The sequence below is a fragment of the Helianthus annuus genome, chromosome 15 (genome assembly GCF_002127325.2).
Source record: "Helianthus annuus cultivar XRQ/B chromosome 15, HanXRQr2.0-SUNRISE, whole genome shotgun sequence".
NCBI classification, from domain to species: domain Eukaryota; kingdom Viridiplantae; phylum Streptophyta; class Magnoliopsida; order Asterales; family Asteraceae; genus Helianthus; species Helianthus annuus.
This window is the reverse complement of record NC_035447.2, coordinates 72,346,201-72,418,289: the sequence shown is the minus strand read 5'-3', so window position 1 is coordinate 72,418,289 and position 72,089 is coordinate 72,346,201. Positions and strand designations below refer to the sequence as shown.

Here is a 72,089-nt window from a genome sequence, read left to right as displayed (position 1 = left end):
TGTTTCCTATGTGCGTTTTTGTAAGATTATGGATGTAGGTGATGCGGGCTACACAGTGTTCCAGGGTGCAGCCATCCAAAAAAGCAGTCTTCTAAGCGATCATTCTTCTTCATGTGCCTTCTTTGCAACGCGGCTTGACTCTGCAGTGGTATGGGAAAAAAGGGACATTAGTTAAAGAAAAACTTATCGCCTAACATTAACCAAAGTGTAATGTCTTGAAAATACGATTATGAATTACAACAGTTGAAAGCAAGTCTAAAAATAGTGCCTCTAATCCCAATAGCTAAGATGCCAACTGATGTACCAGTTGAGTCAAGTTGCGTACGTTTAGGTAATTAAGCAAGACACGACATACAGCCACAATTAATAGATAGCTTTGTTGTTAAATGGTATTAAGTGATGCACCTGGTGACCCAACTGGCAGACGTTTTTTTCTGGTTGATTTTCGGGTTAGGTGTTGTGGGAGGGATTGCCAAGACGCTATGTTCTTGAGAGGTTGGATAGTATTCGCTTACTGTCTCAGCTTTTGTCACGTTTGTTACTACCACATGCCCTTCCTTCCTTGTCGAGACGTGCATCGGCCTTACCTCGCCTATCATTGACGCCATTTGTTGTGGGAGCGTTTTAGGATTGGTGCAACCGTGCTTTGTTATAAAGTCTTCGCAGCTTGTCTTGAGGAGGGCAGAGGACTACCATGCCTTCACTGAAGAAAGTTACCTCAGTGGGTTTTGTTGCTTCATTGATAATGGCATTAACACTATAATACCTGCCAACACATGCCATCTTGCTATTAACTTGCTGATGTTGACTGATACATCTTTTGTGTTAGGTTTTTTAGTAAAATATCTTGTGCTATTCCACATGAACTTCGATTCTGCTTCTTGGTGATCCCAGCTCTAAAGAGGGTATCTTTTCAGTCCGCATTTGTAAGAACCTGAGAAGTGATCATAGAGAACTCAATTTATATCAAGTATACCTCTGAAAAACAACAGTTATACTAACTTTGTTTTATTACCACTTTGATAACATCTTTACAAATAAAACTTCATTTTGAGCTAAATAAAAGATATAGAAGAAACTCCGTTAATCCTAAACTGATTTGACTTTTCTTGATGATCAACATTTACCACCTATCCCAAAAGCCCTTTAAATCCCACCTATCTTTAACTCTACTTCTATTTCTCATTTACTCTTAACACCTCACCGACACTCATTAACCTGCACCTTTAATTCATCTTATAAAATCAACCGTTTTTCACACATCTCAATATAAATCTAAATCTACGATCATTCAATCATGAAGACTTGTCAACCTCGAAGCAACACAGATTTGTAACAGAAGTAAATTAGTTGGAAAACCATAGCAATTGAGCTTCAATTTCATGGAAGAAATCCACTTGAAGTCTAAAAACTAACTCCCTAGATGAATCCAAAACGGTTGGTGTCAAATTCGTGAACAACGAAACGTCTAAGAGGATTCAATCAGTAGTCAAACAATAACCAAAGTTCATCATTTCCCTAAAAGTAAAACCAATTTAGGTTTACAAATTTACTAAAACATAAATTTAAATATATACACGAGAACAACGATGAAGAGAAGTTGGCTAAAATCCAATTAAAGCATACCCTAAACCGGGTCACAGCCGATTCAATCAATTAATCAGCAGAAAATCGGCACATGTACATGAGAACATCGATGAAAAGAAGCCGACCAAAATCCAATTAAATCATACCCTACACTGGCACATAAGTTAACCTGGTTTGAAATTGAAGCAAATATGCGGAGACGAAGATGGAAGAAGGTCGGTAGCCCGGTGGCCGGTAACCTGGTCTGGATGTAATCTGCTATGGTGAGTTGGGAGAGAAGCAAATGGGATGCGTGGATACTCTAATTACATGAGCAATGAAATTGCGAAAATACCCTCAAATACTGTAGCAAACACCTAATGTCAATTGATATATATGATAATTATTATTATTATTGTTATCATTATTATTATTATTATTATTATTATTATTATTATTATTATTATTTATTATTGTTTTTATACGTATACGGTATTTATTTGCAGATTCATTATGGATGACGATGAGATTCAGATTGATATTGATGGGCCACCGTCGGGGGGTCAGCCGGTGCCGTGGGGTCCGTGATGGAGGCGGCCACCGCCTCTGGATGCGCTGCACGGTCACCCGTATCTAGAGTTTCTCGCGGCATCCCCGCCGCCCGTCATTAACAGAAGCTTAGGAGTATGCACATTGGAGCGCATTGTGACACTTCGGGTTTTCCCGAGCAACCTTCTTGTATTAGCAAGGTGTGTGTATATATTATTAAATGGAAATTGTGAATTATATTGGTGTGCTATGTGATCCTTGTATTAAACTATGTGCATGTAATACATATATATACATATATACGATTATAATAGTGAACCGAGACCAACGAACCCGACTCGAGACCACACGGTCTCGAGTAAACAGTAACGGTTGGGCCGGATTGGGCCATACACCCCTTTGAACCCACTCGGAACCATTGTAGGGTGCACCACCCAAACCGAGTATAAAACCCATGCCCAAGCCAACCATCCCTCATTTTGCACCATTCTTCCACACTCACTCCCACACACACACTCCTTCACTCTCTCTCACTAAAACCCTAGCAATCAAGCTCACCTCCTTCTCCCTCTCTCAGATTCAATCGGCAACAACAATCGGTCAAGCTCATCATCATCACTCGGACACTTCATTTTCTCACCTTCTTCCTTGACTCGGTACCTTTTCATCAACCGGTTAGTGTTAAATGTGTGTTACGAGTTATGTGTGTTAATGAATAAGAAACATGACTAGCTTAGAGGTCTTTTGCATGATTTTTGTTTGATTGGTAAATTTGATAACGTGTGTGAACTATTATATGACGATGTTTTGCTAAGATGTTCAAATGGCAAAAGAATGATAGTTTAAGAGTGTTTATGACCATCTGGATTATGTTAAATGTTATAAAATAAATGTTTCTTTTGTTTCTTGCAAGATGATCTTGATATCTAAGTTATTTGTTCATAGAATGCATGGTTATGTAGGGTGAACATGTTTGATAATATAGAAACCCTAAAGATGAACTAGATGAACATGTGTTGAACATGATATGAAGATTTGATAACATTTGAAAAACTTGTTGTTTGATCCATTTTGGTTAATTGTTAGACAAAGAAACATGTTTGTGAAACCTTATTGGATAGTACATAAAATCGTGAAATCAGAATTCTGTGGATAGTACAATGCGGGCAGATGTGCCAGAATCGGCAGGTAAACGAGTCGAGACCTCTGGTTTCGACTCGAGACCATGAAGCTACAACTCGAGACCGCAACGGTTGCGACTCCAGACCTGGGCCAAGCAACTTCAAAACGGACTTCAGGGACTCGAGACCATCAAGGTCTCGACTCGAGACCACATCTTGACAACTCGAGACGGGACTCGAGATCTCCGGGGTTGCGAGTCATGCCTGCACCACTCGAGACCAACCATTACAAGTCGAGACCTCCTAGTTGCGACTCGAGACCGCATGTTCTCGAGTCGAGACCACCTTGTCTCGACTGGGCTGCTCACTTTAGTTATTGGGCCATAACGTGATTGTTTGGGCTGCCTGTTTAACTGAACTATGTGTTAGTTGTTACTGTTGACTGATCCAATAGTAGACCAGGCCCAATAACTCAACATGTAACTGTATGCATGCTATGTGTAAAATATACGTGACATTCTCTGTACCCAAACCTGACCTATACTGGTAACCATGTTAGGCCGTGGTGACCAGCGTGCTTGACAAGTAACCTAATCTGCCGAGCAACCCAAGGTGAGTTCACACACTAACAGCATGCGTCCAGGGGGGGGGACACGGACAAACTGCCAATTTTGGGATAAATACTTTTGAACTATTATTTCCGGGGGAAATCCAGATGGGTACTTACTATCTCCGGGGGAGATACGTTTGGATATTATTTATAAATCACAACTAGCCAAGCTAAACGAAACTCTATCACCTTAAGTCCCTGCTTACAGTACCGATTAATCGCCGGGGGCGAACGGGTTATTAGTTGATAGCGCTATTAGGTTTGACAACCTCACACCGTGACCGGGGGAGATCGGGCGTGAACTAGTAGACCTTGCATCTTGGTCAATGACGATAGACATTGACTCGGGGCACAACAACTTTCCGTCAACAGTTTCGGTATCTACAGTTTAGTGAGCTTACAGATGGGGTAGCTCCCCATAACGTGATTATAAATGCTTTATCTAAACAACTTACGTTTTCGAAAACTAAAACTTGACATCTCGTGGACTCGCCAACATTATGTTGATACCCTACTGCATGCTTTGCAGGTACCCAGTGATTCAGGAGCTTGCAGCTTGCGGATGTGTAGTGGTCGTCTAACCCGTGTGTTGGGTTTTGAACAAACTTGAACTAAGAACTTTGTTTTAATCCATTTTGTCTATGCTTCCGCTACTTATCTGAACTGTTACTTAAACTTAAAACTTTTGAACTGTGACTATGATATTCGCTAACCTTGTGGTTGGTGAGTACTACTTATGTTATTTATTATATTGCTCAGTATAATTGGTGGCTGGATCCTGGTCAGTCACACCTCCAAGCGGTGGTACTCTGCATGTGGATTTTGGGGGTGTGACAGATTGGTATCAAAGCCATTGGTTATAGTGAACTTGGTTTTAAAAAGGGGAAAATCTTTTTTAGAAAAACCAGACTATAACCCGTGACTCGTGACGACACTACACTCCAAGTGCAAGACTCAACACATTAGACCTCATAGCTCGGATTAGTGTTTACTTGCTTGCTTGCTTTATGTTTTTTGTTTTGCTATACGTAACAGTGTGCCTAGTTAGATAGATACACCTCCCTCTTCTATCTCATTCTCGCTACATTACGACATCACACTCATACTATGTTTTATGATTATGAAGATAATGAGTGGACGTGGAAGAGGAAACATTAACATGACTCAGGCTCAATTCACTAACCTGCTTAACACGGTGGCTGCAGCTTTCGCAGCTCACCCTGGAGGTAAACTCGTTATCTTAGGATGTTTAGATCCTACCGCCGCATCGTCTTTTTACCCCTAAACCTATACGCTTCGCTTCTCACAACAGGTCAGCATGCACCTGCGCAACCACATGTGTGTACTTTCAAAACTTTCAAGGATTGCAAGCCTCTCCCTTTCAACGGCACTGAGGGTGCCATAGGTCTTCTGCACTGGATTGAGAAAGTCGAAGCCGTCTTTGCTGTCTGTGAGTGTCCCCCTGCGAATTGGGTGAAGTTTGCTGTCACACCCCGATTTCCACGTGTCTCACCGGTGGGACACGTGGAAATCGGGGCGTGACAGGTTGGTATCAGAGCCAACGTTGAGTGAATTAAACACTATCCTATTGTGTTTAATCTCAATGACACAATTGCACCTACTTGAGTCTAGACAATAACTTAGGACAAATTCGGATTAATACTCCTTTTTGTCTTTATTTTCGATTCGATTTTTAATAAATTTTGGAGCAGGAAAATGCCACCTGTTATATTCCGAGTAAGGGGAAGGGGAAGAAGAGGCAGAGGAGAAGTCGTGACACATCACGATAACGAAGCTGGACCATCAGGTACAAGACATCCTTCGATGACACGGAGCGAAGAGCCACAAAGACGAAGAGATCTTTACGAACCCGCGAGGCATTCCACTTCGCACAGCTCGACGCCATCCTACCGGCACTCCTTTGGGCCAAACTCAGAAAATGATCCCAACAACCCACAACCTTCCTTCATACCTCTATAACGTTCGGTATCACACCGGAATTATGACGACCCTACTCCATACTACATAGGTCAGTTTAATCCGGCTGACTACATACAGGAACCATCAGGTTTTGTTCCACTAGGGCCACAAGACCACTTTTCTGAAGATCCCATGGAGGAAGATGAGGATCCTACTGAACCAGCTCGTGGTACGCCCACGCATCCGATAGAAGTCTCTGATGGGTCATCCTTCCATGGCACACCTTATCAGGGACCAAACAGTTTCCAAGCGTTGTTTGACCGTCACGAGTGGTACTACACGCCACCTCAACAGACATCTCAACAACCGCGACATCCATAGGATCCCTCTGAGGATTCACGCTTTGAGGCAGTTACGCCACCACCTCCGCCACCGGCGCAACTAGTAATACCTGATCCGCCAAGGCGTAGGAGGACGAATGCTCGTATGTCTACACGAGGAGGAGGGGGTATTCACTTCAGCACTCCTCGACATTCTAGTAGTAGCCACTATCCGCCACTACGAGAAGAAGGACCTTCAAGTCCTATACAGGAGGCGAACTCCGCACCTGCTGCACAAAATTCGCCACCAGTTGGGTATGACCAACCCATACCTGCTTATACGGGTCCAACGGCTTACAACCCGTTCGAACCGTCACAAGCACAATACAACTACGGCTATGAGCGCGACCCATATGTGGTGTCGGCAAGATATAATGCGCGCTACCCTGACGGAGCACACGGAAACATGGGACCACCGGACTACTCAGCTCATGGGTATCCAATCCCTCCCAGACCTCCAGTTCCGCATCAAGCGCCACAACCACGTTTCTCTCCTCCTGAACAGGAAGAGATACTCCATCGATTAGATCGTGTGGAGAGAGAGTTCGAAGAAGAGAAAAAGAGCCACCGAGGATTTCTCAAAGGCTTAGCGAACCTACTAAAGGGCAAAAAGAAGAAACGTGACCATTAGCCCTTAATAGTTGTACGAATGTAATTTCTAATTTAAAATAAGTCCCTGTGTGGACAACTTATCGTATTTCAGTCCCTACGTGGACTTATCTTTAGTCCTTGCATGGACACCTATCTTGTACTAGTCCCTGTGTGGACTTGTCACTTATTTTAAACCTCTATGGAGGTATGTACTATTTGAAAGACCCGTTTAGGGCAATATGTAATTGTATTTGAGATTATGGAATGTATGTTATGCGTTTTGTTTTAATATGTATAAAATAAATCAAAACCATTCCTTTTATATTGATCTGCCTAGATAAAGAATCTTAAAAAGGTGAAACCTAGCTTGGTGTCTTTTAAGATCCAGTCAAGATGGTACGACCTAATTGAAAAGATTCTGATTCCCTGTTAACCTCTGTACGCATGTTAATGATCATGGCAGATGTGATTCGTTAAAATCACGGACGTCATTCTTATACAATAATCCTTTAAGGATTTCAAACCCCACTAAATGATTTATAAATCGTGGATTAAATCACCAATGAAGGTGATCAATATTACTAAAACATCCATTAGTGATGTAGTGCCTACGGGCCAATATTATTAAAACATCCATTAGTGATGTAGTGCCTACGGGCCAGTATTATTAAAACATCCATTAGTGATGTAGTGCCTACGGGCCAGTATTATAAAAACATCCATTAGTGATGTAGTGCCTACGGGCCAACCATATTAAAACATCCATTAGAGATGTAGTGCCTACGGGCCAACCTTATAAAAAAAAAAAAAAAAAACATCCATTAGTGATGTAGTGCCTACGGGCCAACCTTATTAAAAAAACATCCATTTGAGATCTAGTGCCTACGGGCCAACCATATTAAAACATCCATTAGAGGTGTAGTGCCTATGGGCCATAATAATTGTCTTATAAAGACAAAAGGCAGTGGTAGTCTATGACTCTCTGTCAGAAAGAGATAAAAGAACTACGGTTCAAATCTCTATGCCTTTGATTCTCTGAAATCTCGGCTAATATTATAAAACATCATCATGATTAGGCTTTATGCCGCCAATACTATTTATATAGCTGAAATAGGATATATTCAAATCCTAATATGTAATGAAATAATAAGTTAACCAAATATGGTCTCTGCACCATGGTTGACAAATTGTCATAAAAGACAATTATATAATAATCGCCTAAATAAAAATTTTGTTATCTTCTGTAACAGATTCAAGTTACAATGGCGGATCCCAATGGAGAGAACAGCCACACAAATGAAGATGACTATGACAATACGCCAGTGCATCTGACAGGCGCACAACTGACGGCTCTGATTGACAATGCTGTTCAGGCAGCTATTGATCGTCAATATACTGAGTCCCAAGGCAGAACCGTGTCAAAACCACCCTCTAAACCAAAGACACACTCCAAACCACCCTCTGAACCCAAGCAAGATGACGACAAACACTCGTCCACTGAGCACAGCGTTCATCGCGATAGAGAATATACTGATGCATCCAGTGCTAAGGGTTGCACCTACAAATACTTTGTATCATGTAAGCCCCGGGAATTTACAGGGGAGAAAGGTGCTGTTGATTGCATCACCTGGCTAGACGAGATGGACACTATTGTGGACATCAGCGGGTGTGCAGCGAGGGATGTGGTGAAGTATGTGTCCCAGTCTTTTAAGGCCGAGGCCCTGGCGTGGTGGAGGGCGTTGGTGCAGGCATCTGGTAAGTCTGCTTTGTACAAAATGACATGGGAGGAATTTATTGCTCTCATTAAAGAAAACTACTGCCCTCAGCACGAGGTTGAGAAGATAGAGGCTGATTTTGTCTCACTGGTGATGACGAACCTGGACTGCCAGGCGTATTTGACGAGTTTCAATACCATGTCTCGTCTAGTTCCATACCTTGTGACACCAGGACCCAGAAGAATCGCCCGTTTCATTGGGGGATTAGAGCCTGCAATAAATGCTAGCGTAAAGGCTTCTCGGCCGACGACCTTCAGGTCAGTTACTGACCTCTCCTTGTCTCTAACTTTAGACGCTGTCCGTCTGAGGACACTAAGGAACAAGGAGGCTGAGAAGAGAAAACGTGAGGATGATACCTCACGAAGATCAGGGAAGAAGCACCGTGGAAGCGGTGAAGGCAATAGAGGGTCGGAGGCAAAGAAGGATGGGCAAACTGGTGAAAGGCCCAACTGCAAGATCTGCAAGAAACCCCACTCTGGGAAGTGCAGATTCGCATCGAACTCACAGTCGCAATCAAAGACTCCTTCCTGTGGACTATGCAAGTCCAATGATCATAAGACTGTGGAGTGCAAGAAAATCAAGGATGCAACCTGCTATGGTTGTAATGAAAAAGGGCACATCAAGAGTAACTGCCCAAAGTATGCCAAGAAGGCGGAAGAGACAAAGAAGTCAAACGCGAGAGTTTTTCGCATGGATGCAAAGGAAGCGGTTAAGGGCGACAATGTGCTTACAGGTACTTTTCTCGTAAATAATATATTTGCAAGAGTACTATTCGATTCTGGCGCTGATAAGTCCTTTGTAGACCAGAAATTTTGCCAACTACTAAATATGCCAATCAAAACCCTTGACGTGAAATACGAAGTAGAGTTAGCAGACGGCACGATCGAAACCGTCTCAACTGTTCTAGAAGGATGTGAAATATCCATTAGGAACCATTCTTTTCCTTTATCTCTACTTCCCTTCAAATTAGCGGGTTTTGACATTGTGCTAGGCATGGACTGGTTATCCCGTAATCAGGCCCAAATCATTTGCGGTAAGAGGCATATAGTGCTAAAGACTCCGAGTGGTGAATCTCTTACCATTCGAGGGGATACGCAGTACGGATTGCCCGAAGACGTATCTATGCTCAAAGCTTCAAGGTGTTTGAACAGAGGCTGCGTAATTTACATGGCTCAGGTTATAATTGAAGAACCTAAGCCGAAGATAGAGGATCTTCCTGTCATTTCTGAATACCCCGAAGTTTTTCCCGAAGAACTACCTGGTTTGCCACCAGATAGACAAGTGGAGTTCAGAATAGACATCATTCCTGGAGCAGCTCCGATAGCAAGGGCGCCTTACAGGCTAGCTCCAACGGAAATGAAAGAACTGAGGACCCAGTTGGATGAACTGCTGGCGAAAGGTTTTATCAGACCTAGTTCATCTCCCTGGGGAGCACCAGTCCTATTTGTAAAGAAGAAGGACGGATCGATGCGGTTGTGCATCGACTATCGAGAGCTAAACAAAGTTACCATAAAGAACAGATATCCTTTGCCAAGGATCGATGATCTGTTCGATCAGCTGCAAGGAGCAAGCTACTTCTCAAAGATCGACTTAAGGTCGGGCTATCATCAACTAAGGGTCAGAGATGAGGATGTACATAAGACAACATTTAGGACTCGCTATGGTCATTACGAGTTCCTAGTGATGCCTTTTGGGCTCACAAATGCACCGGCTGCGTTCATGGATCTCATGAATCGCGTCTGCAAGCCGTATTTGGACAAATTTGTCATAGTCTTCATCGACGATATCCTTATATATTCCAAGAACCAAGCAGACCACGAGAAGCACCTCCGTTGCATTCTCAAATTACTACAGCGTGAGAAACTCTACGCCAAATTCTCGAAGTGTGAATTCTGGCTACGAGAGGTTCAGTTTTTAGGGCACGTTGTGAGTGAGCGTGGTATCCAAGTGGATCCCGCTAAGGTAGAGGCGGTCATGAACTGGCAAGAGCCAAAGACGCCTACCGAAATCCGTAGCTTCCTGGGGTTAGCAGGATACTACCGGAGATTTATTGAAAATTTTTCAAGGATTGCTGCGCCCTTGACTCCCTTGACCAAGAAGAAAGAAAAGTACATTTGGGGCCCAAAGCAGCAAGAGTCCTTTGAAATACTGAAGCAAAAGTTAAGCAACGCACCTGTGCTAACATTACCAGAAGGTACAGATGAATTCGTAGTTTACTGCGATGCATCACACACGGGCATGGGGTGTGTGCTTATGCAGAAGGGCAAGGTGATTGCCTATGCTTCAAGGCAATTAAAGGTGCATGAAAAGAATTACACCACCCACGACTTGGAGTTGGGTGCCGTTGTATTTGCACTGAAGTTGTGGAGGCACTACCTTTATGGTGTTAAATTTGTGATTTATTCTGATCACAAAAGCCTCCAGCACCTGTTCAACCAGAAGGAGTTGAACATGAGGCAGCGCCGTTGGATGGAGACCTTGAATGACTACGATTGTGAAATCAGGTACCATCCCGGCAAGGCGAATGTAGTCGCCGATGCCTTGAGCAGAAAAGAAAGGGTAAAACCTATTCGAATCAATGCCAAAAGCATTGAGGTCAAGAACAATTTAATTGAAAGGATTTTGGCTGCACAGCGAGAGGCTGTGTTGGAAGATAATTATCCTAATGAAAAGTTAGGAGTAACTGAGGAGCAGTTGACTCTTAGCAAGGATGGAATTCTTAGATTGAACGGACGTATATGGGTTCCGATTTATGGAGGACTACGAGACGTTGTTCTCCAGGAAGCCCATAGTTCCAAATACTCAGTCCATCCTGGTGCAGACAAAATGTACCAAGATTTGAAGGCGAATTATTGGTGGATAGGCTTGAAAAAGTCTGTAGCCGCCCACGTAGCAAAGTGCTTGACTTGTGCTCAAGTCAAAGCCGAGCACCAAAAGCCGTCTGGCTTACTACAACAGCCTGAACTTCCCGGGTGGAAGTGGGAATGCGTAACTATGGACTTCATAACCAAGTTACCCAAAACCAGGAAAGGAAACGATACAATATGGGTCATAGTCGATAGGCTGACTAAATCAGCTCATTTTCTACCCATCAAGGAGACGTATAGCTCCGATATGTTAGCCCAACTTTATGTAGATAAGATTGTAGCCTTACACGGCATACCTGTGTCTATTATCTCCGACAGGGATACTAGATACACATCTCACTTCTGGAAAAGCTTCCAGCAATCTTTGGGCACGCGTTTAAACTTTAGTACGGCTTACCATCCACAGACGGACGGTCAAAGTGAGCGTACTATCCAAACGCTAGAAGACATGCTTCGTGCATGTGCGATCGATTTAGGTGGTAACTGGGATAAGAACCTACCCCTGATCGAATTCTCCTACAATAATAGCTACCACACCAGCATAAAGGTTGCGCCTTTCGAGGCATTATACGGTAGGAAATGTAGATCGCCTGTTTGTTGGGCGGAAGTAGGAGAGGTCCAATTATCAGGACCAGAGATTGTTTTCCAGACAACAGACAAGATTGTCCAGATCCGGGAACGTCTCAAGGCTGCCCGCGATAGGCAGAAGAGCTACGCTGATCCAAAGCGTAAGGATTTTCACTTCGAAGTGGGTGAAAAGGTATTACTTAAGGTGTCACCCTGGAAGGGGGTGATGCGTTTCGGCAAGAAAGGCAAACTGAGTCTGAGATACATAGGACCTTTTGAGGTCATTGAACGGGTCGGGTCAGTCGCCTATAAGTTGAACTTGCCTGAAGAGCTCTATGGAATTCACAATGTGTTCCACATCTGCAATCTCAAAAAGTGCTTCGCCGATGAATCATTGGTGATTCCACACACAGATGTGCATATAGATGAGAGCTTAAGATTTATAGAAAAACCTTTGTCGATTGAAGATCGACAGGTGAAGAAGCTTCGCAGAAAGCACGTACCGATTGTAAAAATCAAATGGGATGCTCGTAGAGGTCCTGAATATACGTGGGAAGTCGAAGCTACAATGAAAGAAAAGTACCCCTATTTATTTGAGTAAATCTCGGGTCGAGATTTATTTTAAGGGGGTGAGGATGTAACACCTCGAATTTTTGTGTCCAATGATGTGTTAACACGTGTCATTTGATTACACGTGGCATCTATAATAAATAAAGGACTAATTTTGACAAACCTTGAAAGTATATAAATTCGAGGGTTATAAATGTCAACAAGGGTAAATATACTGCATAATAACCCTAAATAAATGCTTGTACCCTCAAACGAATAAATCATAAATCGTACGGAAGCGAAACGCGGAAGAAAGCGAGAGATTACGAACTACAGGGGTTAACTGTGTCAACATGTTTAATTATACCTCTGAGTGACCCTTTAACGTTCCCAAGGCTTCGTAACAGTATTATACGCTCACTAGAATATACTGTATAAAGTCCGCGAAGTTCCGTCTTAAAACGAGAGAGTTATACTCAAATTCGTATGAGAAGGGTTAAAAGCGTCAACAGTGAAAGTTAAGGCTTTCCAAATAATTAATAAACTAACCGGGGACTTTATAATGCGGGTATATAACACGAGGCCCCTATCGGTAAATAACCGAGGGCCAAACCGCAAAGTTACCCCTTCAAACCCGAAAGGTCAGGTAAATCATTACGAAAGATTTCGTTATTAATTACCGGATTCTGATAATCATTACAAAAGATTTTAAAAATCTGAAAAACAGACCTCTCGCGACCCGCGTGAAGGTTAGGCTTAAGTGTAGGCGGGCCGCGAGCCTCCTAAATTACACGCCTGATATTTGAACTTTAGGCGACCCGCGTAAAAGTGCATGGGAACTCCCATGCGGGTCGCGTAAAGTGCCCAGATGCAGAAACATTGTAGTTTCTTGCCTTTTGAGCATTGTGAACGATCAAACCTCAATAAATGAGGCATGGGCACCCTACACTTGACCCATACACCTTAGGGACACCTGCCCATGATCCATGATCAATTGTAGACTGTTGTGTAATGATCTTGAAAGCTTTTGAGCACTATAAATAAGCCACATTGGCTCATAACATTCACACAACTCAAACATACATCTCTGATCATTCTAAGGAGCTCCCAAGCACCCTTCTCTGCTCTATAAGCAAGAACACACTTCAGTAAGTCGTTCACAACCATTTTGGTCATACATTTCCATAGTTTTAGCCTATAAACACAACCGTCGTAACTAACGGTGGTCATTGCAATAACTTACAAATGGTTCAGTCTTATGACGGATCAAAAGTAGTTTTGAGTAGGTAATTATGTGGGTAATAAACCTCTAAAAGGGTTCCCCCTGATCACCACTCTAACTATGTCAAATATCGAGTCAAACGTGCGGTTAAAAAGTCAACAGAAAGCTATTTTAGCGATTTATGCATAATCTGTAATGTATATGTTATGAAACCTGTTTTGACACTTATAAAACGTGATATTAAGTATATAAACTTGTTTGCGCTCGTTTGAATCGATCATTTGCTATATTGACCCGGTTCGGAGCCGAATGTCGCAAAAGTTTGACTTTTGCTTTGACTTCAGTTCTGACCCATTTTAGTGAGGTATAGATATACCTTAGGACTCTCTTAGGACCAGGTCACATGTCGGTATAAACCTCTGTGATCGGTTCATGAGTTATCCGAGTCTTATGCGCATTTCCGTCATTCGCCTAAAAGTTGACCGTAACGGCCTTTTGAAATTAAAACGAGTATTTCGGACACGTGAATGGACCAGAACCTTGCTTATTAAATTATAAGCATGTCCTTAAAATTTCACGTCAATCCGAGGTCTAGAATGAGAGTTATGCTAAATGGCGCATTTAAAGTAAACTTTAGTAATTAACGGCGCACTTAGCATAACACCCATCTAAACCAAGATTTCGTCACCAAAACTTTTACCCACTGTATTAAAATAATATTTTGGGAATTTTAAAGATTTTTAATAATTTTTACCTCGCTCATAACCTGCGGTTATGGCTACGGTTCGGTAAATACCGAATATGCCCTTTTCGGCCAAAACATGAGTTCTACAAGGTCTTTTGACCCGATTCCAGTTGCTACTGGTTTTAAATAATAAATAAAGTATTTTAAGTTTTATAAGCTGTTCGGGAAAACTCAGATTTCCTGTAGAACTCGAAAAGCCCTTTTAAAGTCTTTAAAATGACCGAAAAACCCCTACGGGGCATAATATTAACTTAAACTCGTTACGGGCGTCACGGGAGGTATCCTACTGATACCACAACCCATTTAAGGCATATTGACTTAGGAAGTAAGCGTACGGCTCTCATGGTTAACCGTTTCGCCTATTGCGCGCACGGTTCGGCTTATGAAACTAGTTTTCATAAATTAGCCGATACGGGTCAAATTATATTGTTTGAACCCCAAAATCCAGAGTGTGAACCTTGAACCCATATAAAACAAGTCTCTGAACTTGTTTGGGGCAGAATCACATTCCATTCTCGGTTTTCGCTTTTCGCGCGATTAAACCATATCTATATATATCGGAACCAACCGGTCTAGGCTACGGCCATTATAAAGACTCGTTAGGATTCTAAGAGGTTAATTAAAACCTTCGTTCCAGATTAGGAGCCCCAGTAAAAGCTATCAGTGATTTAATCCAAATTAAGGAAATATACTTGCAAAGGTAAATACTTTAACTTATTTCCCCTATATGGGCTTGGGTTACGGTATATTAATACCGCTTGATTGAGCATTATATTCTTCCATCGCTTAGGTGGTTAATTAAATAATATGATCGGCTCATTTAAACAGTTTTGTTGCTTATAAGCCTTTGGGGGGTTTAATGACCGTTGTCCCGGATATCCTTGGCATCATTTTACGAAATGGCCACGACCATCGACATCCCGGTGTAGGCGTACACCCGGTATAAAGTGTCGACATTAAATTTAAAAGACGTAGCCGTTGGTTTTTATACTACGGTTTTACGCAAACGTGGTGTGTCTATAAATCTTTAACCCGGCACGACCCGGGCTACTGAACGCATAAAAGAACATGTAAAACGTTCACAAGATTTTATTATAATTTTCCCAAGTTATAAAAGAGTTTGTGCCTTGTGCATTCAAATCAATTTTAATAAACATTTTCAAATGTGTCAGTTGAATGTATTTACCAGTGTAAACTGACGTATTTTCCCCAAAAAGATTAAGTGCAGGTACCTAAACGTAAATTGGCTGGTATTAGCTCCCTAGCGTCGTGATAAGTCTCGCAAGCTTGATTGCAGTATCTGACGGAACAATACTTTATGTTTATTTACGATCCGCTGTGGATATATCCAACTTCTGTAATACAGTTGATATTACAACCAGAGGTTGAGTTTATATATTTATCTTATGCTTCCGCTGTGCATTATATAATTGTGTGGTTTGACTATATTGTTGCCAACATCGTCACGGTAATCCCCCACCGGGCCCACCGGTGAGACACGTGGAAATCGGGGTGTGACATTTGCTACTGGTACGCTCGAAGGAAATGCGCTTTCCTGGTGGAAGGCGCAAATCCAGATGTTTGGTTTGGAAACTGCTAATGCTACTGCGTGGGAGGATTTCAAGGACATGATTAAGGAGGAGTATTGTCACAGGGATGACATCCATAAGCTCGAAAACGAGTACTATGAGCTCAAGATGGTTGGATCAGAGATCGAGGCATACACCAAACAGTCCAATGACTATGCTGCTCTTTGCCCAAACATGTCTCGACCTATGTATCGAAGAATTGAATTGTACATCAAGGGTTTGGCTCCAGAAATTCGACGCAGCCAACCTCAATACCATTCAGCCAGTCGTCCGTCTTGCTCACAAACTCACTGATCAGGCTGTGGAACAGGGCAAGCTGCCCAAAATGATCAGTGCTACTGCTGGAACTTCTAATGACAACAAGCATAAGTGGGAAGGAAATCAAAGCAGGGATGCTAACCCCACTCAGGCCCCAACACAGCAAAGGAAAACTGAAAACAACAAGGGCCCTCAACAACAGGGTGGCTATCGCGGGAACCACCCCAAGTGCAACATGTGCAATCGACACCACAGTGGGCCTTGTGGGAAAAGCCAGTGTCAGCGATGTAACAAGATGGGGCATGAGGCCAAGGACTGTAGGAGTCCACGTCCCGCGGGGCAGAACCAGCAGTAGCAGCAACATCATGGGAACGTCAAGGGTTGTTTCCAGTGTGGAGCTGAGGGGCACTTTAAGAAGAATTGCTCTGAACTGAACCAGAACCGCAACAACAATCAGGGAGCTGGAAACAACGATCAAAACAACAATGCTGGGAATGGTGCAAGGGGAAGGGCTTTTGTGATTGGAGCTGGAGAAGCGAGGAATGACCCCAACGTCGTGGCGGGTAAGTTCCTACTCGATGATCGTTATGTTTCTGTATTATTTGATTCTGGAGCCGATGCTAGTTATGTGTCCCTACGTATTAGTAAGAAGCTTAAGCACCCGCCTTCGTTACTAAGTTCTAAACATATCGTCGAGTTAGCTAATGGTAGAAACATCGAGACCTCACATGTTATCAACGACTGCAAACTAGTACTGTTTGGTCAGACCTATAGCATCGATCTTTTCCCTATTGCTCTTGGAAGCTTCGACGTCGTTATCGGTATGGATTGGTTATCCAAACATCGCGCGGAAATCCTCTGTAAAGAGAAAATGGTTCGCATTCCCCGCCGTTCTGGCAAACCCCTCATCGTACACGGTGACAAAGGCGGAGAAGTCACAGGCATCATCTCGTTCTTGAAAGCCCAGAAGTGGTTACGAAAGGGGCACACCGCTATCTTAGCGCTTGTCACCAACACACAGGAAAAGGAAAAGAGGATTGGAGATTTTCCAGTGGTACGCGACTACCCCGAGGTGTTTCCTGAGGAACTACCTGGACTCCCTCCCCACCGTCAGGTCGAATTCCAAATCGAGCTATCTCCCGGAGCAGCACCCATAGCTCGTGCACCTTATCGACTAGCCCCCGCAGAACTGAAGGAACTCTCAACGCAACTACAGGAACTATTGGATAAAGGGTTTATCCGTCCTAGTTCGTCACCCTGGGGAGCACTAGTACTCTTTGTTAAGAAGAAGGATGGCACTTTCCGAATGTGCATCGACTATCGTGAGCTGAACAAAGTTACCATCAAGAATCGCTACCCTCTCCCGCGTATCGACGACCTATTCGATCAGTTGCAGGGATCGAGCTACTACTCTAAGATTGACCTACGATCGGGCTATCATCAGCTAAGAGTCCTTAATGAAGACATCTCCAAAACTGCCTTCAGAACTCGTTATGGTCATTACGAATTCCTTGTCATGCCCTTCGGAATGACTAACGCGCCTGCAGTTTTCATGGATCTCATGAACCGAGTGTGCAAGCCTTACCTCGACAAATTCGTGATTGTGTTTATCGACGACATCCTGATCTACTCGAAAAGTCAAGAAGAGCATGAACGGCACCTACGCCTTATCCTCGAACTCCTTCGCAATGAGCAACTGTACGCCAAGTTCTCGAAATGTGACTTCTGGTTTCGAGAAGTCCATTTCCTTGGGCACGTGGTCAATAAGGACGGGATTCACGTCGACCCAGCTAAGATCGACTCTATAAAGAATTGGCCTACCCCAAAGACTCCAACCGAAGTTCGTCAATTCTTGGGATTGGCAGGATACTATCGTAGATTTATCAAGGGATTCTCGAAGATTGCTCAGCCTCTCACGGCTCTCACTCAGAAGGGTATTGCTTATAAATGGAATGAAGCTCAGAAATCCGCATTTCAGAAGCTAAAGGATAACCTCTGTAGTGCTCCTATTCTCTCGTTACCTGAAGGTACCGACGACTTTGTGGTTTACTGCGATGCGTCTATTCATGGGCTCGGTTGCGTGTTAATGCAACGCGAGAAAGTTATTGCCTACGCCTCTCGACAACTTAAGACTCACGAAAGGAACTACACTACGCACGACTTGGAACTGGGAGCAGTGGTTTTTGCTCTTAAGATATGGAGACATTACCTGTACGGTACCAAGTGCACTATTTACACCGATCACAGGAGTCTCGATCATATCTTCAAGCAAAAGGAATTAAACATGCGACAACGTCGATGGGTCGAACTCTTGAATGATTACGAATGCGCAATCAAGTACCATCCGGGCAAGGCCAATGTCGTGGCAGACGCCCTCAGCCAAAAAGACACTACGCCCAAGCGCGTGCGAGTGCTATAACTTACCATCCAGTCTAACCTCCCTACTCAGATTCGAAATGCTCAGGTTGAAGCACTGAAACCAGAAAACATCAGGGCTGAGTCCCTGCGAGGATCGAGGCAGCGATTAGAACAAAAAGAAGATGGCGCTTACTATGTGACAGTGCGCATTTGGGTTCCACTCTATGGAGATCTACGTAAACTTGTGATGGACGAAGCCCATAAGTCCCGTTACTCAGTACATCCTGGTTCGGATAAGATGTACCACGACTTAAGGACCACGTATTGGTGGCCTGGCATGAAAGCCCACATAGCAACATATGTCAGCAAATGTTTGACTTGCGCAAGAGTCAAGACAGAGTACCAGAAGCCAGCGGGCCTACTCCAACAACCAGAAATCCCGAAATGGAAATGGGAGCAAATTTCCATGGATTTCGTCACTGGCCTACCTAGATCCCAACGCGGGAATGATACTATTTGGGTGATAGTAGATCGATTGACCAAGTCCGCACACTTTTTGGCCATTAAGGAAACAGACAAGTTTTCTACCTTGGCAGAGGTTTACTTAAAGGAAGTACTCTCGAGGCACGGGGTGCCAACCTCCATTATTTCCGACCGAGACGCTCGTTTTACTTCAGAGTTGTGGCAAGCTATGCAAAAATCCTTTGGCTCACGTTTGGACATGAGCACCGCTTATCACCCACAAACGGATGGGCAGTCTGAACGCACCATCCAAACCCTGGAAGACATGCTTAGAGCATGTGTGATCGACTTTGGCAAGAATTGGGAGAAGCATCTACCGCTAGTGGAATTCTCCTACAATAACAGCTACCACACCAGCATTCAGGTAGCACCCTTTGAGGCATTGTACGGTCGTAAATGTCGATCACCTCTTTGCTGGGCGGAAGTTGGTGACAGCCAGGTCACAGGCCCAGAACTGGTGGTAGACACAACAGAGAAGATTGCCCAGATCAGACAACGCATGGCGGCAGCTCGTGACCGTCAGAAAAGCTACGCTGATAAGCGTAGGAAACTGCTAGAATTCCAGGTCGGAGACCAGGTTCTACTTAAAGTCTCACCCTGGAAGGGTGTGGTTCGTTTTGGTAAACGAGGCAAGTTTAATCCGCGATATGCTGGACCATTCGAAATTACCGAGAAAATCGGTAAGGTTGCGTATAGATTGAATCTGCCTGAAGAGCTGAGTGCGGTGCACAACGTCTTCCACGTGTCTAATCTGAAGAAGTGTCTGTCAGATGAAACACTCATAATCCCCTTCAAGGAACTCACTATTGACGAACAGCTACACTTTACTGAGGAACCGATTGAGATCACGGATCGAGAAATCAAAACACTCAAATGTAGCCAGATACCTCTCGTGCGAGTCCGCTGGAACTCGCGACGTGGCCCAGAGTTTACCTGGGAGCGGGAAGACCAGATGAAGTGCAAGTATCCCCAGTTGTTCCCAAACGAAACCCCCAGCACTGAAGCTACAGCTGAATTTCGGGACGAAATTCCAAACTAACGGGGGGATGATGTGACACCCCGTTGAAACGCTCTCACTCATACTAGCTTGTCAGTGGCTGCCTTAACTTTCGGGACGAAAGTTCTTAAAACTTGGGGATAATGTGACACTTCGGGTTTCCCCGAGCAACCTCTTGTATTAGCATGGTGTGTGTATATATTATTAAATGGAAATTGTGAATTATATTGGTGTGCTATGTGATCCTTGTATTAAACTTTGTGCATGTAATACATATATATACATATATACGATTATAATAGTGAACCAAGACCAACGAACCCGACTCGAGACCACACAGTCTCGAGTAAACAGTAACGGTCGGGCCGGATTGGGCCATACACCCCTTTGAACCCACTCGGAACCATTGTAGGGTGCACCACCCAAACCGAGTATAAAACCCATGCCCAAGCCAACCATCCCTCATTTTGCACCATTCTTCCACACTCACTCCCACACACACACTCCTTCACTCTCTCTCACTAAAACCCTAGCAATCAAGCTCACCTCCTTCTCCCTCTCTCAGATTCAATCGGCAACAACAATCGGTCAAGCTCATCATCATCACTCGGACACTTCATTTTCTCACCTTCTTCCTTGACTCGGTACCTTTTCATCAACCGGTTAGTGTTAAATGTGTGTTACGAGTTATGTGTGTTAATGAATAAGAAACATGACTAGCTTAGAGGTCTTTTGCATGATTTTTGTTTGATTGGTAAATTTGATAACGTGTGTGAACTATTATATGACGATGTTTTGCTAAGATGTTCAAATGGCAAAAGAATGATAGTTTAAGAGTGTTTATGACCATCTGGATTATGTTAAATGTTATAAAATAAATGTTTCTTTTGTTTCTTGCAAGATGATCTTGATATCTAAGTTATTTGTTCATAGAATGCATGGTTATGTAGGGTGAACATGTTTGATAATATAGAAACCCTAAAGATGAACTAGATGAACATGTGTTGAACATGATATGAAGATTTGATAACATTTGAAAAACTTGTTGTTTGATCCATTTTGGTTAATTGTTAGACAAAGAAACATGTTTGTGAAACCTTATTGGATAGTACATAAAATCGTGAAATCAGAATTCTGTGGATAGTACAATGCGGGCAGATGTGCCAGAATCGGCAGGTAAACGAGTCGAGACCTCTGGTTTCGACTCGAGACCATGAAGCTACAACTCGAGACCGCAACGGTTGCGACTCCAGACCTGGGCCAAGCAACTTCAAAACGGACTTCAGGGACTCGAGACCATCAAGGTCTCGACTCGAGACCACATCTTGACAACTCGAGACGGGACTCGAGATCTCCGGGGTTGCGAGTCATGCCTGCACCACTCGAGACCAACCATTACAAGTCGAGACCTCCTAGTTGCGACTCGAGACCGCATGTTCTCGAGTCGAGACCACCTTGTCTCGACTGGGCTGCTCACTTTAGTTATTGGGCCATAACGTGATTGTTTGGGCTGCCTGTTTAACTGAACTATGTGTTAGTTGTTACTGTTGACTGATCCAATAGTAGACCAGGCCCAATAACTCAACATGTAACTGTATGCATGCTATGTGTAAAATATACGTGACATTCTCTGTACCCAAACCTGACCTATACTGGTAACCATGTTAGGCCGTGGTGACCAGCGTGCTTGACAAGTAACCTAATCTGCCGAGCAACCCAAGGTGAGTTCACACACTAACAGCATGCGTCCAGGGGGGGGGACACGGACAAACTGCCAATTTTGGGATAAATACTTTTGAACTATTATTTCCGGGGGAAATCCAGATGGGTACTTACTATCTCCGGGGGAGATACGTTTGGATATTATTTATAAATCACAACTAGCCAAGCTAAACGAAACTCTATCACCTTAAGTCCCTGCTTACAGTACCGATTAATCGCCGGGGGCGAACGGGTTATTAGTTGATAGCGCTATTAGGTTTGACAACCTCACACCGTGACCGGGGGAGATCGGGCGTGAACTAGTAGACCTTGCATCTTGGTCAATGACGATAGACATTGACTCGGGGCACAACAACTTTCCGTCAACAGTTTCGGTATCTACAGTTTAGTGAGCTTACAGATGGGGTAGCTCCCCATAACGTGATTATAAATGCTTTATCTAAACAACTTACGTTTTCGAAAACTAAAACTTGACACCTCGTGGACTCGCCAACATTATGTTGATACCCTACTGCATGCTTTGCGGGTACCCAGTGAATCAAGGGCTTGCAGCTTGCGGATGTGTAGTGGTCGTCTAACCCGTGTGTTGGGTTTTGAACAAACTTGAACTAAGAACTTTGTTTTAATCCATTTTGTCTATGCTTTCGCTACTTATCTGAACTGTTACTTAAACTTAAAACTTTTGAACTGTAACTATGATATTCGCTAACCTTGTGGTTGGTGAGTACTACTTATGTTATTTATTATATTACTCAGTATAATTGGTGGCTGGATCCTGGTCAGTCACACCTCCAAGCGGTGGTACTCCGCATGTGGATTTTGGGGGTGTGACACGCATGCAGCGATCGACTGGGATGCATAAATGAGATTAGTGAGACGGCTAGAGTGCGTCGGTTTATACCTGTCGATTCGCCCTGGCATCGTCTTTTTGAGTTGGCGCACATGCCGAGCTATAGGGAGCTGCTGGTCGAGTTCCTTTCGTCATTCACATTTCACCCTCCTGGGGCCGCACAGCCGCTTGCACAGCCCGATGCTCCTCCCCCTCCGCCTGAGGTTTCTTTCAGGCTTGCTGTCATTTTGCGTTAGATGATGCTAGCACAGTTTGCGGTGCATTGTGGTTTATACAGGCAGAAGGAGATCGATACTGACGTTTACACATAGGGCTAGTGGTGGTTGATAGACCCACTCTTTTAGGGTTTTGGCAGGTGATTGCGGGGGCAAATACTTGGGAGCACGAAAAGTCGAATGGGAGGGTTTCATTTTTGGTGACCCATTGTACAGGTACGTACGTTTATTACAGCAATTATTGTGATTATGTATATTGTTTATTAATTTTTGTTTCTGTATTTCGCTAACACAATCTACAGGTATATGCACCATATGCTCGCTACTTCTATTGCAGGGCGCGGCTACAGCTATGAGTGGTGTACGAGCACAGATCTTTTTTTCTTTTATTGTTTGTTGTATAGGAGGCCATGCGCACTAGCACACGGTCTAGTCTAGTCCAGTGCTACGCCTCCGCCCATCACCGGCAGGAGCGCGGATTTTTGTATGGCGGCGCGTACGTGACCGCCATTGCCCGTTCATTGGGCCTCGTACCGGAGCAGACCCACATTTACAGACGCCGCCCGTCATGCCGACGTGGATGGGTTTTCCGTCGCTGTGGGGGATGGGACTGATCAAGAGGTTCGTCGTTGGCTGATATTCGCTAATTTACACATATTTTAGTCCCCCATTTTATGCGTTTTCGGCCGTAAAACCGTCATGCGGATACTTAATCATGTATACTTTTGTTTACAGGCCTAAAACAACATACCAGACAAGATGATAGTGAAAACGAGGATTTTCCGGGCGAAACGAATGAACTGCGAACATTCTGTGGAAAATTCTGACCTGGGCAAGTTGCACCCCCGTGCGACTGGTGGCACCCCCGTGCGGATGCGACAATAAGGCTCAGCTCGGCGTTGCACCCCCGTGCAACTGGTGGCACCCCCATGCGGATGCGACAACAAAGCTCAGCTCAGCGTTGCACACCCAGTGCGATCAGGAGTGCAACGAAATCCCGGCAACGCACCCCCGTGCGACTGGTTGCACACCCGTGCGACTGGTTGCACCCCCGTGCGACTGGTTGCACCCCCATGCGGATTCGATGACCAGCCCCGATCCCGGATATGCACGCCCGTGCCAATTGAAGAACGGTCGTGCGTGTCCGAAGACCAGTCAACGATCTATGACGTCACGTAGTATGGTGGACCACCACCAATAATTGCTTAAAGTGCACGGTCGTGCAATCGGAGAACGACCGTGCGACACCGAAAAAGCATAAAAACAGAACAGAACCATTCTATTAGTAACTCTGGAATTTTGGAGAGCTTTACAGGCGATTTTGAGGCTCCGAAGGCTTCTGCTTTCACTCGGATTCAAGCCACATTGCCCGGTTTTGCTCATTTACTATCCGGATTCTTAATCTTGTGCTTGTTTATGGTTGGGTTTTCTAATCTTTCCATGTTTTTGTTAATCTTTCAAGCATTTAGATTAATATTTATGTATTATTGTAGCCTTTGGGCAAAAACACAACAATCCCTTGCTTGATTATAACCATTAGTATGTTAATCTATGTTTGTAATGAAATTTGGAAGTGTTTTCTATGATTATCTTTGATGATTAGTTTGCAACCTTGTTATTGATATTGATTTCTTGATTATAAGTAATTGTGTTGGATGATTGGTGCTTGATTGGTGCTTTGAAAAATGAAGCTTATTTAATCATGTATTAGTAAACTTTTAATTTGGTTAACTAGCTTAACTTGGTTAAAATGTGGGCACCATGATACTCTAACGGGTTAGTGGTTTAATAAAATGTAATTATTGTTAATCAAGAAAGCTTGCCTTCACGGAAGGACTCTAACGGGTTAGATGGTGTTGTTACGAATTCTTGCCATGATTTGTTAGCTTAGTTAGTAGTTTCGGCCAAAATTACTATCTTGGTGAATTTATGCGTAAGATTTGTAAAATGAACTCGGTTGTGATTTAATCTAGTTTATGCTTGTCTCGGTGGTTGCATTGTGTTTATCGGTGTTGCTTTCCTTGATTAAGTGAGGTTAGAAAACTCCTAACGGATGACTAACTTATTTTTAGGAGATTTTCATAGACATTTATCAATTGCACGTTAAAGAACAATTTTAGGTGGTTAAAGTGTGTTTATCGTTTTAACTTTCCGAATGATTGTCATATTAGGATTCCCGAAAGGGATACTAATTGTCTCGAAATGGAAAATTGACAGAATGCTTCTAGTGCCAAAACTGACTTAGTTGACATGCTGTGGTTGTGTATTAAGCAAGGCTATTAATATATAATTTACTATGTTTTATAAGTTTTTATTTATGCTTACTTTAGTTTAATTAAAACCAAGACAATTTATGTTTTTACCGGTAATTTAGTGGCAAAGGTCTAGTACTATTTCTCCGCCCATTTCCGTGGATCGATACTTGGTTCTTACCGATACTTTACTACATATATGACGGGGTACACTTGCCCTTTCGTGTGTGTTTTGATGTAAAAGTAATAATCACTTTTATAAATTTAAAACCAATTCGTGTGTAATTTCATTGTAAAAATATGTACAGTCACGCACGTACCATTGGCCCACGGTTTAAAAACTGCGAAGGGCGCATATGGAGAGAGGAGCCCCTACCAGAGCAGTTGGAGCTAGTCTATCCTCTGCCAGATCCTGCTGTAGTGCCCGTGCCGGACCCTCCGGTGAATTTAGACGGTGCAGCGATGCCACAGCCACCGCCACCTCCCGGGGCGCCTCAGTTTCCACGTCACGTTATTCCAGGTCATGCCCCAAGAGCTGCAGTACATCCGGAGATACGAGCCAAGCTTGACAGGCTTAACGATTTGATAGGTTGGTTGGTTCGGGAGGTGCAGGATAGACGAGAGAGGGGTTACCCGCGATACCGCTCCCACCACCTTGAACACCACATCAGCAGCAACCGCAGCAGCCAGATCCAGATTCGGATCCTGATGCATAGACCAGTCGTCCGCAGCAGCAACCGCAGCAGCAACGAGAGAGGGGTTACCCGCGTTGTCCGCTCCCACCGCGATACCTTGACCACTTGACCAATGCTTTGATAGAAGCATTGGGGTTTTGGGCAAACACATCTAGTAGCCACATACGGTAATCGAGTTAATAACATCATCAAAACAAAACATTGAATTGTTCTAAACACATAGCTGGTAACTAAACGCGTTAACAAAACTTTGAACTCACCAGCATCGTCTGACACACTTGTCTGCTTGCTTGCAGGTCATTAGAATGTTGATCATGGACTTGCTATCTGGGAGCACTGGAGTGGTCATGGATCGAAACCCTTGGATACTCGCTTTATTGATTATGAACATATGATTTGAAACATTTGAATTACTATTTACGATATGCTTCCGCTGAATACTTAACTTGGTTTAACTTATGGTTTGGATTTATATTTTGGAATCGAATGGAACGTTTTATCTAAATATTATACGTAGTTCAACGTGATTGGTGGCTTGGATCATGGTACGTCACACGTCCCGCGGTGATCCTGCATGTGGTATTTTGGGGGTGTGACAGATAGAATCTATTTAAAGAGCCGATTTTTAAAACGGTTAAATTTTTTATAGTGTAAAAAAAACTTTTTTTAAAACCAAAAAAAATTCGCTAAAAAAAACACATTCAAAAACTATCAAATAACCACACCAAAACACCCCTTCTTTCAACCAAAAAAATCACCTAATGTCTGGACACCTCGTATAGGCCTGTACGAGGCGTCTAGGGTTTCTTAATTTTTGTGCCTGACATCCCCTGAAGACCCCTTTTGAATTCAGTGCCTAGACACCTCGTATAGCCCTATACGAGACGTCTAGGGCACCAAAAGTGTCCAAATAGTGTCAGAGGGTGTGTGGATAGATTATGCCTTCTTAAAATCAAGCCAAACACACCACATGTTTCTTCACTTTCTCTCTCTAAAACAATATGCTATCCATGGCTATTAGGCCACACGGGATGGTTCGTTATACCACCCCCCCATCACTCGTTAAACAAGAACGGAACACCGTCGCCGCCCACCCCATCACGCGTTCTTTTTGTAACGCGTTGAAATTGGATAAGGCTCTGCATGTTTGGCGACGAACCTTCATGAATATGGAAGAAAATGGTGACGAAGACTATGGGTGTTCGACGAACCTTCATGAACCTTCATTCTGTTTGACGAACCCTTCTTGTTTGACGAACCCTTTCACTTTTTTTTTTTTTTTTTTTTTGAAAAGAACCCTTTCACTTGTTTGAGGAACCTTTAAATTGGTTTTAATTTAATTGAAATTTATATTTTAATGTTTTATTGTTAATTTCTAATTTTAAAATGAAAATTAAAAAAAATTTGGGAGTGATAGAATTTCATCACTAGTGATACCACCCCCCCCCCTAACATTTCTATCACTAGTGATAGAATATTGGGTGATGACATGGCATGATTTGATTGGATAGTGGAAGTGATAGAAATCTATCACTAGTGAACCACCCCTCCTCCCCTTAGTTTTTCTCAGTGAATTTAGACATCTTTAGCTTTAGAGTGTTGGCGTTAAACGGTAAAAGTATAAAACCAAAGTTTTCAAAACGATGATAGTGTCTACCTTCGCAACTAGGTCAGAACATGGTTCATTTCCAAATTTGAACGAACATATTGTTTTTTTTTTTTTTTTAATATAACATTAGAAAAACTTTATTGTTCTCTTTTGGGCTTGGAGAAGTTGGAGATGGAAGATTACCAACTCTTATAGACCCTGTATTGTTAAATGGAACAACTTCATTAAAAAACATCGTCAGAAGCATTTACATAACGTTATTATGTGTTCAAAAACATGGCATACATAGACTAGCCATGTATGAGAGTAACCAATAGGGTGGTGGTTCATCGGCAAAGGCAAAGCCTTTAAACACCTTGAAAGAGGGAGGTCTTGGGTTCAAGTCTTACAGACAACAGGTATTAAAAGAAATTCGCCGTTCAGAAAAAGTCATGTATGAGAGTAAATATGAGTTTAGGCCTTTAGGGAACATGTTTATTAAAGTAAATGTGCATGCACAAACATTTGCATATATTTATTAAACGAGAGAGTTATTGAAGAAAACCTTTGTGCATTTCTCAGTTGAGATAAAGGCAGTTAAGGTATGGTCACTTTGGAGTTACTTGCATAAATGCATTGTAAGACAACCATCCAACGTCGACTCATCTATCTAGAATGATATTCGCCCATTGGTTTAAACACTTCTTTCAGACTTAAACTTTGCGAGTTTGATCGCTGGTGCTTGTGACGCCTTTGTTACATGACCATTGAGGCATTCAGTGCCCACCAAAGTATTAAATGCTTGATGTGTACAGCTGATATGTGATTCGGGCAGGAAATCATGTCCAGGTTAGATCGAACTTATCAAGTGTTCTAACCCGGATGCGTTATTAACGTCCAAATGCATTAAACTCCGGTTAAGCTTCAAACTTATCATACTCTTGCTCACTAGGCAATGTCTACAGTTGTCATTATCTATGTTCACAGTTGTCATGCTCTAGATATGTTGATCGTGTCCCTTGGTTCACTATAACTTATTTAAAAGCGTTTGGAGCTACCATACTCTCTATTTCCGGTGCTATCATACTGATGTGCAAGCAACAACTACATGTTAATTTAATTTCAATATTATCGACTATTTAAAAGAAGATAAATTTACGATCTAACAAAAAAATAGTGAGTTTATTTTTTTTTAACGATCAACTAGGTAACCCTAATGGAAAAGGCCACCACATCTTTGAACACAAAGTGACCCAACCCACCACCATTCCAGAGGAAACCCACTACTCAAAGACCCATTGTGGTAAAACATTGAGTTACTAACTCATCCCAAAGCATTTTGCTCCTAGCGAGACTCAAACTCATAATTTTCGCTTTGAAAAGTCACGAAGCTAACAACTAGGAGGGATGTCACCCTTAATCATCCTTGTTTCTTATTAAATGTTATCAATATCATAACATGTTAAATTTAATTTCCATATTATAGACTATTTAAAAGGAAGTTAAAATTACCAATTACCAAGATCTAACAAAAAACATTGTGAACTTTTTTTAACGGTCATCAGGTAACCCTAATGGCAAAAAGGCCACCCACATCTGTGAACACAGAGTGACCCAATCTGCAACCATTCCAGAGGAAATCCACTGCCCAAAGACCCACTATGGTAAAATCACTAACGTATCCCAAAGCATTTTCCTCCTAGCAAGACTCAAACTTGTAATCTTCGGTTTGAATGGTCATGAGGCTAACAACTACGATAGATATCACCCCTAATCATATTTGTTTCTTATTAATTGTTATCAATATTTAAAAGGAAGATAAAATTACCAATTATCAAGATCTAACAAAGAAAATAGTGATTTTTTAAATCTTAATAGCAAAAAGGCCACTCATGTCCGTAAACGCAGATTGACCCAACACGTAACTATTCTAGAGAAAACTCACTGTCTAAAGGATTTTGCTCCTAGTAAGGCTCAATCTTCAATTTGAAAGGTCACGAAACTACTAAACCACCAAAGTTCAACCTCCCCCACCCTAGCTCAGTTGGTCAGTTGGACTGGTGTTCCCCTTGGAGACGCCGGTTCGACTCCCGGCTGTAGCAAAAGGTGCGTGACGTCCCAATGATGGATCGTTTCCTACCGAGGCATGGTTCGATCCGGAGGGCAACCCAGTTTTACCCACATGTTACCCCAGCGAGGTTCTCGTGTGAGGGCAGTATGGTTTTCGGGCGAAGGTCAGTTTGCGCGGCGGCCGAAGCCCAATAGAACATCACGTCCAGAGACGGAGCTGACGGGGGATTGTCGTTGACAAGAACCCAGTGACCACTAGGTCCTGTACAGAGAAAGTCACCCTTAAAAAAAAAAAAAAAAAAAAAAGTTCAACCTATCGTTGACTTTTGAGTTTTGACACATCTCATGACCCCTCACTAAATTTCCCAATTTCACAAACCCTAGAAATTTCTCTCTCTCACCATCAATGGCCGAACCCACCAATTCATCCTCCGGCGAAGAAGAAGAACCTTCATCGGAAGGATCCGGATCCGAATCCGAACCCAAAATAACCCAACAATCCTCCGACGAATCGGATCATTCGCCGTCCAAAAACCCTAGATCGCAATCACCCACCGGAAAACGCCCTGCGGCGGAGCCTGACGGCGGCGATTTCAAACGGAAGAAGACGGTGGTGGCGGTGGCGGCACCGGATGCGGATACTTTTGGGGGGGAAAAGAAGCAGCTTTTTCAGAGGCTGTGGAGTGAAGATAATGAAATTGAGTTAATTCAAGGTATGATTGATTATGTTGAGGAAAAGGGTAAAGATCCTCTTGCAGATGTTAATGATTTTCATGAGTTTGTGAAGAGATCACTTCATGTTGATGTTAATGACAGACAAGTGTTGACGAAAGCTAGACGGTTAAAGAAGAAGTTCGAAAACAATGCGGTTCGAGTCGTAAGCAAAGGGAAAGTCCGGTCCTTTTCGAACCCACACGAGAAGAGAATGTACGAATTGTCGAAAAATCTTTGGGGGAGTGATGCTAATAATAACAATAATAATAATAAGAATATGGTTATGAGTGGTGGTTCCAAGAAAGTTAAGGTCAATGTGAATGTGATGCCGAAGAAGACGAACAAGAGTTGTAAAGCGGTTGGTTCGGGCAATGGGAATGTGGGGATTGAGCCGGAAGAGGTGCAGCCTCTGCGGGCGGTTCGTGGGTTGGATTATTTTGGGTCGATGGGGTTGCCGATTACTGATGAGGTGATTATGAATAAGGGGTTGGAGTTGGTAACGGGTGCGAAGAGGGTTGAGATGGAGGCGAAGTGGAAGAATCTTAAGGTGCAAGAGCTCGAACACTTTTTGAAGAAGGTGGATGTTTTGAAAGAGCAGGCGGAGGTTGTGTTGAATGCTATAGCGAAATCTGGTGGCAAATAAGGTATATTCGGATTATGGGTTGTTGTGTTTAGGAGCTATGCAAGTGCAAAAATGTTAGGCTTTTTATGTGGGATATGTTTGTTTGGTATGTTTATGCGCTAGTTTGGTAAAGTGAGTTATTAATGTTATCGTATATGTTTTTGTCGATGAATATGTATCTTTTTAAGGGAACAAATCAATCAAGCTTGTATTGTAGCTTTGCTTGTTTGGTAATAGAGTTCTATAATTTTCCATTTACAAGATCATGACCGTGATGTCATTTATGCGTTTATCATCTGCTCTAGTTATTTTTTAAAAACTGTCACATGGGTGCTTCTGCGACGCTAAAGGCAGAAGAATGGAGCACGAAAAGGTTTATCAGTTTGGTATAGAGATTATGGCTATTTTTTTAATCCTTTGATGTTTGAATTGTTATGCAGTCTTGATATTGCAATAGTTGTTTTATTTGCTTTAGCACAAAAGAGAATTTTGTGAGATTAGTTTGGTTTCATTTTAATGCTTACGTAAAAAGAAAAAAGCTTAGTGGAATTACGCTTGATGTTATCATCGCTTCATGTGTTTTCTTTCACTTTACTTCCAGTGTTTGATCTTCTCTTACGTTTAGTTAGGGGTTGTTTGTTTACCTCTTAATGAGGCTCTTAATGGTTTAGACCTCTTACTGGTTCAGCACTTAATGGTTCAGACTGTTTGTTTCACGAGCAGATGTCTGAATGGTTCAGACATTTGCCTCTGAATGGTTAAGACCTCTAATCTGAATTGGTCAGACATTTGCCTCTGAACGGTTAGCATTATATAGGCTCTTAATGCTTCAGACGTCTTACTGGTTCAACACTTAATGGTTCAGACCTCTTACTGGTTCAGCACTTAACCATTCAGATGTTGCCAAACGGCCCCTTAGAATGTTATTGTATTCTCAATTATAGGCTTATTCTTTAGAAGATTAGACGAGGTTTGGGTTTTTTATATTCATTTTGGTAATGAGGTTTAGGTTACTTTTAAAAAGCGAATGCTAAATACTTTTCCAAGGTCTATAGGTACAATTAAGGAATAAATAGACATATATGCAAGCAGTGAGATAGATCCATAATCTTTAAGAAACACGGTTGGTGAAATGGTGAATTAGGTTTTAGGAATAGAGATTAGTAAAGCATACACAATTAGTCAGATGTCATGGGCACTTGAATAAAGTCATTGATTGCGTTACAATTACCGTTAAAACCACCCATGAATAACACAGGTTTAAGTTGTGAAATAGATTCGTAATACTTTAGAAACGTTGATTATGTATGGAATCTACAAAGTTGCCTAAAGTTCAATAAAGGATAGCTAGTTAGATCTAAGCTGCATTTCGGTTTTAAGATTGACAATCGTTGCACAATAATAGTTGCAAGAATTGGAAAATCAAGTATGTGGTTCAACATTTTGTCTACATTTATTAGCGTAGTTATAAATTTCGTTGCAAAAGTGAAGAAACGGCCAAGACCCCAGAATCATATAAATCATGCCTTTAATTGATTAAAAAAAAACAGAAAAAGAAAAATAGAGATTGAAAACTGAAGCATCAGTATCAGGTTACGGTTTTGTGTCAAGCAGGTGCCGATGGTGTGTGTGGCGCACCGGTCACCATGAATGACGCACCAATGGACAGGTAATGATGGTTCGAAACTCCACATTGTTTTCTTGAACTTGAGTTGGCCGTGGCTTTTATCGATTATGTACAAAGCTTAATGAAGTAGGTGCAATTCGCTTAGGCACGTCGTAGCGAAAATGTGTACAATGATAGGATTATTGGTGAAGCCATGGCTAATTGCTTGTTGGAGGTGGCCACCGGTGGCTCGGTCTAGTGCTGGTTTGGACCATACAATATGGCAGGCACAAGGAGCACTGTGGCTGCAAAGATGAGCTTGAAATGGTTGATAACTTGGATCTTGACACATAAAGATCCACTCCTGGATTTTGCACCTATAGAAATACATGTTTTTAAGAAACATAAGCCATTAATCATATGTTTCCATTCTTCTAGTAGTCTTTTTGACTTTAACTAAAGAATGTTTAGGTAAAACACCAATAGTAGCCCAATCCAAATTGATTAATTTTCTTAAGATCGTGGGCGTGAATTCATGGCGTGTAGGTCACTCCACGCCGCATACACCACACCGGGCTCGGCGTTGTCAATGGTGTTGATGTTGGGGCGGGACAATTTCCACCGGCGTGGAGGTAACGGTTGAGGCGACATGGCGTTTGGCTATTGGTGTGAGTTATAGCCGTTGGACCCCAACGGCACAATTTCGAGTTTTTTTTACGTTTCGGTTTTTTTAGCTTTCATTTTTTTATGTAATCTTTTTTTTAGGTATGTAATCGTTTTTTCTTTAAATTGTGTAATCTTATTTTATTATTGTTAATTATTATATAGGTATTTTGAAACAATTAAATATATTTTTTATAGTTTTGAATAATAAAAAAATAACAAAAATTCAGTGTCACATGTCGAATAATGCCACTCTTCCAAGCACGTCTCACACACCCTCGTTTTTGCACCACGCCCCATTTCTGGGCGTTCTTACGTGTTGTCCATGGGTCATATGATGCGCCATTTTTTAACCCTCCACACCGTATAGTCTAATACTTTATTAATTACCATAAAGCCACCATTGATTTGAGCCATTGATGCTCATATTTGTTCTCTATCTTCTCGCAGTGTATCTCTCTTATGAAATGAATCTCTCTCACACTCTCTCTCTCTCTCTCTCTATATATATATAGAGGGCCGTTAAAATAGAAACCATCCTCGTTGCGAGAACCACTCTTCACCAATCATATCATGTCACTTGTGCACTATTATTTTATATTCTAAGGGGTATTTTGGTCATTTACTCAACATGTCATATCCATCATCCATCTCTGTGTCTCTTGTCTTGTCTGTTTGATTTTAAATAACCAGAGGTTTCTCATCTCTCTCTTCACCACCATTCTCTCATCCATCTCATCAACGGGGATATACTCTGACCACCACCTCCATCACGTCGTACACCGGGAGAACCTTTTGGATGAAGACTTTGACCTGACTTTCGCCGTCGAAGTGTCGGTGGCCGGTTCCAGGTCCCGGAGATATACTCCGACCACCGCCTCCATCACGTCAAACGGTCGACCCTTTCTCTCTGTCTTGCTCGAAACAGGGGGTGACCCCATCGTTTCTCCGGCGACACCACCGCCGCCGCCACTGTTGATGGTGACCCCATCGTTTCTCCGGCCACTGTTTTAACGGTGGTGGTGGGTTTTACGGCGACGGTGCCGGTGAAGGGTGCCGGTAAGGATTGACGGCGACAGTGAGAGGGGTGGGTTTTGGTCTTTGATTTAGCTGGTTTTGGTCTTTGATTGACGGCAACGGTGAGGGGATGGGTAAGCTGTTTGGAAAAGTGAGTTTTGATCTTTATTTTGGCTGGTTTTTGTTCCTTCTATTTAAATATTTGATCCCCCTGTTTTTGTATATTTGATATTTTGGGTTTAAATTAAAGATATGGGGATTTTGAGTTGGCAGTGATAGGGCGAGAATTTTTTTTCTGACAATTTGATGATGATGGCACGACAAGGACGGTAGAGCGTAGGTTTTTGACCTGCAACCCAACTTTTGCAGCCATGATTATTGGAAATTTTGAGCCAAACCCTGTTTTTTTCAAGATCCCACACATGATTTTTCAGTTCATTGTTTTTTTTATTTTTTGTCGTTGGGTTTTTTATTTTTTGTTGGTTTTTTAGAGTTTTTGTCGTTTGGAAAAAAGTTTTTTGTACCGCAAAAAAATTTGTAAAAAAATGGTTTTTTTTTTTACAATCGTAAAAAATTTTTTGTAAAAAAAAATGTTATTTTGTAAAAAAAAATTTACAACCGTAAAAAAAGTCTTTATTGTTTTTTTTATTTTTTGTCGTTGGGTTTTTTATTTTTTGTTGGTTTTTTAGATTTTTTGTTGTTTGGAAAAAAGTTTTTTGTAAAAGAATGTTTTTTTAAAACCGTAAAATTTTTTTGTAAAAAATCTTTTTTTACAACCGAAAAAAATTTGTAAAAAAATGTTTTTTTTACAACCGTAAATTTTTTTTTTTTTTTGTAAAAAAATGTTATTTTGTAAAAAAAAAAATTACAACCGTAAAAAAAGTCTTTCGTAAAAAAAAACTTTTCAAAAAAAAAGTTTTTCGTAAAAAAAGTTTCCCGTCAAAAATTTTTTCCGTAATAAACGGCGCGTAAAAAAACCGGGCGTAAAAAACGGCTCGTAAAAATGTTTTTTATAAAAAAAATCCTGAAAAAATTGTTTTTTTTTTGTAAAAATAATCAGATTTTAAAATATTTTTAATTAAAGAATCTGATTTTAATAAAAAAAACAATTAATTTAATAAGACAAAAAAGAAATAAAAAACAACAAATACAGTAAGGCAAAACAAGCAAATTTACTAAACTACCCTTTTAACATTAATATATTAAAAACATAATAAGACAAAAAGAATTTAATATTGTTTTTATCACTTTTAATCTCATCCATCCATCTCCAAAGATCAATGGTTGGAAAGTGGTTCTCATGATTTTCGCAATTGAAGTGATTTTTCATTTTAACACTCCTATATATATATATATATATATATATATATATATCTCAATTTAGCGCAATTCTATATATGGGACCGCTAGAATGAGAACCACCACGAGTTGTAAGAACCGCGAGAACCACTCCATCCGGGTCGCCGTTTACCACGATTTTTTTTTACAACTAGATGTGTGTATTATAAACACAGCCGTAAAAAAAAAATTTAAACGCTCCCCCCCCCCCCCCGAGGGGGTAGTTTTTTACACCACAAGTTTGTTGTTTTTATTTTTTTTTCTTTTTTCTTTTTTTTACACCAAACTTGTGGTGTAAAAAACTACCCCCTGGGGGAGGCGTTTAAATTTTTTTTTACGGCTGTGTTTATAATACACACATCTAGTTGTAAAAAAAATCGTGGTAAACGGCGACCCGGATGGTGTGGTTCTCGCGGTTCTTACAACTCGGGGTGGTTCTCATTTTAGCGCAATTCTATATATATATATATATATATATATATATATATATATATAGGGGAGGGCTATATAGAAAACCCTATATATATATAGAAAACCCAACCTCCCGGCATTTTTTTTTTTGAAAAAAATAACACATGTAATATATATGTTTTTAAGAGTTTTGGGCCAAAAAAATCAAAAAAGCGCCGAAGGAATGATTTAAAAAAAAATCAGCAAGTTTCTGTCTTTTGTGCCTAACACATGTTAGGCAACCAGACATTGCTTAAATTTGTTTATTTTTTTTAAAAAACATCCCTTCGGCGCTTTTTTGTTTTTTTGGCCCAAAACACTTTAAAACATGTATATTACATGTGTTTTTTCAAAAAAAAAATGTCGGGAGGTTGGGTAAAAATGGGAGGAGATTTGAGTTTCCAGAGTTTCCTAAAATTTTTAGGGTTTTTTGTCTAGCATTACCCTATATATATATATATATATATATATATATATATATATATGGAGGGGCTCATGCGAGAACCACCCTTATTGTGAGAACCTTGAGAACCAATGTGAACACAGCCTAAATTAGCTAAAAAAACCTAAAAAAACCTAACCCCCACCCCCCCCCTAAAAAAAAAAACCTAAACCCCCCCCCCCCAAAAAAAAAAACCTAACCCACCCCCCCCCCCCCCAAAAAAAAAAAACCTAACCCCCCCCCCAAGCTAAAATGCTAAAAACTAAACCCCCAAAAAACCTAAAAAAATCTTTAAAAAATCTAAAAAAAATTTTTGAATTTTTTAATATTTTTTATGTTAAAATCGCTACTTTTAGAAGCCAAAAAAAAATTTTTTTAAATTTAAAAAAAAATTGGCTTCGAAAAGTAGCGATTTTTTTATAAAAAATATTAAAAATTCAAAAAAATATTTTTTGTGTGATTTTTAGCTATTTTTAGGCATTTTTAGTGTGTTCACATTGGTTCTCGCGGTTCTCACAATAAGAGGTGGTTCTCGCATGATCTTCTCCCTATATATATATATATATATATATATATGGTGAGAGATGGCTACAAAATCCATTTTTCCTACAAAGTGTAAAAAGTCATAAAACACCACAGTGTCAACCATAAAACACATTCAAAACCCATAAATAACAAAGTGGGGATTACTAAAACGACATATTTGTGGGTTTTGTGTTGTGTTTTGGATGAGAAGGCTTTGATTATCGAATGACTAACATTAGTGTGTTTTATGTTGATTATCATGTTGTGTTTTATATTCATAGTTCTATGATTGTGTGTTTGAAGTTTTTGTAGACTGTGAGAGTTTGGATATTGTGTTTTTGTGATCTTCATTCTGTTATTTGTGGGTTTTAAGTGTGTTTTATGGCTAAAATTATGGTGTTTTATTACTTTGTACACTTTGTAGGAAAAATGGACTTTGTAGCCGAACCCCATCCTATATATATATATATATATATATATATATATATATATATATATATATATATATATATATATATATATATATATATATATATATATATATATATATATATATATATATATATATATATATAGGGAAAGGTTAACGTACAAAACTGCTTAACATACATTACGTACGCGACGAAATTACAACATGCGTGATTAAGTTTACAACGTGCGTGATTATATTTTGAACAATTTTGCCATAATAGGTGATTATGCACTCTTATGCGTGATTATGTACAAAGCGTGATTAGGGTTTTAACTTCATAACTTGCGTGATTTTCAAATGAACTAGCGTAATTTCATCGCGTACGTTATGTACGTTAAGCCTTTTTAAACATTATACTTTCTCTCTCTCTCTCTCTCTCTCTCTCTATATATATATATATATATATATATATATATATATATATATATATATATATATATATATATATGGGTTGGGCTATATAGAAAATCCTAAAAATTTTAAGAAACCCTAGAAAACCCAACCTCCCGACATTTTTTTTTTTTTGAAAAAAAATAACACATGTAATATACATGTTTTTAAGAGTTTTGGGCCCAAAAAAACAAAAAAGCGCCGAAGGTATGTTTTTAAAAAAAATAAACAAGTTTCAGCATTTTTTGTCGAACACATGTTAGTCATAAAAGTTGCTGAAATTTGTTTATTTTTTTTTTAAAAAAATCCTTCGGCGCTTTTTTTTTGGCCCAAAACTCTTAAAAACATGTATATTACATGTGTTATTTTTTTCAAAAAAAATGTCGGGAGGTTGGGTTTTCTAGGGTTTTTTAAAAATTTTAGGGTTTTTTGTCTAGCATTAGCCTATATATATATAGAAACGGGATCAGGAGAAAACGCTCAAAAGTGTGAGAACGGTGAGAACCTCCTGGCCCAACACGTGTCACGCGACATAGAGAAGGGCGGAGGGGCTTTTTTGTCCTTTCATATTTCTTTTTTTAAACGCGTGTCACATCCCGTTTCCATTTTTTGGCGTTTAATAAATACGGGACGTTTTTATTGTTTTTAGATCAGGATCATAGTAAATATTTTGACGTTTTTATTGTTTTTAGATCAGGATGCATGCCTATAATGTAAAAAAACATCAGTAATTTTCTTGATGTTTATTATATCAAGTAGGATACAGGTCTATAATGTGACAGGCAATTATGGCGTTTTGATATAATAAATGTTTGGCAATAACTGTTTCGTTCAATTTTCATCTGTCAATTAGTGTTGATTTTTCCAGTAATACTTTCTTTGGCGTTTTATAGCAACATCGTGCTTTGCTAGCATCCGTTCTCTCAGTTTTCACACTATCGGGCGTTTTGGTGTTTGTAGTTTTTGGCGTTTTATACTCAATTTCTTTTTATTAGTAGAGAATTAGATAATAAACTACAGAGAATTAGATAACAAACGATAGAAAATGAAAAAAAAATTAAAAATTATAATCTAATTTCTCATCCAAATATTCATTGTCATCAGCCTCTTCTACTTTAACCTTTTTGGCGTTTTAAACCTGTTTTGAATACCTTATGTAAATCCTTATTTTCCTACATAACGCCCGTCTTTAGAAGATGCTTACTTTTGTGGCATCCTTTATTGTGGGTTGATATATACTTGTTTGATGACATGTTGCAGATCAACGGCTGCTCTAATGTATTGATCCCTTCATGCCATCAACATATCCATCAAGAACAAAGTGACATGATGACATGTCAGTGTCATCAGTCTCTTTTTCTTGAATATTTGTCCATCTCATTCAGCAAAAACTTATAGAGATACTCATCTCAGAGAAGAATCCATTCAGTGAAACTTCATTCAGAACATTACTTAATATAGAAGAAACGAGGTTCCGCATCTGTGGCTTTTTTAACTATTTTTTTGGTGTTTTTAAAGTGAATGTTTTCTAGGAATTATGGCGTTGTGTTTTGGTTTGTGACCAGTTGATTGTGTAGAGACGTCTCTCTTATAGGATGTTTTTGGCGTGTAGTTTAGGTGGGATTTTATTTATAATAAATGATTTTAATAAAGTAGTCGTCTTTTCAGTTACTGTGTATTTTTACTGTTTTTTATTCTGCTTTTTATGAGTTTTTAGGGTCATAGACTTTCCATCTCCCAAAGCTTGGCGTTTTTAATGGCTTTAAGTAGTTTTTGGCGTTTTTTTTTTCATTTTTAGCTTTTAATGATACTTCTGCAAATTACTTTTATTATAGTTTTGGAGTTTTTGGCGTTTTACTGCATTTATGGCGTTTCACAAGCATTATGACAGTTTGGCGTTTTATTAATATAATATATTTTTTTGTTATAAGTTGAAAAATACATAACAAACAACAACAAAAAATTAAAAAAATAGAAACAATTCATCTTCCAAATCTTCACTGTCATCAGTCTCTTTCTTCTTTGAAACATGTTCACTGGCGGTTTGGCTTTGTCATGCTTGTGTTTTTGTAGCCGTTTGGAAAGACAAAATGACATAAGTTTTTTGTTTGAATATGTATCTTCAAACAACTCATCAGTGTCATTCGTCTTTTCATGCCATTATAATATTCATCAATAACAAAACACAAAAAATAACATAAGTCTGATACCAGCAACTTTTTGTTTATGATTTGTCCATCTCATGCAGCAAAATGTTATTTACCCATCAATAATAGCACCTCGGGGAAGAATGCATTCTCCTTAACTTGGCGTTTAACAATATTGAATATACAAGAATCGATTTTTGGTGTTTTACTGAGGAAATAGTGTATCTGAAAGAAACGTCGATTTTTTGGAATCTTTGATGTTTGAGTGTTTTGGCGTTTTCAAAGATGATTGGTATATAGTAGTAAAATATGGCGTTTTTTGAGTAGGTGTGTTTGATGTTTTGGGGATTTTGGCGTTTGTAAGATGAATGGTATATAGTAGAAAATATGGCGTTTCAGGTTCTGGTGGTGTGTTTTTATGTCTGGGATGTTTTTGTTTATATAGGAATGTGTTTTGGTCCATAATGGCGTTTTATTCATTAGTTGGCGTTTTGGTATAGAAGTGTAAAGACCTTTTTACCCTTAATGAAGCGCGTCCACTTAATAGAATTCGTGTTATTTATGAAAACGCCACCGCGCCAATCTAGTCCATAGATTGTTTTGATCGGATAATCCATAAGCGTTCTTACCGTTCTTACACTTTTCATGTATGGCCGCCCTTTCCTCAACTTCTGGCATCCACCAGAGAATCAGAGGATTGAATAGTGAAAATTAAGACCTTATGTTTTATATTTATGTAGGATAAATGTAAGAGTTTTGATGATCTTATGTTTAATATTTATGTAGGCTAACTGATTTATGGATGATTATCTAATTAAATAGTGTTTGGTTGAATTTATTTGTGCATTTGAATTGGCCATGATATCTTAGTTATATGTGGATTAGAAAGTTGACAAAGTCAAGTATTAGAAACCATTGTTAGTGCATTGGCTATTATATATCAGAATGGAGTTATCCTAAAAATGGTCAGGGTGGAGTTATCCTAAAAAGATGTTGTATATGAGAAGTGTAGGAAGTGTTTTACACCCTTGGATTTAAAATCTAATGGTTGAGATTTTCTAATAGCAAACTGTAAATAGTGTTTACCATTAAACTAATTAATTTTCTAGATTAAGTGTATAGAGGTAAATTTAACATGTTTAAATTCAGAAACTCACATGCAACGCACATGCAAGTCCCCCCCCCCCCGGTTGTTTTTAAACGTCAATAACTTTTTATATGTAACTTTTTTTAAAAAAAAATTACACCGTACTAACGAACATTTCTTTTATCTTTAATATGAGTGCCATATTGTTGAACTTATATAGAGAAAAAATTACGTTTCAATAGGATGTTTTAGTCCATGGTGTTTTGTCTATATTCATACAACGGTGTTTTAATTGTATAGTGATTCAAGGCGTGGTATTTTAAACATCTGGAAACATTGTATTGTGATTCAAGTCATGGTGTTTAACATCTGAAAACATTGTATTATGATTCAAGTCATGGTATTTTAACATCTGAAACCATTGTATTAAGATTCAAGTCATGGTGTTTTAACATCTGGAATGATTGTATTGCTATTCAAGTCATGGTGTTTCAATAATACAATTGTTCCAGATGTTAAAACACAATGAGTGTATTACGATTCAAGTCGCGGTGTTTTTGAAGTTTGTATGGTGTTTTATACCTGCAAAATACAATAAAAAAGCAGATGTTAAAACACCATGAGTTGTTTCATTTGTGTAGTTCGTAATGAAAAGAAACTCCAAGATTGCAGAGGAAAAGGCCTTGCGTTCGTCAAAATAACATTGTCAATGAAGATCAGTTATTAATATGTAAAAAAATTATTGCCTAAAATAACTCCTAAAGCACTTATAATTTATGTTATCTTTAAATTGGTTTTTGAAGTTAATTACATTATTACCATTAATCCATAAAATTAAATAATGTCATGTTTCTCTATAATATTTCTCACACTTCTCACAAACTTCACATTTTTTTAGACAAACTTGAATCACAAGAGTTAAACCAGCGACCTACACACATACAACAAAGTCTTCAATTTACAAGCGAGTCCTACAAACATATACAACAAAGTCTTCAATTTACAAGCGAGTCCTACAAACACATACAACAAAGTCTTCAATTTACAAGCGAGCCGCACCCTAAGATCTTTATTTCTACCATTGTATACATTTTTATCAGTTTAATAAGGATCTCAAGAGTGACGTGAGTGATCTGAGTATCCACCTTTAACGGTGGCTCATTGTCACTACGTATTGTCCATTGAAATGATTGTACCTCCATGTGACTACGCTAACCGTTGTCGATCTTTAAAAGATGATGTGAAGACGAATTAAACCTCATGGGGAAGATCTTTTAAAAATATTATGCTATGTATGTGTTATTGTAAAATTACTATAAAACTACGTTTTGAAAGAAAAAACGCTAAAATAGTAATTTAAAACGCCAAAACCAGCCAGCCCAGCCAACTCAACTGACGGCTTCTCTTCTTTTGAAACCATTAAAATAAACCAACCAAACCAAGCCTTAAAACACCCATAACACAGGTTGCTCGCTATGGCACTAACGATCGTGGCTCATCAGCCACACCAACGTCGTCGTTAGGTTTGGTTCATCTAAACAAACCTGACAGAAATAAAAACAATTGTTCAATATGATATCTAAAAGGTGGTTGTATTGTAAATCAGGACCCCGAGTCAACTTAAAAAAACCAAACCCGTTTAGGCCTGGCCCTGGTCAAGTCCTTTTGAGCATCTCTAGGCACCATGGTTAAACCCATAACCACCAATTAAACAGAAGACAACATGAATGAAGCTTCAATGGTGTAGATTCAAGAATAAAACATTGTATGACACTCAGTGTCCATTGATATGAGATCTAGTGGCGGGTTGGCTGGTTAGCCGAGAAAATGGGATCTGTGTCTGCCCGGGAAGACCTCTCTGGCTAGAAAAACGATCGGTGGCTACTACCTTTGGATCAGAGACTGATTTCGAGAAGGCTTGGGCCAGCTCAACTGCTGAAGCTGCTTTTCCATAACGAGGTCCAGCTGATGGTTCAGGGTCCACAGGTTTGCGCCAGGTTTCCGGTGAAGGCGGTCTTTCCTGTTGCTGTTCGAGGTCCCTGCTGCTCTTGCGGTTGTCGTTTCTCCAGTTGCTTCTCCTTTGAGCATCTGATTTTTCTGCATCTCGCTTGTCAACGGTCTTTCCGGTTCTATGATGATCAAATGGTTCAGATTTCCCGTTTTGACGTGAGGTAACCGTTGGGTTCATGGGCGGGTTCTCTGCCCTATTAACGTCCTTTTTCATCCTACAAAGAACAAAACACATCATGACCCATTTGGCCCCTTTTAGGTAAGCTTTTTCTAATTCTACCCTTTGACATGTTGGCATGAAAACGTAACCCAATTCGACACCTCATCTCTATGAAAACCCATAATCAATATCATCAACTTCTCTTATGATGCCAACAAGGGTACACAAAGGAAAAGAGAAGATGCATGTTTCAAGAATCTGAGCTAAAAGCTAGAATGTAAAAGGTTATTATTATATATTTTAAAATGAATAAATTCAAGTATATGTGTACCTATTAGGAGAGTGGATCATGTCTCGAGTAACAGCAACATCATCGACCCCCCGCTCCTTCAAAACCTAACAACATGACCAGCAAGATACAGATGTCAAACAAATCGATTATTTATCTTGAAACCATAAAAACAAAGGGACGAGTAGATCTTAATGAGCCAGTTTGACAAACCAAACCATTAGTTTATTAAAAAAAAAATTCACGTATTGTTAACTAAAATAATGACATAATCCTTACCAATTCCCGTGGGCGAGCACCACCAAATACGGCATTCCTGTAGAGGACATAGCTGTTAGTTATAAATACAGACTCTGTAAAGTGTAACCAAATCAATAATGTGCTACATACATAACTTATTTTCAAAACAATCATACATTTCTTTGATTATGAGTTTTACTTTTGGTGTTTCCGTATTGACAGGAACAAACGCAACTGAAAGTCCACCCATGTCCTCAAAGTTTTGATTCAAAGATATGCACTTTCTCTACAGATGAAGATGTATTTGTTTCAACTCTTTACATGTTTCCGTAAAGGTACTTATAAAACAGGGTTAAATGATAACCCCCTGGTTCTCTCTCAATGGTCCAGATAACATTTTCTCAAACTACAATCAAGCTTTCTCCTTTGTGACCATTTATTTCCTAATATACTGTCATAATCAGCTTATGTTTAACTATAGTGTTTAACATGTCTCATGATAGAGGACTAAAAGGCAAGGGTGGAACATCGTTGAGGAAAGTGAAACATGTGTAAAATAAATGAGTGCATGAGACGGTACCTTTCTCTTTCGGTACTTCTTTCAATTTGTTCAAGGGACTGTAGCCGCGGCTTTAAGTTCACTCTTGGTCGCTCAGATGCCTGATGGGCGTCGTCTGGTCCAGCTAAGTTATGTACCGAAGAATTCACATTTCCATAAGTGTCACTTCTAGTAACTAACTCCCCTGACTGTGGCATAGTCTACAAGCACACGACCATTATCAAAACATCAATATTGATCAAAAGTTCAAAAGAGACATTATCAAAACATTCCAACTTAAAATACCTGCTTATAAGCTACAAGTGGTTCAATACTATCAACTGGTTTAGACCTCGGAAGTAACCTCAACTTGGGCCGCTCAGTCGACTCTGGTCCACCAAGTGTTACCCCACCATGAGGTGGCTGAAGTTGAACACCATCCGACTGTGTAGAAGTTCTAGCCATCGGCAGCCTGTCATTTATGCTTGAACTCCTGCCACCAGGAACATCTGTGGAGTGTGTATTTCCTTTAGATTGTATTTTAGCTTCAGGCTCAGGATGTCTGATGACCTCTACATCTATCTGTTTATGTTGGTTTGAAAGCCAACGACCTGAGGATACCTTCTCGAGTGCACTTGCATGGGCTAACTTGGTTGCAGCATCAGGAGCAGACCAAGAAGCCGCAACAGACTCTGAAATCCCAACAGCCACTTTCCTAGGGCCCCATGCATTTGGAGACGGTCCCCTTATTTTACTCTCAACGCCAACATTTGAGTTACTTGGACCCAAAGATGCCACTTCACTTTTAACATAAGACCTACTAGCACCACTACTAACATTAGCTGCTTCACTAAACCTGGCTGCAAAAGAACCACCCGTACTACCACCTGGAAACTGAGAAAGTGGGGTGGTTGCAGGTCGAGTTGGTACATTCCCCGCCAAGGGGTAATCAGATTTTGGCTCCAGGCGAACAGGCACAACAGTACCACCACGAATGTTTTCATCACTTACAGTCCGGCGAGGGGCAGACCCCCCATCCAATGGCTTTCGTTCATCTTCGTCAAAGTTACGCCCAATCTGCACATTCTGAGCCAGAAATGGGGTCTTATCATCATAAGTTCTCACAGCACCAGCTGAACCTGGTCGCAGTCTGTGATCTTGTCTTCCCATAGGATTTGTCCACGAAGATTGACGATCAAATCCAACATGATTCAAAGGCCTCACAGTTCTATCAAACCCAAAGAATAAACAGAATTATTGTAAGAAAAAAAACTAAAACCTTGGTATGTTCCAACCTAGCTCCAGAGGAACCCACATTAAACAAACAAGCATCTATCAGTTCCTCAAAAAAAACACTGGTTCTAGAGATCAAAGCTAATATTCTATGAGCCAAAAGTCAATACAAAATTACTAGGTTAAATATATATTCATCAACACAATTAATCAAAAACAGACGCATCATAACTGAATTTGAAAATGAATCATCAAACGTAAACGAGTATGGTTAGCCGTTACCAAACAAACAAAGAATTCAAACGTTTACCTAGGGTTTCAGGTTTTCAATAGCAGATCTTTTACAAACACAATCAAATCGATGATGTACACAAGCTACCACACATAATCATCAATCTAATTCACATTAAACCGAATCAGTAAACAACAGCAAACAAATTTGATTTCAAATCAGCAAAACGAACAATCACAAATCCGGTTCTTACGAAAATGAATCATAGAAGGAAGAAAGGTACTCACTCCTAATAGATATTCATCAACACAATTATCTGAAAATAGACACAAATTGCATCAAATGCAAACGAGTATCGTTACTACACACACAACAAACTCAAATGTTCACCTAGGGTTTCAACTTTTCACTAGCAGATCTTCTTCAAACGCAATCAAATCAATCAAATCGACGACATACACAAGCTGTTGAACGTAATTATCAATCTAATTAACATTAATCCAAATCAGTAAACAACAGAGAACAGATTTGATTTCGAATCAGCAAAACGAACAATCTCAAATCCGATAGTTATGAAAGTGACTCAGAGAAAGAAAAAAGGTACTCATAACGAGTATCGTCGTTACTACACACACAACAAATTCGAACGTTTACCTAGGGTTTCAACTTTTCACTAGCAGATCTTCTACAAACGCAATCAAATCGACGAAACAGACAAGCTATTGAACGTAACTATCAATCTAATTCACGTTAATCCAAATCAGTAAACAACACGAACAGATTCGAATTCGAATCTGACAGCTGAGAGTTATGAAAATGAATTAGAGAGAGAAAAAAGGTACTGACTCGCCAGGAGCGGAGGGAAGAGAGAGATCAGAAGGAATGGAACCGCCATGGAAGTCTTTGAGAGTCATCGTAGCTTTCTTCTTCGCCATTGTTTATGCTAATTATTGGTATGAAATATGAATGAATCGTCGTCGTCGTCTTTGATAACCTCTCTGCAACACAAATTTGTCTCTCTAGGTTTCAGAGAGAGAGAGATGTTTGCGTTGGAGCCGAATACTTGCGAAGCTACTTGATGTGTCCAGGGGATAGTAAGCTTGTTTTAGAGTTTCATTTAGCGATATAAAAAATGGAAGAATCGTGTTCCAGGTTTTTATTTCATTTTTAAACAAGTTTATCTACTCCGGTGATAAACGGGTTAAACAAGTTAAACTAGTTTAATACCTTCCGGTGGATGGGTTACTATAACAACCCTCGAAAAACGCCCTAAATATACCATGTATACGCTAAACTAGACGCGTATAACTTTAATTTTTATTAAAAAAAAGACAAAATCTTAATTATTACTTGCTCGCGGGCCGCGACCGACACATCCTTGTGTCTCGTGGGGCGCGACAAGCTTTACTTGCCAGACACCCAATTGCGCCACGTGTCTTACTTCGTGTCGAGGCTATGGTGCTGATCAGTCAAACCTAGCCGTAGCTAGGTATGACTCGCGGGCCACGAGAGATGGGCCACAGCGGGTCGCGGGGCGTGAGGAACCCCCGATTTCAGCCTATAAATTGAGTTGTTCAACAACATTTTCAGTCGTTCAAATTTCTTTCTCTTTGTCCCTATAGTGCAAGTATAATAGCTTGGTATTATACCCCTAAAACACGAAGCTCTACCTCGTTGTAAGTATTTTAACCTCGATCACTAATTCGTTACCCTACCCGATTGATCTAGGGCCCCGTAACGCATGTCGAGGCTCTGCCTGACTAAGTTCGTTGGGGTTCTGTCTCGTGTTGTAAGGCTAATGTGATTTGGGTTATCTTACTAACACGTGTGGATTGTATGTTTTTAATAGAAAATAATCAAGAAAAGCAACAGGAAACTATTGAAATACTTAAGTCTACAACGTGAGTCCATTCTCTTTTTCTCACCGTTTGTGAGTCATTCTTCTACCAAATTGTATTACAAAATCTCAAATATTTTCAAGTATACTTACAATGATTGAGTCTTTGTATTCTACAATTGTTGCAGGTATATGGGGTTTTGTATACACTACTAGTCAAGCGTTACTATTGGATAACGAGTTAGCCAATAGTAATATGACCACAGTCATGGAACTGCCAACATGACAAATACTGAATGAGTAATTTGGTAGATATAAACATTGTAATCGCTCTCAATACTGTAAAGTTATAAAAACTGATTTTGATTAAACTGAGATGCACTCGCCAGTATTTCTTGCTAATAAAATATTTTTAAAACGCGTTTCGATTAACTTAATGTGAAGCTATAAGAAGCAAGCTATGGAGCACTGAAGGCTTAAAGAAAGTGGTTATAAAAGTTACCTAAATAAAAGAAGATTATGTTTTCAATAATTAGGGTTTATCCCTATAAATGTATTGTGAATAAAACATGGGTTTTATCCCATTTGTTTATTATAAAAGTTGGTGTTTTGAAACTCTGAATTTTATTTCCTAACTACGATTCTGATGTCTCATTTCCGCTGCCAATTTAATAAAACACCGATACCACCAGCTGCTTGTTCGCGGCTACCGCTCTCGGGGTAGGGATCGGGGGTTGCGACAGTTACGTTGAACAACATAACAAACAAAGCTAACCTATATTAAGTGTACATAAATTTAAACAACTTTACAAACAAAAACATCATTTTAATTTATAAGAGGAAAACGAACGTAAACAGTTTACAACCACAAAACGATAGAAAATAAAACTGATAGCGTACTGAAACATGAAATGGTGTCATTTTAATGCAAAAGTAAACGGTAGGCAAAATATATGCATAATCTTTTTAGAGAAAACATACCGTTGAACAATCGTTTGGGGGACTTTTAGCTCGTTTTACCAAAATCGACTACAATAATAAAAAATCATAGTAAAATAAAGTTAATTAACCAAAAAACACTTTTTATTTAAAACTCTCCAACAAGATCCTTCCTTGATTAGCCATTTAGGAGGTTGTATACATTAAGTGCAAGCGTTTGGGGACTTTTCGATGTCACAATTTCTATCTAAAAATAAGAAGAAAAAAAGGCTACTCATTCTTTTGCCTAGTGCACGAAGTGCTCTTCGCCCCCAACTTGTGAAATTTGCCACAGTTAACGAAAAGCCTAAAATTCATTGTTAGAGAATATATTTAATAAAATTAAAGGGAGTCATACCGCGAGTGGTGTTCAATGAGCAAGTAACGTTGAGGACTCATATTGAGGGCATAAACTTCTAAAGGTGTAATGACTGCATGATATAGAATGTAATGAAGTTAGAAATTTATATAAGGAAACAAACCACAAGCACTATTGCAAAGTAATTTAAGTTTTTGTATACATGATCAGCTTAATCTACCTTTGATTCATTTCATTTAAGATGTTACAACTCATTGGCCCGTCGTATTCAAGAGACTGACTAGTATTCAAAAGGCAAATTAAGTAGTAGATTAACTCACAGGATAAGTTAGCACTTAAGCATCTCCATGGTTGATGGGTGGTAAGCTTGGCAATTAAATAAAACCTTGCGCCACCACAAGAGCTGAAACTCTCTGGCGTAACGCACGGTGAAACGAAAAGCTGTGTTGCCTCGGATTTGAACTTGCGACCTCCAAAGAAGGCCCACTTCTTATCTTCATTGTCTTTGCCACTCCACCAAACGTGGGGATATTAGACACGTCATATGGTATTTAAATTAATATACTATATACGATACACATCAAAAAATGCTTTCTTAAGCTCAATCTCACTGGGAGCATCGTCTCTATCCTCGAGGATAGAGAACATGTTTGCTCTCATCCCACCCTCTCTAAACTCTACCAATAGCTCGACTATCAATGATATTTTACCGGATATGTTTGTTTGTTTAGGATTACTGATGTGCACAAATGCAACATATAAATTACATCAATTGTGGCATAAAACTAACCCTTTTTTAGTACTAATGTTGGAAAAAGTGTGCTTTTGTCTTCCTTTTGTATTTTCAGGATTAAATGAGCTCAAATAGACAAAAGAAGCAAAAAGACACCTAAATCTAACATAAATACAAGAAAAGGAACAAACGTGGCATGCCCAACCTCCCGACAGCATCTTCCCAGGCAAAACAAGAAGATAGAAGCCTGAACACGCCCCGTGCTCAGTGAGCACGGGGGCGTGCCCAAATGTCAGCAGAAAAGACAAAGTGGTAGAAGCTTCCATCGCCCACCACGGGGCCGTGCTCAGCGGGCACGGGGCCGTGGTCAACTATAAGATTCGCGGAATCCAGGCAAATCTTGATAGTACAGATATGCTTCTGCACACGGGGTCGTGCTCAGCGGACACGGGGGCGTGGTCAACTAATGCAGACAAACTGCATTTAATGAAGAAAGAGAGGAGGATGGACACGAGGCCGTGTCCAGCGGACACGGGGCCGTGCCCGAGCTTCTGGTCAGCCTATAAATAGGAGTGCTTGGAGCTCTTGCAACTCATCCCTTGGCACACCACCTCTCTCACACTTCACCCACCACCCACCACCATCACAACACCATCATCCACCACCATCATCCATTGTCCATCATAGAGTGTGTGAGTCGTCTCGGGATCCAAGATTGATCGTAAGAGTTCTTGACAATCAAAGGCCATGTTTGCCTAAGTCTCTTACATCACTTGGTGAAGACAAGTGTTTAGTGTAATACTTTTTATTTTTAATCTTTTGCACTTTTTAATTGGTTTTGTATTAATGACTTTAATTACTAGTTTCTTATGTTGAAGGTGATTCTTCCTTATTGTTTGTTCGTGATGTCTTGGCATTATTTTACTGTCTATATAAAATAAAAGATTTTCACCATTCATATCTCCACGGTCTATATGGAGGTATGTTGGCTACCTGATCGGGGGTTAAGGGAACGGTTTGGTAAGAGTCTTGTCATTGTTCAGTGTATAGATCCTGCAAAGGACCTGGGTTAAATTTAGTAGGACCTCCTTCAATACCCAACGGTATTGGATGGCGGGGGTCCAAACTCTTTGATCCCCTCATAAGTTAAACTACTATTAAAACTTTAACCCGGCTACTTAGGACTGTATCCCTGCTGACTCAGACTACTTAGCCGAGGGTAACGTCGCCTTCAAAAGAGGGGCCTACCACATTATGCATTAATAACTTAATTAATTATCTTTCAATAATCCGACCATTTAGGATTGTATCCTTGCTGACTCAAACTACTGGGTTGAGGGTAACGTCGCCTTCAAAAGAGGGGCCTACTATAATAACTAAGATAATCTCTTAAACAAGTGCAAAGGTGCGAAAATAATCAAAGGTTACACTACACACGTGTCGGATCCAAGTGATTCATCTTGTTTATCTGTTTTTACTTTTATTTTACTTTTCAGCATTTTAGTTAGTTTTATTTTTCTAGTTTAAAAACCTTTTTCTAACATTTTGATTTGATTAGACGTTGAGGATAAACCGGTACTAAAAGCTCTTGTGTCATTGGACGACCTCGGTATCTTACCAACACTATACTACGTCCACGATGGGTGCACTTGCCCATATGTGTGTTTAGTGTTAGTGAATATCGTGTTTATAAATTTAAAACTTGGCTAAAAAGTGTAAAAAAGTCTTAAAATATACACCTAATATATATAACACTTCACACGCATCAATTACCAAATGCATCTGTTACTATTTAACTTTATTACCAAAGAAAATTACCAAAATAAAAAAAAAACTAGTAAAAAAAGGAGATTGTTCTATTATCAACGACAAAATACAAAAGAGAACAAGAATATAAACAACAAAAGAAAACAAGAATATAAAGAAAATAGTAACGAGTATGGTTCCGGCTAACAAATATGCATTTTTATCAGGTGATCGAGTCGAACATCACCTAAAATGTCAAACACATTTCACACCGACAATATTTTTAAAACAAATCTCATACGTGCATCTCCGTACCAAACACATCTAGGTGGTGTTTGGCTAAGCTTTTCAACACCTTTTTATGATTTATTGAATTTTACAAACAGCTAATAAGTAGAAAAAAGTGTTTGCCAAACTCATAAGCACTTTTCAAAATGACTTTTTGCATAGAAAGGAAAAGTTAGTAAGTAGTGACTTTTTGAAGTTGCTTATAACTTTTAGTCATTTTACGTAAGACCGTGGGGTATGGTGGGCGGGGTTTTGGGGCATGGGTTGACACGTGGCTTGGGGGGGCTTCGCTGGGCTGACCCACATTGAAGACGGTATGGTGGGGCGGGGGTTTGGGGCGTGGCCAGCCCAAAGTGCTATTTATATTTTTAAAATAAAAAATTTAAATTTTTTAATAATGTTTTTTAAATAAAGAAAATTACATATAAAAATTCCTAGTGCTTGTAATATTTTTTCTTTGTCTCTTCTCCCGTCTCCAACATTAGTTCCAACTCTTCACCTGATAGGTGATCGATGGGCTGGGCTAGAAATTTCATATCATCTCGTCTTTGTTTCAGGGCATCCCTAGCTTCTTTGTTCTTCCGAATTTCGGCCCTTTGTTGTTGGAATACATTGAACGTATCTAACTTGCTTGCAATGTCTTCCAACTAATCGTTGTATACTCCCCTACGCGAGCCCGAACTCCCAACTGAAGGCGATACCGTACTTGATCTTGATTTTTGAGCACGCCTTTTTGCGGCATCTCTTCCGTATTCAGGCCGGTTTGGCGAATCATCCACAAAGTCCTCCAACTCTTGATCTCGTGCATCCGATTAGGCTTGGGACGAGGGTGTCCTTGACCTTTTAGAAGACGTGTTAGTTTCGCTACCACTGGGGATATTCACCCACTTGGGATGGAACTTACAAATGTCCCAACAAGAGACGGAAGTCGCTCCCCACATTCGTTTTGTATGTAACCAATGCATTTGTCACAAAGTCGGCTTCGGTTTCACCATTTTTTGGGTTTTGTTTTGCCTTATGTAAAAAACCACTAAATTTGGTGAGTTACCCGCTTATCTTGGTCCACTTCGAGGATAAGCTATCATTTTCACGATAAAGCTCGCTTTCCATTTTGTTCACGTTTATCGATGAACGATCTTAACGGTCCTCAAGAACCTATAAATACTCCCTTTGATTTTGGGTTTCACTTGCACCATTCATTCATTTCTGATTGGTCTGAATTCTTTGAGGGTCTTGAGCTTCTTGAGAACCTCTTTCAGTCCTTTGGACTCTTGTAACTAATCCCTTCATGCTTAGTTTAACTATTTAGCGTTTTAAACCGAAAAGTCAAGCGTTATCGATAAATGCTTTGACTTTTAAACGGTTGAGCCATGGTTCGCAACGAACATGGCTACGTGACCGTAATTAGGTAGGCGATTAACCCTCAAAAGGGCGCCTCATAATTACCACGTTTACTTAGTTAAATTGTCGGGTCAAATAAAAGTCAAACGGGTTAGTTTTAAATAAAATACATAACTATTAATATAAAAGCCATAAAATCAGTTTTCTCACTTTAATAACTTGGTAAATATTAGTTGAACATGCCTAAGCATGATTCAACCCGACAATTCTAAGTATAGGCTCGGTTCGGAACCGAAAGTCGTAAAAGTTGACTTTTGCTTTGACTTTCAGTTCTGATCCGATTTAGCTTAGTTTAGATATGCCTTAGGATTCCATTAGGACCATATTATAGGTTAGTATAACCCTCCGAGGTTATACAACTTGGTTCCATAGAAATCCTAGTTCATGCGTGTTTCCGTTATATGCCTAAATGTTGACCGTTATGCCCTTTTGACCATAAAATGATATTTTTGAAAATGTGGAAGAATAGAAACCTTTATTACTGATATATAAACATATTCCTAAATTTTCACATCAGTTTGAGGTCTAGATTAAGAGTTATGCTCAATAGCGTAATTAGGAAGCTTTTTATTAATAAAACAGCATAATTAGCATATAGCCTATCTAAACCCAATTTTTTATACCAAACTTTTTACCTACTGATATAAAATAATATTTTAGGATTTTTGAAGATTTTTATTTATTTTTAGGCTGAGCATAACATAGGGTTCTAGCTATAATTCGGTAATTGCCAGTTTTGCCCTTTTGAGCTATAAAATGAGTTTTACAAATCCTTTTGATGCCAAACTTTTTTTCTACTGATCTAATATGATAAATAAAATATTTTGAGCCTTCTGGATTAATAAAAACATCAGCTTTCCTTTGAAAACCCGGAAATGGCTCCAAATCGCCTTTTTAAGCGTTTTTAACGCATAATATGTATCAAAACTATTTTAAACATATAAGGGTTGATGCCTACTGATATATTCAGTAAATTTTTATATTTTAACAGTAAGGAAAAGTTTTAAATTCAGGTTTTTAGTTTTGACCTTTTAAGCCTATGTGAAATTACCAAAATGCCCCTGCGGTGCATAGTATGGTTATAATTAATAAATTTCACATATATATGATACCCTACTGTTAAAACTTATTAAATTAAGTATATTTACTGTTTAAATCAGACCTGTAACTCAGAATAATATTTAATCTTTTTTATAACCTTTTAAATGACCAAAATACCCCTGCGGGGCATAAATTGGTTTTAAATTCGTTTTTAGCATAATGGAAGGTATCCTACTGATATCACAACATGTTTAGGGTGTATTAACTTAGAAAAACCTGTTCATGACTCATTTGGTTACCCGTTACGCACTTTACGCGTTCGGATCGGCTTATGTAACTAGTTTGCATAAATTAGCCGAAACGGGTCAAATCTTATCATTTTTATATCAAAATCCAGAATGTGTTTAGTTTACCCATATTAAACAAGTATACAAGCTTGTCGGGTCTAAACCACATTCTAATCCGGTTCTCGCATAATCATGCGTGTTGAACCGTATCCTTCTTTAACACTAACCGGTCTAAGCATAGGCTTAACTAAAGACCCGTTAGGAATCTAATAGGTTATTAAAAACCTTTGTTCCAGATTTAGGAGCCCAGTAAAAGCTATCTGTACTTGCTGATTTGATATACGTCTGGGATTGAATTTATATTTAGCTCAGGTAAATACTTTTAACTTATTTTCCCTATACGGGCTTGGGGTACGGTATATACAAATACCGCTTGGTCGGGCATTGAATCATTAGCCATAATAAGGTTAATCCATTGAGATGTTACGTTTAAATTGTTTTGTTTGCTTAAAACCTTTGGGGGTTAATGACCATGTCCCGGATATCCTTGGCATCATTCATGAAATGACCACGACCTAAGCACGGGGTGTAGGCGTACACCTGACAGTGCCTATGTAAAAACTGGTAATCCACTTAGAGGAATCAACCTCGTGGGCATTATACATGTGGTGTGTCTATTAATCTTTAACCTGGTATACAGGCCGGGCCACTAAACGTATAAGAAACATGTAAATCTTTTACAAGTATTATATACAAATAATTATCCCAAGTTATAAAAAGTTTTGTGCCATTTGCACTCAAATCAATTTTCTAAAACATTTTCAAAATGAGTCAGTTAAATTGTATTTACCAGTGAAAACTAACGTATTTTCCAAAAAGCCTAAGTGCAGGTACTAATCGGAATAGGCTGGCTACTCCTAACATCAATAAAGAGTCTCGCAAGCTTAGATGCCTAAAGTCTGTTGAACAATGTTTCATTTTATTTTTTCGATCCGCCTGTGGATCCTTTACTTTCCGTTTGTAATACTTTGATATTACTTTATATTAGATTGCAATATATTTATCTTTTGTTTCCGCTGTGCATTCGAATTGTGTTGTTTGACTATGATGATATCAACTACGTCACGATACTCCCCACCGGTAATACGTGGAAATATCGGGGTGTGACATGGGTAGTGGTGGTGGCGGCGAGTGGCGGTGCGGCGACGATAACAAGTGGCAGTGGCGGCGACGGCGACGGCGGCCGTTGGTGGTGGGTGGCGGCGGAGGTGACGGTGGGTGGCGGCAGCGGCGGTGGTTGGTGGTGGTGGTAGTGGCATCAACGTAAGGTCGGTCAAAAATATAATTAAAAGTGTCCTATTCACCTTTTACTAGTAAAGGGCAAATAGGGTGTCGAATCCACGGGGAATCAGTGGAAAGTATGAAAGTTCGTTGCTTTAATTACCATCTACGTCTAAACTAATTGCTTTTTGCAGTTTGTGAGAGTAATTATGATAACGATTGTAAAATTTAAGTTGTAAACAATTGTGAGAAGAGGGACCAATCTCCGGGTTTTCAGGTTGTGTAGAAACATGGGTAACCTAATTACTACCAATTGGAAATCACATAGACATGATTTGCTAAGTACTTGTTTTGATAAATAATTAACAGATAATATATTTGATTGCAATGATCCACGATCGAAACAGAAAGATTGATGCAACTGAATAGTAACCTAGATAATTACCAATCCTAGATTTCATAAACATGAACAAGTTCAATGGTTAAAGGTTGAAGACAATAACAACTTAGAATTTAATCCCAATTGTTGATGACAAAACCAAATAACTGATGAACAAGTATGCAAATTATAATCCAACAATGTTTAATCAAAAACAAATAAACAATAAAGATAAACTAACCGAATTATTAGTCAAATCTCAATCCAAAAGTTTGTAAAACTAAGTCAACCTAGTTCCTAACACAAACCCTAGTCCCGGAGATGATCACGGGTGGTTTAGCCGCTCATGTTCTTGATTTGATCTTCAATCTTGATGAGAAATTGCATGATTGATGATTGGGTTGAGGTTGTGAACTCCAAAATACGTCCTTGGGAAGTGGAAAACGGCTAGGGTTAATGATAATTTCGTTTGGGGAATGTTTGTGCTTAAATAAGGTGGAAAAACAGGAAATTCGCAAGTCAGATATGGGTTCAGCGCCCAGTGCGCCAAAAACAGCGCCTAGTGCGCCAAACTATACTTTCCTTCTGTGGTGCGCTGAAATCAGCGCCAAGTGGCGTCGATTGCTACCGAACTTCCCATTTTCCACATTTTGACCTTCCAACTTGTGTGTATGCTTCCAATACTCCGTAATGCTTCCCGAAAACCTTCCGTCAAGCTCCAAAAGCCATTCATTATGCTCCGAGTACATGCAAATCAAAACCAACTCAAAGTAACCCGTTTTCATACACATAATCATGTAAAACCTCATAATTAAACACTTTCAAACATGATTAAACACCCTCACATCACATCCCCACACTTACCTTTTGCTTGCCCCCAAGCAAACCGATACGAAATTACTCACCATAGTAACAACACCTCTAAACCCCTAAACCAATGCAACCGTTTAAGTCCCAAGTCATACCCGTTCCATAGACCGACACAATCAAGATTGACAGTCCGACAAGCAATTGATGCACTTTCTAAAACTTAAGACTTGTCTATTCAAAACTAACATGCTTAGGATTATACACATGCTACACGCCCCTCACAATAAACTCTCCTCTCGGTTTAAAAACTGAACTAGCGTGTAATGTGCTAGTATTTATACACTCAAAACCAAACATGAAATCCTGTAATCATAGGCTTGTATAACAATCATACCTCCACTATATCATATAACACGACACGCATCAAAAGGACTTTCGATTTTGGGCTTAGGGTAAGGGTAGGAAGATTTTTGGCTTATATTTATAGAGTTTTATGTGGCAAACAAACAAACAACCAAACCGTGACAACTTTATTTGCAAACATAACAAACTTTTGGGTTGGTTTCTACCCAAGACATAAACAATATCCACAAAACTTCTATTTTTGCTCTTTTTTTCTATTTCTGATTATTTTTCTTTTTCTTTGTTTTCTTCTTTTTTTTTTCTTTTCAACTATCCATACTTTGTCGTTCATGGTCGGTATCAAACAATTCACATTGGGTGGACAAACGAAAGGTAAATAGGCTCAACAGGGCTACTAAGGGTGATGGTTCGGTAAACATGAAACAAACATAACTGGTGTAAGGGATATCCTAATGCCTTTATCATTTACGTGCGCATATCAAACCACTGTCTCAGCATGAATCAAATCATACAAGTTCTAACACAGAATAACATGCGGCCTGCTCTCATCAAATGAAGTCAAAATATAAATCATTCTATCATTCTACAGGCTCAAAATTCTCACCAAGAAAGGACAAAAAGGGTTGTCAACATGTAGCATATGCAATCTAAAGCATGTTACCCCTAAATAGACATCTCTTCTCAATTCTTTTATACTAAAAACACCTGTCGGACCTACTCTCATGAAACTTAAAGGAACGACCATGACAAGGGACTATATTAGATTACTACCGGCAAGGAACCCATTAGTGATTGAAACGTTCGGTTTTCGTATCCATTTAGTTCACTTACGGAGATGAAATTCTTTAAAATTTTCAAAATTTTCAATTTTCTGTTTTTCATCGTTTTCAATCACTTTCAACCTCTTTCAATCCTCTGTCCCAAACCTTTCCCTTCCCGGGTTTCTATATCCCCACACTTGGGCGACATTGTCCCTAATGTATAGTGCTTTTAAAACAAAACCTAGGAATACCAACTAATAAACCTCATGAGCGACCATTCCTAAAACAAATAAATTAACACATTCCCTAACATATAAAGTTAAACACCACCAAGAGCACAAATAAAAATGCAATAATAAACGTGCGATAATAAAAGTGGAACAGACTCCCCTGGTTTGAAGTGTAGAATCCTCATGTGTCATGTTCCACCACGACCGTATAGCATTTCATTCGCGGACGTGTCCACAAGTACTCGGGTCAATCTCTACAATTAGTGTTCAGATCATCCCTGTCCAAATGGAGATTGAGTATGGACAGTTTTGATTGACTCTAATCCGTGCATTGTCCGCCACTGCAACTAGGACGTACTGGGACTTCACCAAACATCCCCACACTTGGACCATTGCACCCGTAGAGATCAATAACCTGATAACCTGCAAAAGTAATCACGCAAAAACAAAACAAATACACACTACTCTACATCCTCGGGCTGCCTCCCGAGAGCGCTAAGTTTATAGGTCTTCAGCCAGACCGTACCTGATATTCGTTCATGGGGGTCGAAGTGAACATTTACCCACCGAGTTTCCTGCATATGCTTGGTAATTGACATTCCAAATTCCTATATGCTCTCTCCTGCCAACGATATTTGCTGAATCAGTACGAAACCAGTGAAATCCACATTTGCCTGCCGAATTTCCACAGTGTGTTCGATAATTGACCTGTCGAGTCTTCACCTTCTTTCCTATCATGAATACGTGTGTTGGATCATCGTATAGCCACTTCAATATACCTTGTCCGAGGTCTTCTCTACTCACCTTTCTCTTATTCCCACTCGAACCATCGTCCCCAACTTTGTTAGTTGGAGTAATCAAAATATGCTGCGGTTCGGGATAAACTTGGACTACTTCAGTCTCCAGTTCTTCAGTAGGTGCTAAGTCTTCATATGGGTTTAAACATATAACTTCAAGTTCAGGAAGACTTTCAACCTCTTCTTCATCTTCAACAACCACAACTGGTATTTCTTGTGTTTCTTCAACAAATGCATGAATAGATGTGGTATTATCCTTCACAACCTTCAATGTTGCAATTTGTTTGTCTATTCGATTCGATCGTTGGACCATAGCCTCAGTTCTCAACCTGCTCTCTTGTGCCACCTCCATCATAATATCCATGATTTCGTCAAGTTTAGAATTTTGGTGTTTACCTTGACAATAATTTTGACTTTGGTAATGCTGATCTAAACTCCCTTGGTAATTACCATGACCATTGATTACGTATATTAAAATCATTGTATGTTGACTTAGGGTAGTCATAATAATAACCATTATAATCTTCTTGGTATCTTGAGAAGGGCACCACCTCGGATTTGTAATCATTATAACCCAAATTTTGCTCATACTTGTGGTTGACATTTGACTGATAGTGTCCCTGATATGAAGGTGCCATGTACCCAGACATCAATTTTTCTTTCCAAAATACTGGGTCTGTCCAAAACACTAGGCAATCTTCATGTATGTGAATTTTCCCACAACAAGGGCATGACTGATGAGCTCTATCCATGATCCAGAGATTTCACTTCCTGCACAAACCAACTAAAATACCCGCGTAGAAACTAACATATATAAAAAACTATAAACTACAAGAAATATTTTTGGATTTTTTGTATTTTCTAATTTTTTTTTTGTTATTTTTTAAGAAAAACAACTTACTAAACACTAAGCGCACCGATTCCCCGACAACGGCGCCATTTTGATCGATGCCGTAAGGTCGGTCAAAAATATAATTAAAAAGTGTTCTCTTCACCTTTTACTAGTAAAGGGAAAGTAGGGTGTCGAATCCACGGGGAATCAGTGGAAAGTATGAAAGTTCGTTGCTTTAATTACCATCTACGTCTAAACTAATTGCTTTTTGCAGTTTGTGAAAGTAATTATGAAAACGATTGTAAAATTTAAGTTGTAAACGATTGTGAGAAGAGGGACCAATCTCCGGGTTTTCAGGTTGTGTAGAAACACGGGTAACCTAATTACTACCAATTGGAAATCACATAGACATGATTTGCTAACTACTTGTTTTGATAAATAATTAACAGATAATATATTTGATTGCAATGATCCACGATCGAAACCGAAAGATTGATGCAACTGAATAGTAACCTAGATAATTACCAATCCTAGATTTCATAAACATGAACAAGTTCAATGGTTAAAGGTTGAAGACAATGACAACTTAGAATTTAATCCCAATTGTTGATGACAAAACCAAATAACTGATGAACAAGTATGCAAATTATAATCCAACAATGTTTAATCAAAAACAAATAAACAATAAAGATAAACTAACCGAATGATTAGTCAAATCTCAATCCAAAATTTTGTAAAACTAAGTCAACCCGGTTCCTAACACAAACCCTAGTCCCGGAGATGATCACGGGTGGTTTAGCCGCTCATGTTCTTGATTTGATCTTCAATCTTGATGAGATATTGCATGATTGATGATTGGGTTGAGGTTGTGAACTCCAAAATACGTCCTTGGGAAGTGGAAAACGGCTTGGGTTAATGATAATTTCGTTTGGGGAATGTTTGTGCTTAAATATGGTGGAAAAACAGGAAATTCGCAAGTCAGATCTGGGTTCAGCGCCCAGTGCGCTAAAAACAACGCCTAGTGCGCCAAACTATACTTTCCTTCTGTGGTGCGCTGAAATCAGCGCCTAGTGGCGCCGATTGTTACCGAACTTCCCATTTTCCACATTTTGACCTTCCAACTTGTGTATATGCTTCCAATACTCCATAATGCTTCCCGAAAACCTTCCGTCAAGCTCCAAAAGCCATTCATTATGCTCCGAGTACATGCAAATCAAAACCAACTCAAAGTAACCCGTTTTCATACACATAATCATGTAAAACCTCATAATTAAACACTTTCAAACATGATTAAACACCCTCACATCAGTGGGTGGCGGCGACAAGTGGCGTTGGCGGTTGCTGGTAACGGTGGCGGGTGAGTGGCGACGACGATGGCGGTGGCTGTCGGTGTAACGCCATGCTTCTTCGTACTTTCCATAATTAGAAAGCATTGTTCGTATTTCTATTTTTGGAAGTCTTGTATTCTTGTAATCATCTTTCGTTATAATCGTTGTAATCGTTCTAAAAAAAATCCGAGACTTGGATCATAAATAAAATTCGTATTTCTTTAAATCCGCGTTCTACATATTTCATACATGTTCATACGTTTAAATTCGTGAAACAATTGATACATTATTCGTAATTCTTGAAAACTATGTGTTGCAAACTTCGTGATATACGTGAAACATACGCCTTTTGGATGCATACGATACTTAATTACGACATACATATGCTAAATCATACTTCATCATACTTGTTTTATGTTATTCATACTTAACAAACCCTTAATTTACCCTTAAAACACCTTAAAACCAACAAAAACAAACATGAGGGGCCATTATTGACAACAATTGAAACTTAATTCCCAACCCCCACTCCCTCACCGGCCGTGACTCGCCCCTCTTGGGTGGCTCGCGCCCCGCGATAAGGTCTGATCCGCAAACTCCAACTTCCAGTTCGCGGATTGGGCTGTTTCTTGTGTTTATTTTGTGTTTCTTGCATTTATTGGCACCTAACTCAACCCTAATTCATCCCCTATAAATCCCAAGCCTCCTCCACACATTTTTACTTTGCAAACCCACTTAAACACTCTCTAATAACTCTCAAATCAGCTGGAAATCAGAAGATAATCAGATTCGTTTCAAGTTACTAAAGTGAGCATAAGTTCACTTCTACTTCATCTTTTTCAAAGATTCTTCTTTCTTAGCACTTGGAACAACCTTAGGTATGTTTTCACAGATTTTCCATGGAAAACCAAGGCTGGAACATCACCATAAAAGGCTCCAAAGTGCAATAAGCTTTCTGATTTTGTATAAACACTTGTTTAACATACTTTAAATTGAGATTTCTCAACACATTCCTATGTTTTTATGCCACTAATCAAGACCATGATTATGTGAGCTTAAAAACAAGATTGTGACATGTAAATCCAGAGGTTTAATCTTCACAAACATTCTGTTTTCATAATGTTTTAACCCACAAGTGATGAACAAGTCCTACACTTGAAGTTGTGTGATTATTTGGATAGCTTGGGCTATCCTACATACAAATCCACACACCACTTGATGATTTCTTAGTTAGATAGTATCTATTTCCATTTCCTAATGTATGTTCATGACCATCCTTGTTGTCTTATGACAACTTGTGTATTGGCGACAATTAAAGAGGCTCCTAAATGGAATATTTATCTTCCTACCTCATGTATGACTTCTATGACATTCTTGTATGATAATGGACTAGAACTTATAAATATGTGTTATATAAAATATATAATACTTATGGTGACCAAACTCTTGATGATAACCTAATGGTTATTTGTCAAAATAGTAGGTTATACCATCTAAGAACATATTACTCGTCAAGATTCTAATGGGTACTTTAACCCATGAAAACATTTAAACCCCCATGGGTTTTATAGTGTCAAAGATGAGTATTTATGAGCTAGATGGTTAATTTCTCATATATTTACTTTCCATATTCTTTTGATTCCGAACCCGTAATCTCCGTTATCCTCCAATACTTATACACCTTCGTTTCTTCGTGTTGAAGGACTTGGTGTTCCAACCTCCCACAACAACAACTCTCTCGCGGATTAACAAGTGGAAGCTTGCAAAACCGTGAGAATACTTGAACCCCCTTTTCGTTTACCACCTTTTTGGGGTGTAACATGTTAATCTATAAAACTTACACTTAAACTTTATTCTTAATTGCACAAACATTCCTTATACATGCATGCCTACTTGATTACTTTATACTTTAAACTTGGGGTTATACGTTTTGTGTTAGACTTATCATTAACTTCGTACGAGCCTATCCTTGACATATATAGCGCTATAGGATTAACGCACCACCCGTATTCTTGAGGTTATGTTAAGAGCTTATTGCGTTTTATCATTGGTTTGATTAGTTAAACACATGCCAATTTTACTGTTTATCTTGTTTCAATAGCTTGCCATGTGGAATTGTTTAAACTCATTTTTATGGTATGTATGTATGAAAACCTGTATACTCGCCTTTGCTTTTGCATTGAACTTTATTTTAAACATGTTACAGGTTGAGGATGACGATGATATGAAACCGAAATAGTGATGATGCCTAGATACACATATAGACGTCTTAGGTTTAATATGTTGTATCAATTTTGTGCTTGTTGTTATGTTATTTTCAAGTATTAAACATGTTGTACTTGTGTTTCCATGTATTCTAACTCTTTTGAATGATGAAATGAAAACGGTTTTGATTTAATTATTGTCACAATTAGCGTTATGTGTGATGAGCAATTCTTCGTTCCACTCCGATGATTCCGCCATTGGTTGGGTGTGACAGTCGGGGTGGCGGGTTGCGGGTGGCGGCGATGGCATCGGTGGTGGGTTGTGGCGAAGGTGAAGGGTTGTGGTGTTGTTGATGAATGGTGCAAGAGGGGATAGAATGAAAAAAAACATGGGGTGGATGGAATGATTTTGAGGAAATGAAATGCCTTTTGGAATGGGTAATTCTATTCCATTGACCAACCAAACATCATTTTCTTCGTGCTCTCGTAATCATCCATTCCATTCCGCCTTTCATTCCTGCGTACCAAACACTGACGAGACACGACCATTATCCCTGAACAACATCATGTAGCTTCTCGAGTATTTAGCCGTGGCTCCAACGCAAACCATCACTCTCTCTCTCTCTCTGAAACATAGAGAGAGAAAGTTGTGTTGCAGAGAGGTTATCAAGGAAGACGACGACGTTTCATTCATATATTTCATACATACACAACAATAATCCAATAACTATCGTCAACAATGGCGAAGAAGAAAGCTACGATGACTCTCAAAGACTTCCATGGCGGTTCAATTCCTTCTGATCTCTCTCTCCCCTCCGCTCCTGGCGAGTCAGTACCTTTCTTCTCTCTCTAATTCGTTTTCATAACTCTCAGATTTCAGATTCTCGTTTTGCTAATTCGAAATCGAATCTTTTTGTTGTTGTTTACCGATTTGGATTAACGTGAATTAGATTGATAGTTATGTGAAATAGCTTGTGTGTTTCGTCGATTTGATTGCGTTTGTAGAAGATCTGTCTGTGAAAAGTTGAAACTCTAGGTGAACGTTCGAATTTGTTGTGTGTAGTAACGACGATTCATTTTCGTAAGTATCGGATTTGAGATTGTACGTTTTGCTGATTCGAAATCAAATCTGTTTGATTTTGTTTACTGACTTGGATTAACGTGAAGTAGATTGATAGCTATGTCTGATAGCTTGTGTACTTTGTTGATTTGATTGTGTTTGTAGAAGATCTGCTAGTGAAAAGTTGAAACCCTAAGTGTACGTTCGAATTTGTTGTGTACTCGTTTGCATTTGATGATTCAGCTTTGAATTCAAATAAGATGCGTTTGTTTTTGAATGATTGTGTTGATGAGTATGTAGTAGGAGATGGTACCTTTCTTCTTTCTCTGATTCATTCTCGTAAGTACAGAATTTGAGATTGTTCGTTTTGCTGATTCGAAATCAAATTTGTTCTCTGTTGTTTACTGACTTGGATTAATGTTAATTAGATTGATAATTATGTGCGATAGCTTGTGTATTTCATCGATTTGATTGTGTTTGTAAAAGATCTGTGTGGTAACGACTAACGGATACTCGTTTACGTTTGATGATTCATTTTCAAATTCAGTTATGATGCGCCTGTTTTTGAATAATTGTGTTGATGAGATGAGTATATATTTAACCTAGCAATTTTGTATTTACTTTTGGCTCATAGGGTATTACATTTGATCTCTAGAATCAGTGTATGTTTACTTTTGAGGAACTGATAGATGCTTGTTTGTTTAATCTGGGCCCTCTGGAGCTAGGTTAGAACATAACAAGGTTTAGTTTTTTCTTACATTAATTTGTTTATTCTGTGGTTTGTATAGAACTGTGAGGCCTTTAAATCATGTTGGATTTGATCGCCAATCTTCGTGGACAAATCCTATGGGAAGACAAGATCACAGACTACGACCAGGTTCAGCTGGTGCTGTAAGAACTTATGATGATAAGACCCCATTTCTAGCTCACAATGTGCAAATTGGGCGTAACTTTGATGAAGATGAACGAAAGCCATTGGATGGGGGGTCCGCACCTCGTCGCACAGTGAGTGATGAAAATATTCGTGGTGGTACTGTTGTGCCTGTTCGCCAGGAGCCAAAATCTGATTACCCGTTGGCGGGGAACGTACCAGCTCGACCTGCAACCACCCCACTTTCTCAGTTTACAGGTGGTAGTACGGGGGGTTCTTTTGCAGCCAGGTTTAGTGAAGCAGCTAATGTTAGTAGTGGTACTAGTAGGTCTTATGTTAAAAGTGAAGTGGGATCATTGGGTCCAAGTAACTCAAATGTGGGTGTTGAAAGTAAAATAAGGGGGCCGTCTCCAAATGCATGGGGTCCTAGGAAAGTGGCTGTTGGGATTTCAGAGTCTGTTGCGGCTTCTTGGTCTGCTCCTGATGCTGCAACCAAGTTAGCCCATGCAAGTGCACTCGAGAAGGTATCTTCAGGTCGTTGGCTTTCAAACCAACATAAACAGATAGATGTAGAGGTCATCAGACATCCTGAGCCTGAAGCTAAAATACAATCTAAAGGAAATACACACTCCACATTTTCTTACGGTTCAGCAGATGTTTCGGGTGGCAGGAGTTCGAGCATGAACGACAGGTTGCCAATGGCTAGAACTTCTACGCATTCGGATGGTGTTCAAGTTCAGCCATCTCATGGTGGGGTAACACTTGGTGGACCAGAGTCGACTGAGCGGCCCAAGTTGAAGTTACTTCCGAGGTCTAAACCAGTTGACAGTATTGAACCACTTGTAGCTTATAAGCAGGTATTTTAAGTTGGAATTTTTTGAGAATGTCTCTTTCGATCAGTATTGATGTTTTGATAATGGTCGTGTGCTTGTAGACTATGCCACAGTCAGGGGAGTTAGTTACTAGAAGTGACACTTATGGAAATGTGAATTCTTCGGTACATAACTTAGCTGGACTAGACGATGCTAATCAGGTATCTGAGCGACCAAGAGTGAACTTAAAGCCGCGGCTACAGTCTCTTGAACAAATTGAAAGAAATACCGAAAGAGAAAGGTACCAACCACCTCATGTGCTTAAATATATTTTGTAAGTATCTAAATGGAAACATGTAAAGAGTTGAAACAAATAGATCTTCATCTATAGAGAAAGTGCATATTGTAGAATCAAAACTTTGAGGACGCTGGTGGACTTTCAGTTGCCGTTTGTTCCTGTCAATACGGAAACACCAAAAGCAAAACTTATAATCAAAGAAATATATGATTATTTTGAAAATAAGTTATGTGTGTAGCACATTATTGGTTTGGTTGACACTTCACAGAGTCTGTATTTACAACTAACAGCTATGTCCTCTACAGGAACGCCGTATTTGGTGGTGCTCGCCCGCGGGAATTGGTAAGGATTTTTTTTTTATTATTTAAGTTATCAATATGTGAACTTTTTTTATAAACTAATGGTTTGTCAAACTGGCTCATTAAGACCTACTAGTATCTTTGTATGGTGATATTGCTGGTCATGTTGTTAGGTTCTGAAGGAGCGGGGGGTCGATGATGTTGCTGTTACTCAAGACATGATCCAATCTCCTAATAGGTACACATATACTTGAATTTATTCATTTTTAAATATAAGAGTAAAATGCCATTTTCGTCCCTGAGGTTTGGCCAGTTTTGCGACTTTTGTCCAAATGTTTGTTTTTCTGCATCTAGATCCAAAAGGTTTAAAATCTTGCCATTTTTGTCCAACTCGTTAACTCTATCCATTTTTCTTCGTCAAGTCAAGTGTATTTTCGTCTTCTTTCCCCGTTAAGGGTAGTTTGAATACTTTCACATTATGCTAAATGCTTGTACATAAAGTGGAAAAGACCGAATTGCCCTTTAAGTTAACAAAAAGGACGGAAATACCTCTGGCTTAACGGAGAAAAGGGATGGAGTTAACGAGCCGGATGAAAATGGCAAGATTCTAAACTTTTTGGATCTAGATGCATAAAAAAACAATCCTTTGGACAAAAGTCGCAAAACTGACCAAACCTCAGGGATAAAAATGACATTTTACTCTAAATATAAAATAACAACCTTTTAACATTCTAGCTTTTAGCCCAGATTCTTGAAACATGCATCTTCTCTTTTCCTTTGTGTACTTCCTTGTTGGCATCATTAGAGATGATGATATTGATTATGGGTTTTCATAGAGTCGAGATGTCGAATTGGGTTACGTTTTCATGCGAACATGTCAAAAGGGTAGATAGAAAAAGCTTACCTGAAAAGGGCCAAATGGGTCATGATGTGTTTTGTTCTTGTAGGATGAAAAAGGACATTACTAGGGCCGAGAACCCGCCCATGAACCCAACCGTCACCTCACGTCAAAACGGGAAATCTGAACCATTTGATCATCATAGAACCGGAAAGACCATTGACAGGCGAGAAGCAGAAAAATCAGATGCTCAAAGAAGAAGCAACTGGAGAAACGACAACCGCAAGAGCAGCAGGGACCTCGAACAGCAACAGGAAAGACCGCCTTCACCAGAAACCTGGCGCAAACCTGTGGACCCTGAACCATCAGCTGGACCTCGTTATGGAAAAGCAGCTTCAGCGGTTGAGCTGGCCCAGGCCTTCTCGAAATCGGTGTCTGATCCAAAGGTAGTAGCCATTGATCGTTTCTCTAGCCAGAGAGGTCTTCCCGGTCAGGCACAGATTCCATTTTCTCGGCTAACCAGCCAACCCGCCACTAGATCTCATATCAATGGACACTGATTGTCATACAATGTTCACTTCTATCTTTGTTGTCTTCTGTTTAATTGGTGGTTATGGGTTCAACCATGGTGCGTAGAGATGCTCAAAAGGACTTGACCAGGGCCCGGCCTAAATGGGTTTGGTTTTTTAAGTCGACTCAGGATCTTGATTTACAAATGAAAACCATTTAGATATCAGATTGAGCAATTGTTTTTTTTTTTCTGTCAAGTTTGTTTACATGAGCCAAACCTAACGACGATGATGGTGTGGCTGATGAGCTATGATCATTAGTGCCACAACAGGCAACCTGTGTTATGGGTGTTTAAGGTTTGGTTGGTTGGTTTCAAAATAAGGGAAACCTTCGGTTGGGTTGGCCGGGTCGCCTGGTTTTGTTGTTTTAAATTACGATTTTTTAGTTTTTTTCCTCAGAATACAATTTTATAGTGACTTTACAATTGTACATATACATAGCTGATAGCATGATGTTTCTAAAAAAAAAAAAAACAAATTATAAATGTTGAATGGTTGTATACTCTATACGTCTCATTTCAAGTTTCAATGATGTTTCTAAAACAAAAAAAAAAAAAACAACAAATTATAAACGTTGAATGGTTGTATACTCTATACGTCTCATTTCAAGTTTCAAATTGTAAACTAAATGGTGAGCACTCAAACCTTTGAAATCGAACCGTCAACCCAACGACCACCTTCTTTCGATATCCGCTATTCTATGATTTCTATCAACTTCAAATTGTTTATGAGTGATTAAGTGTAAAAACAGCCGATTATTGTTAGCCGACGGGTTTTGATTGTGATGCTTTCCCGCAATTAAAGGGGCTTTTTATATTATATTAATTTAAAGTAGATATGGTGGATTTGTGAATGGTAAAAAATTGTTAGCCGAATGATTATAGATGTATCCAATCCTATGAACAGTTTTTTTAGACTAAATGGTATGGGGGCCAGCTTGGCCCGGCGAGGCCTGGCACCGCACCCCCACACCGCCCCCTCTAGGGCATCCCGGCTTCTCCGTCTCCCCAATGACGTTGGCGACGGGCCAACTTCTTGAAATAAAGCCGTTGCCAACGGCTATTAAAAAAAGGTTTTTTCACTTTAAATAAATACCCCACCTCAACCATTTTTATAAATTAACTCTATCCAAAATCTCCCAACTTCTCCCTTCTGTCATCCATTTTTATAAAAAAAACTCTATCTTTTTTAGAAAATCATGAATCCGTTCAACTCAAACAATCCCAACCCGAACCCGAATCAAGCTAACTTTTTTTCGACCTCCGCTTACACTCCGACTATCGATCCTTCATGGGTGTCTCCGCAATTTACCTTTTCGGGTTTCCAACAATCACCCAACGCGTTCAAACAAATGTCTCAAGTCCAACAAATGCAACATTACCAAGCACTCCAACAAATGATGTTGCGCAACTCGTTTGAATCTCAAGCGCAATTGCAATCGCAACCGCCAACATTCCCCCCGGTTCCACTTGACGATGATGAAGAAGTCGTCCCCGAATCGCCACCTCAAAATCTCAAGCGCAAAAAAAAAAAAACAAGGGGAATGCGGTTGAAACCGTAGTCGAAACCAAAGGCGGTTCGAAACCAAAGGCGAGACCTTGGACAAAAATAGAGGAGGAGGCGCAAGCAATTGCGTGGGTTAAGTCCCCAACTTGCCCGATTGTCGGTATGAACCAAAGTTTATTTTTTTTAATTTAAATTTAAAAAGATTTATTTTTTATTTTACTAAGGCATTTTTTTTAAATTTAGGGAACAACCAAACGGGTACCGGTTTTTGGAGGCGATAACGGAAAAATTTAACGCGCTTATGGAGCAAGGCCCAATGCGTGATATCGATTCCGTCTCTGGCAAGTGACGTAAAATGAGCAAGGCCATCAACACCTTTAGCGGGTTTTATAACCAAATTTACACTAATCCTTCTAGTGGGAGTAACGACGAGGACATTCTCAACCTTGCTTTGGCTAAATGAGACTCTAAGAATACAACTCCTTTCCAACACCTCCGAGCATGGAACGTTTTAAAGAAAGAAAACAAACGGAGGCCGGTTCCAAATGAGGTCGCAACCGCCAAACGGAGTAAAACTTCCGAGTCCGGAAGTCATAGTGCGGGAGGCTCCACCGCTCGTTGTCACATCGACATAAACGACGACCCGGAATTTGACGATGAGGTGTTGGCCGTTCACGAGTCGGAACGTCCCCGTGGAAGGGACAAAGCAAAAAAAGAGGCGGCCGGAAAGAGAAAAGGGGGCGGCTCGAGCCAAACGTCTTCCGGGGCGGGTTCGAAAATGGACGAGTTGATATCCAAATTCCGTTTGTTCAAAGAGCTCACCGCGGAAAAATATAGTTATAAGAAAAACTTGTCGGCCGACTATGCTCGAGCGGAGGATTTTAGGATTATGAGGTTGGATCTCGACTCGGTTCCGGAGGATGAACGCGAGGTTTACCGGAGGATGAAAGAGGAAGTTAAGAAAAAATGGACGTCGTAGGTTGTTTCGTATTTTTTTAGTCGTATCGTTATTTTTTTTCGCTTTTATGTTTTCCGTTTCTAGGATTAGTAATTTTAATTTTTAGGAAATGTAATTTTTTTTATGTTATGTAATGGATTTAATTATGTTGTTTTATGTTTTAATTTTATTTAATTTTTAAGATGTTTTTATCAAGTTAACCAAAAAAAAGTTAAAAAATTATAAAATAATTGGTGTGGGGTAGGGCCATCCTCCACCCCCTTCAAAATGCTAGGAGGGCCATCCCATGGAGGATGGTGATGTGGCGTCCTACGTGACGGCCCATCCTCATGGGGATGACCCTCCCCATACCCTTTAGTCTTACAAGAGCTATTTTACGGGTCTAGTGGCATTAATGATTGACCCTTACAAAAGTAGTTTGAATTTAGACAATGTGTAGTGGGCATTATGATAATGCCTCTCTTATAGGGTTATGTGACATGTGGCATCAAGACACTCCCTTCAAGATCAAGCCCCTCAATTTCTTCATTGGCTTTTTCACAATCACACAAACACCAATTTTCTGAAGATCATGCCCAGGGTGTGGAGTACGGGGCATTATGGGGCGTGATCTTTGCTACTTCACGACCAATCATATTACCCACTATATATGTGTAACACCCCGTGTTTTCGAATGTCAAAGTCAAAGTCAAAGTCCAAGTCAACTTTGACTTCTTTGACTGTAATTAGTCGATTTTGTGCTTTATTTGTATTATGTGGAGTAAGTGTTGTCTAATAAAATGATCGAATGTTTAATCAATGCGACCGATTTACGACTATGAATAATAGGAAGTAACAATGCGATAAAGTTAATCAATCAATAATCAAGTAAATCAAATCAATCCATCGAACTCGAGACTCGAACTGGTGTGGTAATGCTTACGTGTGCGTGTGCCTTATGTGTTACTTGTGCATGTTTACTGTAACGCCCCAAAACTCGGGTCTAAATATTTTATTTGGACATTTTATTAGGTTGGCATAAGTAAGTAGGATTTATTGATTAAGTGGGTTATTTCACCAACAACCAAGTTATCTAACTTGGTTAGATAGTGTTGGCTATAGATTGAGAGTGGAAAACAATGGGGCCAACTATGTTTAATTAACAATCATGAGGGATTAATGTGGGTTAAAAGGAAAGTTGGGATATTATAAGAAAATAACAACACACACAAACACACATTCGTGTGTGTTCTAGATCGATCAGAAGCTCCCAAAGGAGCCAAACCCTAGCTCAAGCTTATTTGCTCAAATTGAAAGGGGAATTCAACCCAAATCTAATGCATGTACCCGAATTCTTAGTCATCTAGCCCTAAAAATCACTTGGTAAGTTGTAATTTTTGATTTGGTGATTTTGGTATGAAGTGGGTTTTGATCAATCCACGAATTTGTATGAAATTGAGCATGAGAATGTATTAATATCATGATATAGAGCATAGATTACACATGGTTTAGGTTAATTAGATGATTAGAG

At 39.6% G+C, this 72,089-nt stretch overlaps 3 protein-coding genes and 1 long non-coding RNA gene across 5 annotated transcripts in view; 2 read left to right on the top strand and 2 right to left on the bottom strand.

The window, feature by feature from the left end:
• The window catches only part of LOC110911874, a 2,044-nt gene extending 128 nt beyond the window's left edge, over positions 1-1,916 (bottom strand). The window contains exons 1-3 of one of the 2 annotated variants that reach the window (XR_002577420.2): positions 1,757-1,916; positions 406-934; positions 1-140 (exon numbers count right to left, since the gene is read on the bottom strand). The exon at positions 1-140 is cut by the window's left edge and continues 128 nt beyond it. This is a non-coding gene — a long non-coding RNA (uncharacterized LOC110911874). Of the gene's footprint in view, positions 141-405; positions 935-1,626 lie in introns of both variants that reach the window. The other variant, XR_002577419.2, reaches the window with a different exon arrangement.
• A 28,068-nt stretch (positions 1,917-29,984) lies between these two features.
• On the top strand, positions 29,985-30,935 carry LOC110913859 (GLABROUS1 enhancer-binding protein-like). The gene has a single exon (XM_022158679.1). It carries the CDS (start codon positions 29,985-29,987, stop codon positions 30,933-30,935), a length of 951 nt encoding a protein of 316 aa, XP_022014371.1.
• An 11,541-nt stretch (positions 30,936-42,476) lies between these two features.
• On the bottom strand, positions 42,477-46,874 carry LOC110911875. Its single transcript, XM_022156525.2, has 6 exons — positions 46,600-46,874; positions 44,595-45,516; positions 44,331-44,509; positions 43,790-43,826; positions 43,553-43,617; positions 42,477-43,276 (listed from the first exon to the last, which is right to left on the bottom strand). The coding sequence occupies exons 1-6, from the start codon at positions 46,686-46,688 to the stop codon at positions 42,826-42,828; spliced, it is 1,743 nt and encodes a 580-aa protein (XP_022012217.1). The 5' UTR covers positions 46,689-46,874; the 3' UTR covers positions 42,477-42,825.
• Positions 46,875-63,948: 17,074 nt separating this feature from the next.
• Positions 63,949-68,305, top strand: LOC110911876. Its single transcript, XM_022156527.2, has 6 exons — positions 63,949-64,196; positions 65,217-66,156; positions 66,234-66,412; positions 66,715-66,751; positions 66,882-66,946; positions 67,656-68,305. Exons 1-6 carry the CDS (start codon positions 64,108-64,110, stop codon positions 68,104-68,106), a joined length of 1,761 nt encoding a protein of 586 aa, XP_022012219.1. The 5' UTR covers positions 63,949-64,107; the 3' UTR covers positions 68,107-68,305.
• The last annotated feature ends 3,784 nt before the right edge of the window (positions 68,306-72,089 follow it).

Bases quoted from the DNA above. Each gene is read 5' to 3' on its own strand.
- LOC110913859 (XM_022158679.1), top strand. From the start codon at position 29,985: ATGGCCGAACCCACCAATTCATCCTCCGGCGAAGAAGAAGAACCTTCA.
- LOC110911875 (XM_022156525.2), bottom strand. From the start codon at position 46,688: ATGGCGAAGAAGAAAGCTACGATGACTCTCAAAGACTTCCATGGCGGT. The intron at 43,827-44,330 runs GTACCGTCTCAT...TGTCCTCTACAG, and splicing joins AGAAGTACCGAAAGAGAAAG to GAATGCCGTATTTGGTGGTG. The intron at 43,618-43,789 runs GTAAGGATTATG...TCATGTTGTTAG, and splicing joins GTGCTCGCCCACGGGAATTG to GTTTTGAAGGAGCGGGGGGT.
- LOC110911876 (XM_022156527.2), top strand. From the start codon at position 64,108: ATGGCGAAGAAGAAAGCTACGATGACTCTCAAAGACTTCCATGGCGGT. The intron at 66,752-66,881 runs GTAAGGATTTTT...TCATGTTGTTAG, and splicing joins GTGCTCGCCCGCGGGAATTG to GTTCTGAAGGAGCGGGGGGT. The intron at 66,947-67,655 runs GTACACATATAC...TTGTTCTTGTAG, and splicing joins ATGATCCAATCTCCTAATAG to GATGAAAAAGGACATTACTA.